The following is a 72,089-nucleotide window of genomic DNA, read 5'->3' as shown; positions in this document are numbered from 1 at the left end:
GATTGATTATAATGAGGTGTTTTCTCCGGTTGTGAAGCACTCCTCCATACGCATCCTTTTGGCCTTGGTAGTTCAGTATAATTTGGAGCTAGCCCAGCTCGATGTAAAAACTGCTTTTTTACATGGTGATTTAGAAAAGGAGATCTATATGACTCAGCCAAGTGGGTGTAAAGTTGCAAGAAAAGAGGATTTGGTGTGTAAACTGAAAAAATCGCTATATGGTTTGAAACAATCTCCCAGATAATGGTACAAGCGGTTTGATCGGTTTATGCTAGGGCTCAAGTACATAAGAAGTCACTACGATCATTGTGTCTATTTTCGCAAACTACATGATGGTTCTTTCATCTACTTGCTCTTGTATGTTGATGATATGCTTATAGCCTCAAGAAGTAAGACTGAAATTGATAAGCTTAAACAACTTTTGTCCTTAGAATTTGAGATAAAGGACTTGGGTGAAGCTAAGAAGATTCTTGGCATGGAGATTCAGAGAGATAGAGCAAAAGGCAGAGTTTGTTTGTCTCGAAAGACATATTTGAAGAAGGTACTACAGAAGTTTGGTATTTATGGGAACACTAAGTCTATGAGTACACCTATTGCCCCTCATTTTAAACTTAATGCTACCATGTCTCCGAGTTCCAATGAAGAGCGTGAGTACATGACTCATGTTCCATATGCAAGTGTTGTTGGTAGTTTGATGTATGCGATGATGTATACTAGGTCAGACATTTCACAAGCTGTTAGTGTTGTTAGTAGATATATGCATAACCCTGGGAAGAAACACTAGCAAGTCAGGAAATGGATTCTCCTACCAGCATTCTTGGTACTGTAGATGTTGGTTTGATGTTTGAGAGGGATACTAGTAAGCTTTGTGTGGGTTATGTGGACTCTGACTATGCAGGTGATTTGGATAAGCGCCAATCCACTACTGGGTATGTATTTACTTTAGCTGGTGCTCCGGTAAGTTGGAGGTCTATTTTGCAGTCTACAGTTGCATTGTCTACGACAGAGATAGAATATATGGCGGTGACTGAGGCTATGAAAGAGGCTATTTGGTTGCAGGGTTTGTTAGATGACTTAGGTATTATGCAGGATCAGCTCGAGATTCATTGTGATAGCATGAGTGCTATATATTTGGCCAAGAACCAAGTTCATCATGCCCGTATGAAGCACATTGATGTGCGTTTTCACTTTGTCAGAGAAATTTTAGAGGAGGGTGATATCTTACTTACTAAGATAGACACCAAGGAGAACTCAGCTGATATGTTAACCAAAGTGGTTTCTGGAATCAAGTTTCAACATTGTTTGAATTTGATTCATATCCTTCATTTGAGATGATTTGGCTCTTAGGGGCATTGATGAACTACAGTCGGCTTGATCCTCTAATAAGGGTACGTAGGTAGCCACTATGTGGTACAGTCGTGTTTGGTCCTTCGGACATTTGTTATTTGTTTGGTCCTTTGGACATTTGTGCATTGAAGAGGGGATTTGCTGTTCGGTTGATCGGCTCAGATTTAGATAAATCTTCACCGAGGTGGAGAATTGTTGGTATACGACTCAGATTTGGATAAACTACACGGTTAAGGTTTTAGTTTCCTATTCTAAATAGGATTCTAATTTGATACCCACGACCTCTATAAATACGAGACCAGTTTGTGGGATTTGTAATGCTCAAGTTTGTGAGAGAGAGTTTGTGAATTCTTCGGAATTCATTTGTGAGTGATTGTACTCTATTTGTTTATCTCTTGATTAATAAAGTTCTCCTCTTTTGCTTGGTGGATTAGGCTAACGCCAAACTACGTAAATCTCGTCTCCACTTCTATTGGTTATTCATTTTGCATTGGTAAGTATTTTAATTGATTTGTTTTTGTCGATTTCTATCACCACATTCAATATTCTTTGTCCAATTATTACGCTTCCGCATTCGTTTACGTAACAGTAACAATATGAATTTTTGAGGAGAGGATGTAATGTAATTCTCCTCAAAACCACTATACATTCTTCATGTTTTTCAATATATCTTTAACCGTACCTTACCAAGCAAAAAAAAAAAAAAAAAAAAAATCTAAATCTATCAAGGAATTCTCCACATAGTTTTCCTTCATTCTTTGCTAAGTTTTGAGATTCATCTATTACAAAGCAACAGTGCTTTTGTAACACTAAAGACAAGTGCGATTTTGTAAATCATCCTTTAAGTTCGAGTGTGAATCAATCTAGCAAAGAAAGTTGAAATCTTCTTAAAAGAAATATAGTGTATGTTAGGGAGGGACTGACATTTTCATATGGGTTAGGCAGGAGACATGCTTCCTTCAATCCTTTTCAGTTTTCAGTTCCCAGGTGACTAAAGTCTTATTCTTAATTAAGTTCGTTGTCATTGTCGTTGGACTTTATGCTTGCAGCAGGGGACCCTCTAAATCTTTATTTTCAAATGAAAATTGAAGTGTTTATTTCACTAAGGTTAAGGACTATTTTTTTTATAAAATTAACGTGAACAAAAGTTTATGTTATAACATGAATTATCAGGAATAACAAATCGGTTGCACTACATTTCAGCAGCAAATATCTTGAATTTGCGACTTCACAACCTACACTATCTTATGTTCTTAGAGGTAAAATAGAATACTTGGTTAGTACACATTTGTTTGGTAAAATAGATACTAGTATACTACTAAAAATCCGCACAGGCTAGAATTTTGTCAAATAAAATAAATTGAATGTTGTAGTCAACAAATTTGGTCGAATTTAATCTTACTTCATGCTCACTGGTTAAGTATGATCTCAAGCGAGTCTTTCAAGTTCAAACAAATCGTTTGTCATTCCTCTATTTTTTTTTCGAGAATAACCATTTCCAATTTGTCATTCCTCTCGCCTGATGGACCACGGCGTCCAAATAATAAAATAGAACAACCTCAAAATTTGAGAATTGTACAGTAATAAAATAAAATTCATACTTAACTTATACACATCAGAGCAGGAGTTGTTGACTGTCTTGAATCTTGATATAGTTGATTGACTCAAATGTTTCAGTCAAAGCACTAAAACCTAAAGATAACATAAGTTTCGCTTTATAGCATCACTCAGTGGATTGCAGTCTCACTCTCACAGAGGCTCCTTCAATCATCTACTTTATGTCTTTATGTATAAGCCTATTTTTCGGGTCATCAATCATCATCCTCCAGACCCACTGAAGATGGTGAGTTTTGACAAAGTACTCACTCTGTTTTAACTTAAAACTGATCGACTCTCTCAGTCTTTCGTTGGTAAAAAAAGATCCAAAAGGGAAAAAGAGAGCTAAAAAAAAGCCCCGAAAAGGAAAAAGAGAGAACTTTCAGCTTTTTAACTTTCATTCCTTTGCAGCACGTACATAACCCACACGGCATTTCCACTTAGTAACTGCAGCTTTTGTGCATCAAATTTTGTTACAACCTTATGCATTGAAATGTAATAATTCATGCCTGGACCAATTTCACAACAGGTTAATGCCGGCTCATACCGTGTGGGTCAACAAAATCGAACTTCTCCGCCCAACCACAACCAAATTTGCAAAAAATAACTGGATACGCTACATGCGATACTAAATTGTAATGTGCATTCATTTCGTGGATACCACAAACGGTAAACAAAGAAGGAGCTCAAGGTGCCTACTAAATTATATAAGTGTAGCAAAAATTTTAGTTTGCGTAATTTAAAATACAATTACATTACAATCAAAGTTACTTTTTCCTTGCAAGAATCTTCTTTGAATGTGAAGATTTGAACTCCTTGGGCAATTTTCCATGCTTAGCTTCCGCGCATTGTGTATTATTTAACAGAACTTGGAACCTTTTTCTTTAAGTCCTTAGCTGAAACTGATAATTAAGCAGGAATAAAGAGACGACTAATTTAACTTGCACCCACTTCCTTGTACTCGTTCTCATTGTATTCCCAGGTTTATATAGTTTGAATTTATTTTAGTTAATTTGTTAAACGAGGCAGTAACTTTTAATTATTGATTATGGTAAAAGGAACGAATACCATGCGAGCATAGCACGTACTATAGGTGTGTGAGTATGATTTGTTATCGAACTCCACGAACAAAAACGCTGACGTAGTATATATATCATAATACAACCACCTTAGGAGTAAGCGGTCTTTGCATAGCTAACTAAATTTCGTAAGTATTCATGTACGTACTCATGTAGATGCAGTCTATCACACATGTTTCTTTTTGTTCTTAAGTGCAATTGAATTTCAAAAGTTATTTAACTTGGAACTTAACATTTTGGAAAATAAAGCCGTGATCTATACAATTGCATCAATAATGCCTCGTGCATCCGGTGGAAGATGTGGAAATTATTTGGTTTCTATGATCGATAACTGCCAAGAAGCAGCTTGTATGGATGCAAGAAAACGTATTTTCATGGCGAAGGGTATTGCACGGCTGACCATTCATGTTTTTGTGTCTATGATTTTTGAACTCTTCTTTTCAGCCATAGCTATATGTTCAATCCAGTAACAATGACCAATAAGACATTATAACATCGTTTACTTTGAACCTCATCTTGGTTTGGAGCAAATTTATATTTCAAATATTGATTCTTCGGCTTTAAACATACAAATTCTGAATTCCTGGAGTTGTAAAAAACTAATTCAATTCGTACCTTTTGATGAGCTGAAAACCTAAAAAAAATTGAAGAAATTTTGATTATGGTGTAAACTAAATTGTGATTATTATGGCGTAAACAAAATAGAAACAACAAAACAGGCAAGAAACATATGGCAAGCGTACATGCATGCGAGTGACAATTTATTATTATTATTATTATTATTATTATTTTTTACAAACACATATTTAATATTTACAAAGGATAGAGAAGTTGCTAAGAAGTCTGCATCGCTGAGAATGGAATTAGATGTCCAATTGATGTTATTGTTCTTCCTCTCCAAAAAGTCGACAACAGACTTTGCAGCTAACTCTATTAATAGTCGGTTAATCGTTGTGGTGCTGGAACTGGAACTGCTGGCCTGCACCATGTGAGAGCCTTGATGAGTCCTGGACATTCAGTTGGTTCTCGGTCGATGTCCCATCCAACATCACACCCTACAACAATATATTCTTCTAAGTGATCATGCAATATATAACCATATCCTGATTTTTTTACTTGATGCAGAAAATAAACTAGCATCTATATTTAACTTTAAAGAAGATGGAGGTGGCGGGGATCAGATCAATTTAATATGTTACTGGGACTCTAATACTAATCAAATGATTTCCACCACTTGTCAGGTCTTCATGAAATGAAAATCTAGCTAATAGTTTAAACACTCTATGTACAGATGGTGTTTCATTTTGATTGTCGAATATGTTATTACATCTTTTAGACCATATACTTGAGTATAAGAGCAGACAAAAGTCTGTCCATTTTTGTTGCTGTATAGGCCAATGTTTTGCTGGTGAGTACCAAAAATCTATCCATTCTTGAACAGTGAGGTGCTGCATAGAATCACGTCTAAGTTGGCAAGGGATATTAAACCAAATGTGTTTAGTGGAAGCACATTAAAGTAAGAGATGGTGTAGAGATTCACAGTGTTGCCGTGTCGGTGACATAACAAACAAGTTTTATCAGTGATGCAAATGACAGTGGCCAAATGTTCTCTGGGTGGCACAATGTTATGATAACATTTACATGCAAAGATTGATTGTCTAGGAGAGAGAGAATGATGCCATAACCCTAGATTGGTTTTAGGTACTGAGATGTGTTGTGTGTCTGCTGATTTTTTGGTATGTGGACTTCAGGTGTGTACACCCTTCTTTTCCAATTGAGGGTATCAACAGTACATATTCTTGAGAGATATATGGATTGAATCTGAGTAGCTGTGATTGGGCCAGAGAGTGTATTGATATGTGTTGTGTGCCAAGACCTAGATGCATGTATGATCAATGAGTTGTGAGAAAGTACTATATGCCAAGTTAACTAAAGAAGAGGGTGGGACTTTACCAAGGGGGAGGTTTGGCATCCATGCATCAGACCATATATTTATATTTACACCATTACCAACAAACCATGTAGAGTTATCTTTTAACAAAGTTAGAGTTTAAATCATTCGTTGCCAGAACTATGATGTTCCTTGTCTTGCATTTACTTGGATAAGTTACAATTATTGAAATAATTATTTTTGAGTTGTGTTGCTAAGAAAGAGTCGAGAGTAGTCTAAATATTCCAAAGAATTCTAGACATATATATGCTAAATTATTTTGGTGCATATTTATGATTCATAGACCTCCAAAATTCTTCAAATAAAGTGGATGCCTCTTGTTATCATAAATACCTTTACAGGGCATCCATCTTATTTGTTATGCTGTTAGGGAGAAGTCTGATAAACATGAATAGCTGACGAGATGGATTTGATGAGCACATGGGATAGGATTTTAGTCTTTTAGGTACAAACATTTGGTTGTGTAGGACTGATAGACTGTAGGTCGTGTGACATGAAATCCAAATAGTACCACATGTCATTCAGTCATTGTCTTGCATTGGACCACAACACAAAATACAAAGTCCATGGGCTTTCCAGTAAAGACAAAAGCCCACAAACTACCTTGAATAAAACTTTCTGTTACCAAAAACAATTTAAAAAAAAGCACATTTTCCACATTACAATATATATATACTCCTAATTTTTAGATAGAAAGATATGTAGCTAGCCATTGAGCGACTGTGTAACAAGCACACTCAGTTTTTTCTCCACTAATTTTGGCGGCACTTAAACTGCCAAGTCTTCCTCCTTCAATCCTGTTTCCTCGGGATACGAGATTCTAATGTAGTTTTAGTAGTAGTACTAGACTAGAAATGGAAGAGTGTTCTTCTCTTTATGGCCTTCTTCTTTGTAAAGAAAATGAAGAAGAAGAAGCTTGTTTCAATGAAGGAAAAGATTCATTAACTAGATTAAGTAGTTTCTCTGTTATTACACAACAGAGTGAAGATGAATATATTAAAATGTTGATTGAAACAGAAAACAGTAGTTTTGGATTGAGATCTTTCAATGATACTTTGGTAACAAGTAAAGATTGGTTGCAACGGGGTCGGTTCGATGCAATGGAATGGATTTTAAGAGTAATGCTTTAATGCCCACTGGTTGTTTAATCAAGTTTTCATTTTTAATTGAATTTTGTTTATGTTTGCATTGTTTTCAGATGAGGGTGTTATTTGGATTTTGCTTCCAAACAGCTTACTTGTCTATATCTTACTTCGATCGATTCTTATCAAAGAGATCCATTGATGTAAGTAAATGTTCTATGTTCTTGATTCATCAATGGTTATATATACATTAGTACTACATTGAACATTCTCAAATGGTGTTTTTACTTGCTGGCGGTGTTGTGGGCAGAGTGAAAAGCCTTGGGCAATTCAATTACTATCGGTGGCGTGTTTAACATTGGCTGCAAAGATGGAAGAGTGCCGTGTTCCGGCATTATCAGAGTTTAGAACAGAAGAATTTTACTTTGAGAGTAAGGTTATTCAAAGAATGGAGCTTCTGGTTTTAAATACATTAGAATGGAGAATGGCTTTAGTTACTCCTTTTGCTTATCTACATTACTTCATTACTAAATTAAGTGGTGAATCTCGACTCAAGGATTTAGTATCTACTACTGTGGGACATGTATTGGCCATTGTAAAAGGTGAATAAGATTAGCTCATTATCTGGATTTTTTATTTAATCTCTATTGAGGTTCATTTTATTTATTGTTCTGTTTTCACTTATGTAGAAATGACCTTAATGGATCAACGCCCATCGACGATTGCAGCAGCCGCAGTCTTAGCGGCTTCTAGTAAAGGATCAACAAGTAAATTGGTGGAGTTAAAGATGAGTTTAATCCCACCGTGGCAATCTCAAGAAAATGTAAGTCACTAATATATCATGTTTGTACTTATAGTTGTTATTAGAAGAATGAATGGGAGTTATAGTTCTTTTTTCCCCTTTGTCAGGATAATGTGTTTACTTGCTACACTCTAATGCTGGAATTAGAGATGGAGAAAGTTAAAACGCCTAAGTATGTATGTTCTCCCGATCTATCATCTATTTATTCAAGTTCAAGTGATGTTGTTGAGGATTCTTCCTTCACGTCTGCTACAAGAATTAAGAGGAGAAGGCTTACATTCCATGATACTGATGAGAAATGTGACATTCCCAATGAGAATGGACTTCAGTAAAGAAAACCAATATACCCTTATTAGTGGATTTGAGCTCTTTACTATTGGGATGCATTTGTATCTTTGACTTGGAATGTTGGTTTAATGAGTGAATTATCTGCCAACTTTAATGGATGTGATATGGAATTGACTGAGTTTCCTTTTCCAGCAGTAAGAAAAGTCTGATGATGATACCAAAATAGAAAAGGAAGTGATGAAAAAAAGAAGGGTGGTACTTTAGTCTTTAGCCAACAGTATAAAGCTGCCTGAAGTCTAAAAGCTTAAAGGAGCAATGGAAAACTATTTGTTAATAGTGATCCTGAGTAGTATTTTCATTGAGTAATGCCACTGCATAGGTGCATAGGACTCACTTATTGAGCTGTTGTATTTCTTTTTCTTTTTCCCTTTTTTCCATTTTAGGGGAGTTTTATTGATCTCTTGCAACCCTACCTTTTAAAATGTGGGGTTAGGGGAGCTTCTATGTCTTTCAAAAAGGGTGATAGCAATGAAGAAGGGGGAGCTGTTGGTTTGATTTGATGCATCTGTGTTGCATGTTGGCCATCATACAGTATGTAAAGTTCAATGTCATTGATTTGATTTGAATGTTGAGGGTGTCTGCTGAAGGATCTGCCCATGCTTACTAAAGTTAGCAAGAGTGTAAGACTGCTTATGGGTCAAGAAACCCAAGCATTATCTATAGAATCAAATGGAGTTTATTTGCAAATTACATTATGAGGCAAGTCCTTTTCAGGTTTCAACTACTAGAATCAATTTGGTCAGTTGCTCTCAATTCTTAACTAGTGAAGTAGTGATCACATAAAAAAATGTGAGATATATTATTTTTACTGATCATATATTATAACTAATATTGTTTTTCACATGAATGCAAGGTTGTGAGAAACCTTCTGGAATAAATGGACTTTGTTCACCTCACTATTGACTTATTTTGTTTTCATTATTTTAAGAATGTACATTGAGAACTGATATACCTGCTCTTGTACAATCACTAGCTGAACTTAGGTTGTATATGCAGAAAATGGTACCTTTACTAGGCTGGAAGTAGTGAATCATACCTTTACTAGGGTGGAAGTAATTCATTGCTGGCAACTCTTCATTGATTCACCTAGTGTAGGGTCTGAAGAAGACACTATTAACATGAAAAAAGGTGACATAAATGGCTTTAAGTAAGTTTCAGAGCTTGTAGTTTTAGACATTCTTATCATACAATAGTTGGTTGAAGTTGAACTACAGGATTGGTGGACCACTTCTTCTATTGGCCACCACTCGAAAATACCATTAACAAATGGCTACATCAGCAGGGCAATGGTTTGTGCTTCCTTCTGGCAAAGGAGAAAGTTTTGAACTTGGAATGTAATCATGTAAATCAATAGTAAGAGCTGGTCTGCCACTCTGGAGAAGATTTAGTATTTTGAGTAATTTAGTTAGCTATTTGGCCAGTTTGAGTAGCAATTATATATTGCAGTATTGGACTCCCTATCAATTTTAAGGTTAACTTACCTTCTAAAACTTTGACAATAAACCGTAAGGAAGAAAAAAGATGATGGCAGTCTATCGAATTGGCAAGAACAGGAGCAAGAGGTAAAAATAAACGAATTTTGTAAGTCAAGGTCGCATTTTTCTTGACATTTGAGTTCAGTCACATCTTCCATTAATTAATCCCGTCTGTATCTAAGTCAAGAATATTGAAAACGAGACGATGATAAACTTTTGTTTTTTGGAGTTGTTAGATTCTTATTAATATTAGTAGGACTTTTCCCTAGAGAAACTGTCGCTTTTGTATAGGGGTGACTTCGGATCGGATCGGATTAATCTCTTTCGGAATTTTTCCAAAAAAAATTTTGGAACCTAATATGCTAGCCAAATCCGATCCAATTTTTTTTCGGATTCAAAATATATTTCCAATTTCGAAACTTTCGAAAATTTCGGAATAATTTGGAAATTTCAGAATACTTGGTAAATTTTCAAAGATCTCTTTACTTTCAATTATTTTTTGGAATATCATATGCAGCAATGTTCATTTGTAGGAAGAAAAAACCATGTCCACAACACCAATGTACCAAAATGACAATACGTCTTGTTCTTGAGAAAATCCATTTTCATTCAAACAAGTGATCCAAGAAAAAAGCGAGAAAAAGAACCCACTTGAACCACCAATAGCAAGCATTGCATTCTCATGAGGATGCGGGTATATGTAATGTTTCAATCTTTTTTTAGGTTATTGGAAATTGAAGCGTGAAGTGTCTGCATAAATAATGGATTATGGTCTTGGACTCTAAGTAGCTTTACATAATATTCTATCTATTGAAATTTGGCTTTTGGATTGGTCTGGAAGTCATTGTATGACTCAACATTTTTTTTCATATCATTGTTGTTATGGCAGACGGTGTAATAATAGTAGAGTGGTCCAATTCAAGTGGGGAAGTAGCGGCTAGATTATGTTTTTGTTTTGTTTTTGGAAGTAAAAAACTAGAAAATGAATGAACGGTTGAGATCTAATCAAGTAGATAGTGAGAGAAGTATATATTTTTTAAATAAATTGGCAATAATATCGGAAATTTCGGAATTTTCGGATCGGATCGGATTTTAGAATTATATTCAAATCCGATCCAATTTTTTTTTGGAATTTTTGGAAATCGAAAAATCGGAAAATCGGCCCATGAAAACTACACCCGAGCCAGACCAATTTGGGATATCGGAAAAATCGGAAATTCGGCAAAAAAAGACACCCCTACTTTTGTACCATTATTACGTCCATTTGTATCACTAGTTATTCTATTTTATCTCTATTATTATTATTATTATTTTTCTGGTAACTAGTCTATCTTTTTTTTTTTCTTCTGGTAACTAGTCTATCTCTACTTGAATATCCATCTTCTCAACTTCTGTCTTTTAATCCGAATTACTACCAATTACCAAATCAACTCAGATGCTTGGAAGGATCTTCTGATTATGCTTGGAAGGATTTTCTGATTGTAATTAAGAGGTTTTGCTTACATATAATCAAAGGAGGCTTATAGTAACTCCATCATATATTTCGAAACAAAAATCTTTTTAAATCATTTAAAACCACAGAAGGTAAAGTTTATTGCGAAGGATATTATGAAAATTTTACATTCTTTCAAACAAAGGCATTGATATTTGATGCTAGTGAACAGAACCTGTGTTTGAACTTTGAAGACAAGGTTTTTTCTCTCTCTCGGATTACACTTTTTCAAGTCTAATTACGACGTTGTAGGACAATTCCAGTTTTTGATCTAGGTATCTAGCTTTTTGTTACTTCAGTTTTTTTATTTTTTTATTTATCATTTTTTTTATTTTTATTGTTTGTTTATTTTTATTATTTAAAAAAAAAACTTATGTTTTTGAACTCGAGACCTTGCTATCATCACCCAAAGGTTTTAGTTTTACTAACTAAGCTAGTTGGCATATATAATATAACTAGCTTTCGAACCCGTCCTACAAACGAGTGCCATTATATTAAATTATTCTGAGAAATAATTGTAACTATATATGCATAGCTAAGAGATATGAATATTATGTTGATCACATATCTAAATTTCTTACAACGTGAAAACCCCACTCTCCATGAAAATAAATAGTACACATTTGATAAAACTCTTCAACTTTTTGCTACTGTTTAAGAATAGAAATTTGATTAAAGTTTTGTGAGAATGCCCAATTGAGACAAATATCATATTGAAACTATTTGAATAGAAAAACATTACCAATCATATATATGAAAAGAGATATGATAAATACAATTTTAAATGCAAAACTATATTTGTTGAGATATTCCCACTACATATACTACAAATATATTTTGAGGTTAGTTTAATACATTTGCATCTAATTTTTGATTTTCCGTTAATTATTTTTTGAATGTATATAAATTCGATTTTTCCGTTAATTATTCTTTGAGGTTAGTTCGATGCATTTATATCCAATTTTCGATTTCCCGTTAATTATTCTTGGAGTTTAGTTTCGATGCATTTGCATCCAGTTTTTGATTTTTCATTAATTATTCTTTGAGGTTAGCTCGATGCAGTTGCATCCAATTTCTGATTTCTCGTTAATAGGTTAATTCCATGTATTTGCATCTAGTTTCCAATTTTTAATTTTCCGTTAATTATTCTTTGATGTTAGTTCATTGTATTTGCATTATATTTCCGATTTCTAGTTAATTATTCTTTAAGGCTAGTTCAATTCAATTGCATCCAGTTTTTTATTTTTCGTTAACATCCAGTTTCCGATTTCTCATTACTTATTTTTTGAGGTTAGTTTCATGCATTTGCATCCACTTTCCATTAAATTTACCATTAATTATTCATTGAAGTTAGTTTTCATCTAGTTTTCCGTTAAATATTAATTGAGGTTAGTTTGATGCAGTTGCATCAAGTTTCCAATTTCCTGTTAATTATTTTTTGAGGTTAGTTCGTTGCATTTACATCTAGTTTCCAATTTTTCGTTAATTATTTTTTGAGGTTAGTTCAATTCAGTTGTATCCAGCTTTCAATTTCTTAGTTAATTATTTTTTGAGGTTAGCTCAATGCATTTGCATTCAGTTTCCGATTTTCGATTTCCCGCCACTTATTCTTTAAGGTTGGTTCAATGTAGTTGTATATAGTTTTCGATTTCTCGTTAGTTATTTTTTTAGGTTAGTTTAATGCAGTTGCACCCAATTTCCGATTACCCGTTAGTTATTCTTATCATTTTTTTCTCGATAATGGCAATTCGTTGAGGTTAGTTCAATACAATTCAATACAGTTTCCGATTTTCCATTAATTATTCTTTTAGGTTTGATCAATGAATTTATATTCAGTTTCTGATTTCCCGTTAATTATTTTTTGAGGTTAGTTCGATGCATTTGCATCCAGTTTTTTATTTTCAATTAATTATTCTTGGAGTTTAGTTCGATGTATTTGCATCAAGTTTTCGATTTCTCGTTAATTATTCTTTGAGGTTAGCTCGATGTAGTTGCATCAACTTTCCGATTTCCCGTTAATAGATTAATTCCATGCATTTTCATCCAGTTTCCGATTTCCTGTTAATTATTCTTTGATGTTAATTCATTGCATTTGCATCATGTTTTCAATTTTTCTCTAATTATTCTTTTAGATTAGTTCAATGCATTTGCAACCAATCTCAGGCCGATTTCATGTTTGTTATTTTTTGAGGTTAGTTCAATGCATTTGCATCCAGTTTCCGACCGATTTCTCATTAATAATTATTTGTGATTAGTTTAATGCAGTTGCATCTAGTTTGCGATTTCCCTTTAATTATTATTTGAGGTTAGTTCGATATATTTGCATCAAAATTGCTAATTATTATTTTAGGTTAGTTCGATGTATTTGCATCTAGTTTCTGATTCTCATTAATTATTTTTTGAGGTTAGTTCAATGTAGTTGCATCCAGTTTCTAATTTCCCAATTTCATAGTTAATTATTTTTTGAGATTAGTTCAATGCATTTGCATTAGGTTTTCAATTTTCCGTTAATTATTCTTTAAGGTTAGTTCAATGCATTTGCTTCGGTTTATGACCAATTTCCTGTTTATTATTCTTCTTTGAGGTTAGTTAAATGCATTTGCATCCAGTTTTTGATTTTCTATTAGTTTTTCTTAAGGTTGGTTCAAAGTAGTTGTATCAAGTTTCTAATTTACCATTCGTTATTCTTTAAGTTTAGTTAAGTACACTTGCACCCAATTTCTGATTTCTCATTAATTATTTTTTGGGGCTAGTTCAATGCAGTTGCATCTATTTTTTGATTTCCCGTTAATTATTCTTTGAGATTAGTTTAATACATTTGCATCTTAGTTCAATGTATTTGCATTCAGTTTTTGATTTTCCGTTAATTATTATTTGAGGTTAGTTCAATGCATTTGCATCCGGTTTCCTATTAATTATTCTTCAAGATTACTTATATGCATTTTTATTCTGTTTCTGATTTCCGGTTAATTATTATTTGAGATTAGTTCATTGCAGTTGTATCCCGTTTCCTATTTTCCGTTAATAATTATGTGAGGTTAGTTTAACGCAGTTGCATATAGTTTTTTTTTTTTTTTAAATTTTATTTCCCGTTAATTGTTATGTGAGTTTAGTTTGATGTATTTGTATCTAGTTTCCGATTTTTCAATAATTATTTTTTAGGTTAATTCGATGCAGTTGTATTAAGTTTTCAATTTCTGGTATAGAAATTCAAATGGGAAATAAAAGAACATATCAACCCAAAACTATGAGCATTCCTAATGCAAGCAACTTTGAGGGGAAATAACAACTTGTCACCCTTGTTGAGTAAAAATAAATGCCCTAATGCAAGGGTGACAATGAGAGTATTATCTCACTAAGTAATAATGAGAGTAGCACTTGCTACTGAGATTGTCACTGAGTTGTGAGTTTCAGACAAACCTTTTATTCCATCTCGTGTGTTTTTTTGAAATTTTGTGTGTTTGTTTTCGGAGGCCATTTTTTTGATTTTTTGATATTTTGATTTTTTTTTTTTTTTTTTACATTAAAATGGAATGAAATATTATGTCCGAAGTTATTTAAAGTCACCTCTGCATTGGGCAACCCCTGATAGCTTTTCACCAGTAAGATATCTATGAGGAGAAATAGTCCTATGTGGCGTCTATATAGAAGTAACAAATTGTTGCTTGCATTGGAAATGCTCTAACTTCCATAGGTTCTATGTGCAATGCGTTTGCATTGGAAATGCTCTAACTTCCATAGGTTCTATGTGCAATGCGTTATGGGAGAATCTAGCGACAAATTGCTAGGTTTTACATGAATCCACTACTAATCAGTGATCTGGACAAATCCGTAGAACGGATTCTGCAGTGTAGTTATATCAATCAGTTAAGATGTATAGGCGTATTTTGAGTGGAATTTGATCCAAGACAAAAGTTTGTATTATTAGTATTAATATTACTTGCTTGTTCCCATAAATATATTTTAATGCATGCGTTTAGAATTTGACTAATTTGACTGCTACAACTTTTCAACAGTTAGTTGTTCCGCGTTTAGAATTTGAGATTCATCATGACATTTACTGCCACTGCCATCATTGGGAAGCTATGAAATTGGGCATCAACCCTTAACCCAGCACACCCGCCTCACCAATTCATATACCCTACGCTCAAAGCTTGTGAATGGCAAGGGGAATGAGCAGCTCAACCCAGTCCGCCCAAGTCAGACCCAATTCATGTTGACATTTGACAACCATAGCGGTCGTAGTCTGTGAATGCCCGAAGTATTTGCAAACAGTATGCAGAATCTGTCGCTAGATAGTGCTGGACGCTCAACATTGTTTCAAATTCCAAAAAACAAGAAAGATTAAAGAGCCCTTATACTTCACAGTTTCTGATTCATATATTTAGAAACACGCTATGGCTGTTATCTCAAATTTTTTCGTAATTGTATCTTCCTGATTATTTTTGTATTGTAGTTAGCAAGGTGTTTTGGTTTTCTTAGAGACTCTATAGACCCTTTCCAATTTTTTTCCTAATTCTACCTCCTTGATTATTTGTATTGTAGCTAGCAAGGTGTTTTGGAGACTCTATAGACCCTCTCCAATTTTTTCCTAACTGAACTTTCTTGATTATTTGTACTGTAGTTAGCAAGGTGTTTTGGTTTTGTTTGGAGACTCTATAGACCTTTTTCCTTTAGTTTGTATCTTTCCCATTTTCTCTCATATTTTATAGTAATTAGCCATGACACGTGGACACTCTATAAACGCTTTCTCAATTAAGGAGGATAGAGCTATAATATATACAAGGTTTTAGACCCGGCCATATGGCCGGAATCATTTCCAAAATTCACATCCCCTAAATTTTTGTGAAGAATTCAATGACTGATAATTATTAGCATAAGTTTTTAGAGCTGATTTAGCAATGTTTTCTTATTGGCGGTCGTATAAAATTTCCTTGTCAGTTTTTGATTGACTTATTAGAGTTGTGCTGTATTGTATTAGGAAACTTCTTAAAATTAAGATCGAGTTCATGTTGTATTAAGAAATTTCTTATGATTAATTAAGAGTGTCCATATGGCGTACCTATGTCTCAAGAATGCGCCACCTAGAAAAGAGATTGTCCATATAAAATGTACTATGCTTTAATACATTGGACACGTGTCGACATCTCGTTCTATCTAATCTAACGGTCACAAATACTTAATACATTGGACACGTGTCAACACAAACAAAAGGTGTATTGGTAGCAAAAAAAGACAATTAGAAAATAAATCTTAAATTAGTTCTAATTAGACATGCACCTCTCTCTCCCCCATTGTTATATGTGCTATTAGACATACCGCCCCCCCCCCAAATCGCCATTACAATTGAATAATCTCCATTAATGTCTCAAAAGCTTAAAAAACATTAATACATATTCTTATTAGTCATTATACATGTTTATTACTTGTAACATTTCAAAATCTTGAACACCTACCATCATTTCACCCATATTAAATAGTCAATTTTAATGATTTTAATCAAAATTGATGCTTAATTAGTTGGGAAAGATGAACTTAAGGTTTAGGGCTTAATTATCAATGAGTGATGTGGGCCGTTGGATATTTGGATGTGAGTAAATAGATATTGGCACATGTCATGTACATTCTTTAGTTTAAATTGGGTATTGCAAAACCAATATGTCATTTTGGTAGTTTTTCGAAGAAAATGGTATTCAAGATATTTCAACTGTCTTAACCACGAGATAATGGTTAAAATGCGTTGACTGAGACGGTAGAAGGACAAGTCTAATTCTTTTTTCAAATGGAGTAGGTCTAAAAAACCCTAAAAGTTTTTGGTTGTGGTGAACTTTCTCTTTGCGTTAATGTGTGACAAAATCAGTTCGGCCAGATTTCTGCACTATATGAGAACTGCCCATATCATATATGCCTCCTGAGACCAAAGGCGTTCTTAGGAAAATATTGATGTTGGCTCGCTCACGAACTCCCTCCAACTATTTTTCTTTTCTTTTTATTATTATTATTATTAGTTTTTTTTTTTTTTGAGGGGAGGGGGAGAGATAAACTTTACAATCAATCTGAATTCCCATTTACCACAGCCACCCTACAGATTGTACGAGACTGCATATGTTTTGGAAGCAATCTCAAATCTAGGGATGAAATAAAGACCAATCTCTTTCTCAAGGACATTGACCGGCCAAGTCCAAGGAAGATGCCAACAAATAGGCTGGCTTTGGAAGCAAATTCCAAATGATAAATCATATATCATATAAGTTTCGTCGAAAGTTCAAAACACAAAGTACAAGAAGAGCAATAGCACTCTAACACGTGAATGCCTGAAGGGGTTGAACTCATCATCTATATTGTGTGGCTTTAAAGGTTAAAATAAGATTTGAAAGATGGCCAGAGTGGGACAAGAGGCTCCACTTCTTCTCAAGCCTTAATGAAACTCTAGCACTGGAATGGTGGATAGATGATGAAAGTCTCTTGGCTGGCACTGTACTATGAAATTCTCTTCTCATTTACTACAATGGGTTAGCAATATACTGGACTTTTACGGGCATAATGCGCACATGCCTCTCTGTCTCTCTAGTCTCTTCTTTCTTATTAGTGCATAAGTACTTGGAAACTAAGGGATCAAATTGAGATAGCTTCTTCACTTCAGTATTAGGAGGATATTAACAAATAATTTTCAAATAAATTATTTTAAACTCCGATCTAGAATTTGTATAATAGTTTTTCTTAGATTTATGGCATTTAGTTGTTCCGCGTTTAAATTTAGAATATATTTTTCGTGAAAATAAACCGCCATACGTTAATGAGTAGCGATTATAGTGGGCATAAGTCTTGGAAACTAAGAGATCAAATTGAGATAGCCTCTTCAAAGCTTGTGGTTGGCAGGATATTAATCCGTAATTTTAAATTGAAGTATCTTAAACTCGATCTAGACATTTGATAATATAGTTTTATTAGATTTATGGTGATTTAGCGGTAAATCATTATGCAGAATCTGTCGCTAGATAGTACAAATCACTAAAACAGATTGATTGTTTCCATATTCGGCCTCAAAGAGTAAACTATACTTCCCACTTGAAAAGATTTATCAACATGAACGTCTCTCAAATTTTTCGTAATGCCGTATATTAAATTATTCTAAAAAATATTAGCAACTATGCATAGATATGAGATATGAAAATTATATTAATTACTCATTTAAATTTTCTTTTCACTCTTATAAAAGGAAACATCAAACCTTGATAAAACTCCATTTTTTTTTTTATTGTTTTGGTTTAATAATAGAAGTTTGATTTTCCCTTTTATGAGAATTTCCCAATTTCTCTAAGATAATATTAAAGCTACTTAAATAGCAAGATATTCCCAATCACAATAAATGAATTATGATAAACACTACTTAAAATGCAAAACTATATTTGTCGAGACATGTATTCCCCTTACATATAGTACAAATATGTTTTAGGGTTATTAGTTCAATACATTTGCATCAAGTTTATGATTTTCCATTAATTATTCTTTGAGGTAGTTTAATGTAGTCGTTGCATACGGTTTCCAAATTCTCATTAATTATTCTTTGAGGTTAGTTCAATGTAGTTGCATCAAGTTTTCGATTTCCCATTAATTATTATTTGAGATTAGTTCAATAATGCAATTGCATCCACTTTATGATTTTCCGTTAGTTATTCATTAAGGTTAATTCAGTACAGTTGCATCCAGTTTTCGATGTTTTGTTAATTAGTATTTGAGATTAGTTCATTGCATTTGCATCCAGGTTCCAATATTATGTTAATTACTCTTTGAGGTTAGTTCAATACATCTGTATCCAGTTTCTGATTTCTCATTAATTGTTTTTCTAGGTTAGTTCGATAGTTTATAATTTCTATACAGTTTGCATACAAGTAAGAGTCTATTTTTATAAACTCACTTTTGTTTTGGGTTCCTAATTACTCGTAATTACTCATGTGAGAATGCTAAAAAAATGGACATTTATGCTTTGAGGCCAGTGCGATGCATTTACATCTGACTTCCGATTTCCAGTTAACTATTTTTTGAGGTTATTTCAATGCATTTGCATCCAATTTCTGATTTTCCGTTAGTTAATCTATGATTTTAGTTTAATGCTGTTGCATCCAGTTTGTGGTTTTCCGTTAATTATTCTTTGAGGTTAGTTCATGCAGTTGTATCCAATTTTCAATTTTATGTTAATTGTTATTTGAGGTTAGTTCATGCATTTTGCATCAAGTTTCATTTTCAGAATATTTTTTTGAGGTTAGTTCAATGCGTTTACATCAAATTTATAATTTTCCGTTAATTATTCATTTAGGTTAGATCGGTCTTTTCTTCACCTTAAAAACCATTAAAAAAATCATAATGCCTCCTTTTGATAAAATCCTTCAACTTTATTTTGTTGTTTAATAATAGAAGTTTGATTGAAGTTTTGTGACATTGCCTAATAATAAGGTGAAATTCATATATATTGATCAATACTTGAATAGTAAGGAGTTCCAAATCATATGGAAAGATTAAGATAAACACCATTTTAAATCTAAAATTATACTTATCTCAAGACATTCCCACAACATATAACCCAACTATGTTTTAAGGTTAGTTCATCATTTGCATCATATATTCTTGATTTTTCGTTATTTTTATATTTTGAAGTTAGTTCAATCCTGAATTAAAAAATTTCCAATTCCAGTTATTTATTTTTTTTGAGACATTTTCAATCAAATTGCATCATCAGTTTCGATTTCTCATTAATTATTCTTTTCGATTAGTTCAATACATTTGCATCCAATTTCCAATTTCCGGTTAATTGTTCTTTGAGGTCATTGTACTATGCATTTGCATCCATTTTCTATTTCCGATAATTATTGGACTTTTAGTTTAATGCATTTGCATCGGTTTCTCTATTTCTCGTTTATTATTTGATAAAGTTGCATTTACATCTAGTTTCCAATTTCCTTTAGGATAATTATTGTTTGAAATTAGTTCAATGAACTTGCATCCAAATCCGATTTCCGTTAATTATTTCTTGAGGTTAGTTCAATGCATTTGCATCCGGTTTATTTTTTTTTGAGATTAGTTGGTCACGGTTGCATCCGATTTCCGATTTTTAGTTAATTATTTTTTTTTTTAGTTCCAAACATTTGCATCATGTTTCCAATTTATAATTAAGTTTTCTTTGAGGTTAATTTAATGCGGTTGCATCCAAATCGATTTCCGTTAATTTAATCTTTGAGGGTTAGTTCAATACATTTGCATCCAGGTTTACGATTTTCCGACAATTATTTTTATGTTAGTTTGATGTATTTGCATCCAAGTTTTGATTTTCCGTTAATTATTCATTGATGTTAGTTTAATCTAAAAATTGTATCTATATTCCAATTTTCTATTAATTATTTTTAAGATTAATTTAATGCTTATATTTGCATCCAAACCTTGATTTCCGTTAAATATTATTTGAGGTTAGTTCGATGCATTTGCATCCATTTTTCGTTCCTCATTAATTATTTTTTGAATAATAGTTTCATTTCATTATATATATTTTTAAAAACATTTGTCATTATTGCTTTGCTATATTTTTTTTTTTTTATTTTATATAATATATTTTGTTTATGTTATTTTTTTAATAATTGTTTTTAACTATGTTTTGATTTTCGTGTTAAAGATATATTCCGAAATAAGTTTAATGTAGTGCTTTATCATATTATGATAAAAATTGTATGATTTGTAATAGGAAATTAGTTTGTACAAATCACCTATTTTTAGTAATTTTTTATTTGATTAAATATATAAGAATTGGAACACTAAAAGTTTTGTAATTTGTAATAAAACCTTTTAAATTCACCTATTTTTTTAGCAATTTTTTTATTTGATCAAATATATAATATTAAAAATTACACTCAAACTTAGTTCATATAAAATTATAAATACTCATTAACTTTTTTCTAAGGTTCATTATATCGTTTATATTGTAGGTCATTAAAAAAGACTATATTTTATATTAGAGTCACTTTTGAGAAAAAAATACTAATTCTCATATTAGAGTAATTGCAGAATGAGAGAAAATCTATTATATGTCTCTGCTTTAGTATATAGATAGTAGATGTAGTAGTAGAGAAGGACTTCACTCAATGATTCAGATGCATAGTAACTAGATTGAGTAGCTACTCTAATCACCATCTTACTTGCCTTGAGCAAGGAAAAGAATTGTTCAGAAAAGTATGTATTTTCATTGTAGAAAAATGGAAACACTATTGATACTTGCCTACTTGGTCCATTTTCGAACCTATGCTTTTGGACGAGTTATATATTGGTGACTTGGTGAGACAAGTTGAAATGTTGAATTTTCATATCATGGGACCAAAAACAATATATACTGCTCCAAATCATTGATAGCTATCGTCCTTTATTATATCAAATTGCCATAGTTTCTCTCGATGATAGCTGGAAGCCTGTAAGTATGCCTGGCTTAATGCTTATTAGTAGGCCGGGCTCCAAGTCTCCAACTTCGGAAAGTTGAGTATAGTTGTTGGATCTAAACTCTAAACCAAGTTCCAGAAATATGAACAGATTCTACAGCAACTTCAAAGTTCAACCCAAGAGTCCAAGACAATGTTGGGCCTGACCGGTTGAGATCAAGTACCCTGCTACAAATAAAAACCTGATCGAGTCCATTGAGTAGCACTGGTGTGTCTGTTTTATTTTCTTTTGTAGGTTGCTTCATTCATCAGTCCCTAAAATTTTTTGTTTGTATATATATAAAATGATAGAATTGTAATTTTGTACCATGAACTTTTACGTTTTTATCACTTTACGCTATGAACTACTTTTTTTCGAATGATTTAAGCCATAAACTTTACTGAATGTTTCACTTTGGGGCACCGGTGTAGTTTCGTTACAGGATACGCCTACGTGTACAAATGGGTGCCTATACATACTAACGGAAGTTGACGTGGCTCCTATCCAATTAGCCACATATGTACATTATGTAACAAAATGATAACAATGGGCGAAAGTGAAACCTTCAATAAAGTTCGTAGCCTAAATTATTGAAAAAAAGTTCATAACCTGAAGTGATAAAAAAGTGAAAGTTCATGGTACAAAATGACAATTTTATTACAAAATGGCAATTTTATTTTTATAAGAAGATAACATTTCGTTAGGGGTGTGCACGGGTCAATTCGGGTCGAATTTGGGGCTAAATCGGCGACCGAACCAACCTTATCGATTTATATTTTTTTGGAACCGAACCGAACCGAACCGGCTGTATTATACTAACCGAACCGAACCAAACTAATTTCCAACTGAACTGTTATCCAAACCGAACCGATTGGATTATGGTTTAACCGATAATAACCGACCCAAACCGACCGGTTTTCACATATTTTTAAATTAAATTAATTAAATATATATATTTTAATATATATTATATATAGTTTGTTGGTTCGGGTCGGATTTGAAACTAAACCGATGACCTAACCAATCCTATTAGTTTTCACATACATTGAACCGAACCGAACTGAACCGACTAATAAACATAACCGATCCAAAACCAACTAGTTCGGTTGGGTTTCTCGGTTGGCCGGTTTTATTCACATCCCTACATTTGGTAGTTGAATGTTTTCATTTTCTTCCCTTCCTTTTTCCTTTTTGGCGCATGGACCTCCCCATATTTGCGGTTTAGACTTTAGAGTGCACCAAGCAATAGAAAATTAGAAACAAGTTTGGTAATAGTTGGGCTTTTTCCAGGCCCAACCAGCTAAATTAGGCCACAAATTCTCACTTCCTGGAGACTAGAGTCTAGAGGGCTCAAATTGGCAAACTCTAAATATGTTACATCTTTTACATATGGCTCAAGGTTAGGCAAGCAACTAGCAATCCAAAGTGCTGACAGACTAATCGCTAAGACATTTAGCTTAGACAAAACACCAGCTAATATAAGACTTTGGTGCGCAAATTCTCTATCATGGGGGCCATTCTTAACCATGTCTTGTCTCTTTTTGGTTTAGTTGATGACATACTAGAAGCGCTTGTCCAGCAACCAACATTGATGTGATAAAGTTCATTTTAAATATAGCCCAAATTATTACTAGCACTAGTTAAGTTTCAGTCAAAAAATGTTGGCCGGCCGCCTCCAAAACCTTGTAAGAAATCACAAGTATAATGGAAGTGATTGTATTTAGGGCGTGTTTGACCGTCTTGATCTGTTAGGGCTGTTGATTGTATAATACACACCAGTCAAAACCTATCCATAAACCCTATCAATCCTATCCGTAACTCTCCCCACCCCAGGTATAAGCTTGAATTAAAAAGTCTTATTCTTACTATAAAAAAAAAAGTCTTATTCTTAGAAGGTAGAACAGTTGGTGTAACTCATTTGATAGTTAAGATACTTGCAAAGTACAATTTGCTCTTATAATACTGAATTTATCAATTGAAACGTTTTAATCATGCAATTGTCTGTGGTTAATTATTTCCTTGCAATAGATTTGCTTTGCATATATAATTTTATGGTTGGACTAAAAAATACCGATACGTACGTGTATTCAATATTCTTAAAGAAATTCTCAATAGGGAAAGCAGAGCAGGTGAAGTGAAAGTCTACGACAAACTTAACAACTATGCGACCGTTTACCAACTCCCATCCAAAAACATCACCCTCTAAAAATTCTTTAGACGGTCACAAAACCATCCTAAAAATTGTCCGCGTCAGCAACTGAGTCACGTTTTGATATATGACTACAGTCTACTGATATTCTTAGCTGGTTATTGATGTACAGAGTACAGGCCGGTAAGTTTTTGGCAATGTTGAATTAATCATTGCGTGAAGACGGCTCTTGTATCATGCGGAAGCGATAAGATCGTAATTACATACATGGCTACGACATTGTCATGTTTCATTCGTTAAACACCTAGTTACTTGGGTTGTAAGTAACATCCTCTATTTTTATTTTAAAATATGGGGATTATTGCTATTAATACAGCTTATGATGTATCTCGATGAATTTGCCAATGCTTTAAAATGCCAATTATATGACAAGATGAATGTTGGAACATCTGCAACATTGCGAGTCAAGAAAATTATAGTATAATTGAAAATTATATTTCGAAGCATGAGTTTTGCATGTATGTAACAATTCCACAATAGTTACGGGAAAAAAAACAAGACATTTAATTTCCACCAGGCGCAGCACTAGGTTTTCACAATGACAACATTTCTGACGTGGAGTCCACCAAACCAGTGCAAGCACACCTAATACATTTTAAAACAGCTATAGGCTAAAAGTCCAAATCGAGCTAATTAAGCATGCTTGTGTATAGATCTTAATCAAGTATAGATTGCCAGTTGCCTCCTTTCATATTCATTTCAGGTTTTTCAACACTGCACACGGTTTTCATTTTGACTTCGAACATTTCTTTGCCTCCTTCCCTATGACTTTATTTTTCACCTACATCCATATCTTCATTCATTTTCGCTATAAATACATCTCAGCTGATCCTCTAAAACTCAATCAATTTACAAGTCATTAGAAGAAAAACAAACAGCAGAGCTACTGATCATGGACGGATTAATTCCATTTCTTTTTCATGCCATCAAGAAGCATAATGGTCACAGGAGTTATAGAAGCCTATCTGAGGGCTCAACCACAGCGCGTAGTTACCACCAACTAATTGCATATTCTGGCTCACTGGATGGTTCTTCACATCGACGAACCAGGTCAGAATTTCAGCCACCTACCTTTGATTTCACTGAACAGCGTTCGGGTATTGAATTACACTCGCGAAGTTTGAAGGGTGCAAACTCAGTTAGTACGCCTGCAAAGAAACCAATTGGTTCTTCTTATCCCAAAAAAGCCTCTCATGAGAACAACGTTTCACGTTTTCGATGAAAAAAAGAAAACTATTCCGGGCAGAAATATGCTCAATGATTGAAGTAGTCATGAACAAGTTGTAAAAATATATATCTAAAGTTTTATTTGATGTTTGTTCTGTTAATGGGATGTTAATTATACCGTACTATTGTAATGATTCTTTTATTATTGATTTATTGGTTTGGTTATTTATAGTGTTTGCAAATCCTTTTAGTACAAGTTGCTATTAACTCTCTTGTAGTTTGCTTGATATAGAAGAAAATACTGAAAACTGAAGTAATTAAAGCAGCAGAACAAAATATGTTCCTGGTAGGCTGTGATGCAGTTGTTACTTGTTAATTTTGGAGTGATCTAATGACAACGAGGAATTGATAATTTTGGAATGATCATAATAAATGGTAGTTTAAGTGTCAATGAGTAATTGAATTTAGTAGAATCAAGATCCTGAACTCCTAGATTTTCTTAATAGCAAGAGAGCTGCTAAATTGGGCTGCTAAAATGTACTACATAGGCCTTTTAGCTTGCCCAGCCAAATTTGGCACCCCAAAATAAAAAAAACCAATCCAATCGCGTTTTCTATTTTGGAGTGCTAAATGATACGGATGTCATAGATTCTACCGTCCGTCCATTATTTTGTAATTTAAGTTGAATATTTTTTTGGACGGACGACACAGTTTCTGCCGTCCGTCGAAATTGAACACACAGACGGCATAAACTATGTCGTCCATCTCCCAAACTTATTATAGCAGCTGCTAGCGAAAGTCTTAACTTTGGCTGGGTTTTTGACTCCTTCCAAATTTAAGACCCTTGTAACAGCCCTATTGGAATGACATTTTTGTGGTTGGAGTGTTATATTTGTCTTTAGCAGCCCATATAACCCCCGATAGTAGATAACAATGCCACGGAGCAACTAGGGATTGGGCATTTTCGGTGAGACAACATTCCCAACGTGTACTCCACCAAACCAGCGAAACCCCACTTAAGTACCTAACACGTTTTTTCAATAACAAAATTAACAAATTCACCGAGGCTAAAAAGTCCTATTGAGATATGGAGCATGGAACTTCAACTAATTGTTGAGTTAGGATAGCGAAAAAAAAAAACTAATTGTTGAGTTACAGTTCGGAAACAATTTTTTTTTTTTTGGAAACCAAGAATGAATCCCATCTCCTAGACTCTACACTTACGGTTTGATTGTCGGACTTGGTTTTGCCTTCGACGTGATCATTTCAAAGGAGTATAGAAGTTATAGAAGTACGATATTATATTACTCATGGAAGGCTTAATTCCACTTCTTGTTCATGCTATCAAGAAACGTAAGGGCTCAACCTTGGCACGTAGTTACCATCCATTAAGTGCAAATTTTAGCTCTTTATATGGACGAACCCGGTCAGAATATCAGCCATCTCCATTTGATTATAGAGAGCAACGTTCGGAGATTAAATCCTAGTCACGAAGTTTGAAGGGTGTAAAAAATGTCTAAGATACAAAACCTTCTTCATACACGTTTCATGCATGTCAATCGTGTTTCTCTCAAACATCGGTAATTATCTACTATAATCATGAACAATAGGAAATGGAGTGTCTGGGTGCTGAACTGTGAAAGCTACGTACTACCTTATGCAGCATATTGGATTCTGGAGGAACATATTATTAGCATCGCAGGGGAGATTCAACTTCAATGGTAAATTTGTGCACTGAAGGTGATGGAATGGCGGGTCCAAAATCTGGAAAAAAAAAAAAAAAAAAAGGTTTGTTAGTTCCTAGTTGGATATGCGTTATTTTTTTCCCAATGAAAATTACTAACATCAAATCAAAGGATTACAAACAACTAACAAGCCAGGAAGAAGATTACAAGGTAAAGAAACCAAGTCCTAAAAGCTTCATCCCCAATCTGCGTGCAACATCTGTGGAAAGCTGTACCTGCAACCACCACGCTACAACTGCAACCAAACGTCCAACGAACAAATCTTTGGCCAAAGACTTCCGATACGACCTTAAAGTCCGAATCAAATACCAAAAGGTCTCAAACACCAAATTAGTGTTTTCTGTTTTTTTAGTTTATTTGTAATTATTTGAATAATTGCATGTTGCATAATTAAATGAGATTCTTCGGGAATTGATTAGTCATATTAGAATCGGGTCACGGCCAGGGGTATCACAACCGCCACCTTAAGAAGGGGCATGAGGGAAAGGTGCTAGTTCGTTAATGGGTGACGGCTGCACCATGGAGCGGTCTCACTTTGCTTAGGAGGATGTTGAAGACTATGGCTGTGAGTAATCATTAGGGGTATTTAGCTTTTGGGCCACATTATAAATGGGTAATATGAAGTTGGTCACCAATTGTTCGTTTATTAGCTATTGGGCCAAAATTGACAGTTGACTGCGTTGACCGTGACTGAACCGTTGGTCTGAAAAACTGATTTTTTGTAATGCCTAAAACACCCCTCGCACGTGTCTATGATGTGAAATTTGAAATCAAACAAAAAAACGGTAAAATTAAGATTTGATCCAACGGCCCCAATCAATATAGCCGTTAGAAGCTGTTTTCTTTCACTCCCTATATATTTCGACCATGGGAGCCTACCTTCAAACATACACTTAAAAAAATACACTTAAAATCCTTTCAAACATACACTTAAAAAAATGGGTGGAAGTGAAATGGTGGTTCTCTCTCCTCCGAAGGTAAGTTTCTCACCTTGTGACTGCTTGGGACCTTTCTCTTTAATGGCGATTCGGTTGGACCAAACGCCAAAATAAACAATTTTAATTAGGACTAATCCCTAATGTGGTAGATTATTGTTGGCACTAATCCCTAATATGTGTTTTTTCAGTCCGCCAATTTTGCAAGGAAGAAGGGCATTATGCCTCAACATGTACTTACATAGGTGTTCACCCCCTAAAGCTTGGTGTTGGGGTTTATCGTGTGATTTTACAAGATAACGAGGTCGGTACCCTAAAACCAAGTTGCTTAAGTGCTTATTCGAGGCTTGCAGTATTGTGCAAGAGATCTACTCCAACAAAGAGGTGCTTCTGAGTTGCCAATTATGCAAAGAAGAATTTCCTCTCTGCAAGAGCTGTCACTTGTGCCCACAATGTCATTTACCTACTAGTACTTGTGAGTGAGTGAGTGAGGGTGGAGTGAGTGTGTACTCAGTGCAACATGAATAAACATGCTTTTCTAACAAAAATAAAGCTAGTTAAACTTGTATTGATAATTGATCATTTGAACTTCCATAATTTAGTCTGCATAGGTGAACTTCCATAATTTAGTCTGCAAAAGTGAAATTCCATAACTTCCATAACTTCCATAATCGATCATTCTGCAAAAGTGAAATTCCATAAAGCTTACAAAATAACAAAAAATATGTGATGCCCATCAACAGCCACGAAAGCAGCATTGCCAACTTCAACATAGTATCTCAAATAAATAGAGTGTTTCAACTAAGCAACATGTTGACATGCACTATTGAGGTTGGGATTGAGTAAGAGACTCACTTAACACAATGCAAGGTGTAGATTGTCCTGGTGTCGAGGGTGGTTATGAATCTTCACCCAACCACCAGCCCAAGCCTCTACCACCTCCTATGCCTGTACCACTTCTTGTTCCATATCTCCTAACATTTGCAAACTTCCGGTTCTACCAGCTTCTTCCACCTCTCCTTTGCTTCGGGGGACTTGCATTTCACTCGACCAGTTCAAACCCGGTGACATCAATCACTGGCTGCAAATTCACATGTTGGCCTGCACCTCTCCTACCACCAGCTCTACCAGCTCTACCATCTCTTCCACCTCTCCTTGCTCTAGGGACATCATTTTGCAGATTCTGAACTTTAGTTTTAGGGACATCAATCACTAGCTGCACATTCACATTATTATCCCCACCTCTTCTTCTACCACCTCTAGTTCTTGTAGGGCTATCATGCCCACCTTCTGCCACCACCTCTTACGCTGGTTTCACCTTCATTGTTCTCCGTGATTCCCAACTTCGGGTTCAATGTCTTCAGCTTCATTGGCTTCATCTGCTTTTCTTGATTTCTTTGATGGTTGATCTTTCCCTAGTGGACATGTCCTCTTATTGTGCCCTGGTTCAAGACATTTCTTACACTTTCTCTTACTTGTTGCCTTCTCTTCATCATCACCTCTTATCCTCTGTTTTTAGGTCTACCCGGATGTCTCTCGAGTGGTGGAGGTTGTACAACATCTTCCTCGGTTTAACCTGTCATATAACAATACATAAGAATCCCAATGGAGAATTGGAAATATGATTGATGAGACAAATCCAAAAGTACCTTGCCCCAATCCTCTTCATTGTCAAATGGAAATATATAACCACCATAAGTTGCTCTGAATGCATTCACATGACAAAATGGTCTGCAATACCTGTTAACATTTGAATATCTTACTAAATAGCATTTGAATGGTCTTACTAAATAGCAACTAAAAATATACCTTGCCCAACTTTCTTTTTTTTGGCCTGAATGCACACATGGAATCCCAGTTATTTGCCAAACTATACAAGCACACTCTTGTTTAACCAAATCCACAATAATTTTTTTTTTTTCACTTTTTATGTTGAAGGCACCGTATGCAGTTTGTGAGACTCTTGAAACCTTATACCTGGTGTGCTTCTTCTCAAGTCTTTCAATCACATCTCTAACAGCTGCTATCAACTCATTATCTGCCATCTCACATGCAAGCTCTTTTCTCTGATGCAACAAGCCCATAACAGCCAAGCTGTATTTGTCCACAAATTGAAGTAAGGGTTTGTCCCTAATTTTTAGGATCCTACTGTTAAATGACTCACTGAAATTGTTTGTTATAGCATCACATTTTGATGTCAAATCAAAGTGTGATCTAGCCCAACAGTTTAAGGATTGTCTTTCTAACCACTTCTTTGCATCTGACTCCTCCTCCTCCAACTGATCCATAAATGTTACATGCTTAGGTACTTTGTATGCCTTTGCTGCAGCCCAACTTAGACTTTGCAAGTAATCACCCTTGAATTCTGACTTGAAATTCTTATACATATGTCCAAAATAAAATCTGTGAACAATAAAGGAAACAACCCATTCTTATACATGCAATCTGTAATAGGATAACAACTATAATATGAATGTAAGTTTGGTTGTACCTGTGATTTGCAAAAAGAAAGTTGAAATCAACAACATCTATAAGCCCTTTCTGCCTATCTGATATGAATGTTCAAATGAGGTTTCAGATTCTTCAAGAAATCATTCCATGTACACTTATCTTCACCGCCTCTGCATATATATATACCAAGAGGCCGGAAACATCCCATTCATAGCATCTAATCCAATGACACCCAATACATAACCCCCATACTTACCTTTCAGAAAGCATCCATCTAGACCAATTACTGGTCTACATCCTTGAACAAATCCAGCAAGTGATGCCTTATAGGCCAGGAAAAAACCAATAAACTCACCATCTTGATCCCTATACCACTTTTCCAATGATCCTTCATTCCTCTTAAGTATTTGTGTTTTCAGTTCTACTATCTTGTAGTAACTAGCTTCATAGTTACCATTGATCCTCTCAAGTACTCTAACTTTAGCCTTCCAAGCAGTATAATAAGAAATGCCAACCCCAAACTTATCCAACACTTCCAAAATTAGGTCTTTGGGTTTCATCTGTAGATGAGATCTTAGAAACCCTTCCAACTTATCAGCTACCCATCCACATGTTGCTTGTGCATTCTTATTTTTTCCATCAGCCTCACAACTGTGAGTCTCCACATAGTTCCTCAACTTGAAAGTGTGTTTGTCACTCATCACAGTGCAATATACCCTCCATCCACATTCTGGGTTCTTACACTTCAAGTGGATTCTGGTCTTGTTATTTCTAACTTGAACATAACTAAACTTCTGATATATTGCTAGGTTCTTCATAAACTCCCTACACTCTTTAAATGTTCTCCATTCCATTTTAGGCAGCAGTTGCAATCTCACTTCTGTGGTTCCATTTCCTTCTATTCTCTCATGTTCTTCATCTACATACAAATTCTTTGGTAACTTCATAAAAGCACTGATGTCATCATCCTCATCATTATTATCCCCATCCAAATCAGGTTGCTCATCCACCAAATTAGGTTATTCACCTTCACTGTCCCTGTCTATAGGGTTAGGCAGTATCCAAATCAACATCTTCCTCATCAGAAGAAGCTTCACTAACATAAGTAGTATATAGCTTAATACTAGGTGATAGGGTTATATACTAAAAGCATTACTTTTGTATTAACTCTAATTATTTATATTTTGAATGAGAATCATATGGGCAAATGTTATGCATATTTTATATGTTATTAGTTATATTCATGTGTCTAATACTTTATGTTGTAGATGATATGGTGTGAACACACAGAAGATCATATCATCAGTACCTTATAAAGTATAGATGGATTTGGACAACCTAGATGGATTTGGATTTGGACAAACCATTAGTACGGTTGTAGTATAATCTGGTATTAGTCTATCTTGACTATAGGATTACACTAGTACACTTTGTATGTATTGAACAGGACCAAGTGAGGTTGTTTCTCTTTATACTGACTGTATAAGAGAACAAACGCCTTTGTTATTATGGAGGCTTGTCCTCTTAATCCGGATATAATAATGGGCACTTACGTGCATTGTACATTGCTTTAAATCATCAACGAGTGAGATTCATTTGTGAGTCAACAAACTCGATGGATTGGGTAATGTCATTGTATGTAAGGTGTGCTGTTGATTATAGAAGGAATCTGTGACCCGCAGGAAGTTGGGTTGATGATGTCCCCTTGAGAAGCTCCAAAAGATTGTCATGTAAACCCTGCAGGTGGATTTATTCCGACATGACAATGAGGTTGAGTGGTACTACTCAAGGACATAAGAAGTTGATTAATGTAGTTGTCAGTAACTTGACTTAATCAACGGACATTCGATATCTTAAACACGGGGAGATCAACGAACATATAATATGGAGCCCATAAACGCTGACACGTAATTTGGGATTAGGGCGGTAGTGGAATAAGCCATTTGTTGACGGACTTGGGCCGTGTGTTTTGGGCAAACATGGGAAGCCCAAGCCCGTCAGGAGGCCCAACCCTAATTTCTCCTCATGGTCCCTGTTGTAGCCTATAAATAGAATACTCTTTCTCTTGGCCAAATTCACTATTCATCTAGATTAGAAAAAGAGGCAAGGAAAGATAGATCCAAAATTGGATCTAGCTTTGTGAGAAAGAAGGGGGTTGGTAGATCGTTGCCCACACAACGTCCAATCTATTCTAAAGGAATACAACAGAAGATCAAGGGGTTGAATTCGGATTTCATAAAGCTTTGATTCTCAGAGATATAAAAGAAGTTGATTCTCAAAAGGTATGTTTTCTATCCAAAACTGTGAACCCCATTAATTCCGTTGTGCATGGGTTTTCGCGGTTTGTAGAAATTTGCATTATGAAATAACGGTTCCTACACTAGGACCATACTCATCTCCCACTTGTATAAACATATCAACCTCATCATCCTCACTGACTCCACCCTCACAATCTTCCACTTCATTGTCAACCAAGTCCTCAAATGCCACACCACTATCAATCACAGCTGTCTAGTCCTTTAGAACATCTTCTGTAGTGAGTTGAGGTTCCACCCTACTTTCAGCTTCAAAATAGAGTTTTTTGGCTTTCATTGGTGCTGTAGGTGTAGGATGAAGTCTTGGTGACTTTCTTAGCTGAGCAATGGTCTGATTTGGAGCTTTTGGTGTTGTTGGGGTTGTGGAAGGAACATGGTTAAGCCTAGGTGATTTTCTTACTTCAGACACAACCACCCTTTGTTTTTTTGTTTTTGGTGTTGTTGGGACTGTTGGGTTAAGGTTAAGCCTAGGTGATTTTTCACTTCATAGTTGATTTGGTTTGTTGCTTTTGGTGTTGATATGATTTTGGGCTATTTGTTGGATGTTGGGGGCTTCAAGGGCTTATTGACACTGGGCTAGACTTGACTTGGTTGTAGGCTATCTTCAAAACTTGATGGGGTTTCAAACAAATGATACCTCTTATCCCTTTCAGGTTTAATCAAATCCCACATTTTCAACATATCCTTATCATTATTGAAGTAAGTCAGATGTCCCCTAGCAATGAATTTGACACATGACATTGGTTTGTCATCCCCAAACTGCTTATGTATCTCCTTGAGCAAATCAAGATAACACATCTATTCACCATTTACCTCATAGTCACACCTCTCCACACCCCTATACATAGAGTAATTAACCTTCCCAGGTGCAAAAGGCATCCAAAAACCATCATAGTGCAACACAAACACCCTATCACCTCTAAGAGTTCCCATAACAGATACAACCACACTATTGGAACCTAAAATGAAAATAAACTATACAAATCAACAATGGAATAAACTTCATAACATTTATAAACTTCATAACATTCATAAACTTCAAAGCATTTATAATCCATAATAAACTACATTACAATCCATAATAAAACATAGGGCTAAAACATAGGGCTAAAACATAAACATAAAGACCCTAAACATAACAAGCAAAATCATGACACCTTATAACCATTGTACCAAACATAACACCATCACATTGAAACAAGAATAACAGCACTTCCTCTTATTCTTCAGTGCAGTCTGCATAACTTTATACTCCTGGGGACACATCAAACCCTGCACAACCACTCTAGGTTGTGCTTGACTTCCCCCTCCAGCAGTTTGTGCTTGACTTGAACTTCCCTCACTCTTAACCTTAGCCTAAGCCTCATCCTCACCCTCCCCAGCAGCATTTGGATTACTTATTACATCAATCCAATCCAGATACTCCAAGTCATGCTTAGATAGATCCTGATAATCATTAGAATCAAATGGAGGTAGTCTTACAGCAACCCTGTCTGCTTCTTTCTTGTCCCTATATTCAAATATGTGATCATGGACTTCTTCACGAGTTACATCATCATCATGCTCATCAACATAAGCTCTAGCAGCCCTAACCTCATCCTCTGCCCAATTGTTATACCTAAATATACAAACAGACATTAAATGGCCTAGATACTCCTCACCTTTCCTTTGTTTTGGACCCTTGCCCTTGCCCTTTATACCCTTGCCCTTACTTTTTCCCATTTGATAGGTCTGTGAGACAACAACCAACAAGTGAACATTGTGTTACATTTTTTAAACATTGCCCAAAAGGTGCTACATTTTTTAAACAGTAAAATAATGTGGCAACAAACTACTATATACCTCTAATTGATCAATATAAAATATATTAAAAAAATGTACCTATAGTATTCCAGATTACTTAAAAAGCCCTAATTTTTTGTATTAAAAATTAGGGTTTGGGACCATTACTGTATTTAAGAATTAGGGCTTGGGACCACAACATAATAAACAATTAGGGTTTAGGTCAATTTTTTAATTGATAATTAGGGTTTGGTCCAAAAAGACACCCACGTACTTCTTTAAACAAACAAACATTCAAACCATGCAAAACAGTATAAACAATTGAACAAACGTAACTAAACTGAAAAAGGTTTAGTTTTTAGTTACAAACTAACTTCCTTAAGCTTGAATGCACAGATCAGATCTACAAGTCCAGTCTATCTTCTCTAAAGCTACCACATTTATTCCTAGCGTTTGAAAATGTGTTAAGTTGGTTCTTAGCGTTTAAAACAGGTTGTCTGAAATAGGTTTGCTACCCTCGCACACAAACAGGTTGTCTGAAAGAATGATGTAAGCGAGAGTGTTGTCTAAAAGAAGTGAGTGTTTTTGGGCGGTTAATTAGTGTTTTTCCCGGTAATAGGATATGTAGTGAGAGATTAATTTAAGACGCGTGTCACAAATAAACGGTCAGGATAAAACGTTATGGTGGCTGTTGATTTGAAAATAACTTTGATCTTAGCCGTTTATTTCAATCACGTGCAATACACGTGCAAGGATAAATGTGCCATTTTAGAAAATATGGACGGATCACCGTCAATTTTGGCCCAATAGCTAATAAGCGAACAATTGGTGACCAACTGCATATTACCCATTTATAATGTGGCCCAAAAGCTAAATACCCCTAATAATTATTTGTCATATCCTAATGTTGATGCCTTCGGGCGCCTTCAGGCTAGGGTCCTTTAATGTAACTGGTGCAATGATTCTACACTAACACATAAAAAATGACACAGTTAACCAACACTGTAACGAAGCACTGCAGCCCATCCCCTCCCCCCTAAAACTACAACGAACATCAATGTTGCACTATGAAAAACCACCACTGCAACATTGTTGCACTGAGAAATACCACTGCAATATCAATATTGCACTATGAAAACCACTGCAACAGTAATGTTGCACCAAGAAATATCACTGCACCAACAATGATGCACTATAAAAAATCAATTGAATGGATAGTTTGCTATGAATAAAATATGAGAATGGAAAGAGAATAAGTGTTTTTAGAGAGAAAAAAAGTTATTTTCACATAGGTGGACACAAGTCAACATGCCAGATCACTATGTCGTTTGACTGTGTCATTTATTTTGTGTTAGTGTAGTATTAGTTAGGGGTGGCAGTTTTGTACACGACCCGCTAACTCGACACGAATCCGATACGAAATTAGCGGGTTCGGGTTAGGAAAAAAGGTTTTTTGGTCATTTAATGGTTGACCCAACAAACCCGTCAAATAAATGGGTTGGGTTAGGGTCACATATGTTAACTCGTTAGTAGACCCAATTTGTTTTTGGGTCTAATAGGTCGGGTTATCAACCCGTGACTAATATAACCTGTTTTAAGATAAGTTTTATTTTTTAAGATCTAATCATCTCAACTACCTAAAATAAACGACTAAAAAGAGAAAGATTAAACGTCATATCGATTCATTCGATAAGGATATGTTTTGTTATTCTTTTTTATTTTTTAAGATCTCATCATCCCAACTACCTAAAATAAACGACTAAATGAGAAAGATTAGCTGTTATATTGATTCATTCGATAAATATATGTTTTGTTATTCAATTTTCATTGATATGTAATTGAATTATGGATGGTTTTTGAGAATTAATACATATTTTTTATATATATATTTTTGATAAATAAAATCGTGAAATACTAAATATTTTGCATACAGGTTATCTGTGAATTTGATCCGAAACTGATATGAAATTGACTCACTGGCTTAGCGGTCACCTGTTATATAGGTGGATTGGGTTTGGGTTTGACAAACTCGATACAATTAGTAATTGGGTCGGATTTGGGTTTGCTCTCCTAACACGTGACCCGAATATGACACGACACGAACCCGACCTATTGCCACCCCTAGTATTACTATTACTGGTAACCGGTGTGGGTTTGCATTGGCAGAAGCATACTTTGGTAAGATTATTAGAGATTTTGAGAGAGAATTTGAGTTGTCAGCTTGTCAGAAAGCTATTGTTGATTGTTTGAAGTCTGAGCATGTGAATGACTTCCTCTTGGTTATTCCTATGGAAGGGTTTGGACAGTATATGTCACCGGTTGAATATCGTGCCATCCTCTGTTATCGACTCATGATTCCTTTGTATATAGATGATGGACGTTGTTCTGTATGCAAAAGGAGCTGCCTTGATGCATTTGGACACCATGCAGCTCAGTACAAGTATTTCCTTGGGTTTAAATATATACAGACATGACCACGTCAGAGTTGTTCAGTATGATGTGGTTTGGCAGGCTAGTATACAGATGAAGAAGGAGACTCCAGTGAACTTCCTTACCCTAAAGAGAGTACATTGACGCTCCAACCGGTAGATGTGTTGATTTATAATTGGTTTAAGGGTAAGCATGCATGTGCTGACATTACTAGAATGTCTATAATGGTGGGGGTTTGGGAATGGAGATTTATGTGTAGGGGAAGCAGCTAATAACGCAGTTTTAACGAAGGTGAAGAAACACAAAGGAGCATGCATTGCTATCCAACATTGCTTTATCCCATTTGCTTTTGATACATTTGGTTTTTTAGTACCACAAACAGTTGAGCTGCTTAAAAGGGTGTAGAAAGTAATTTACAACAATGTGATGACGCCACGTTCTAATGAATACGTTTTTAGAAGGATTGAGTTTGTTATTCAAAAAGGTCTTGCAGCTCGATCAATTCACTACAAGAAAAAAAGCTTTATGTCACTGTTAAAAACAGTGACAAAAAGTCTTTTGTCACTGTTTTTTTTTTTTCCAAAACCGTGATGGAGTGAGAGTCATTTATTTTTTTTCCAAAACCGTCACAAATGGTTCCTCTAGAGAAAGCCTATCCACCAACAAAAAACGGTGACAAATATTGGAAAACCGTCACCATAAAACATAGATTTTGTGACTGTTTTGGCAAAATAGTAGTTAATTGAATTCAAAAGTGTCACAAAAGAAGACACTTTTCATGACAATTGTCTTAAAAGCGTGATAAATGATTTAATTTTCTTTTAAAAAAAAAATTAGAACCATAAGATTCCACAATGAACTCAAATTGCACAAGTGCATTTCAACTCTGAACAAACACAAACTACTGAATAACCCACTTTATTTCAAAATAGCATTCATAAACACTAATTCCAAATCATTCTAATCCAATAAAAGAATACATCTAAATTCAAAAGAAAAACAGTCCCAATCTCGCCAAAGTCACATGTATATCAGCCAGCTAGTGGTTCATCTTGAGGATAATGGCTTGAATCTAAGTAAGTGGCATGGCCTAATGCGCGAGCAACTACTGATCTTCACAATCAGCTAGGAAAAAGAAACAAAAGAAAATTATTAGAAATCAAATCAACGTATTATTTGTTTTTAGAATTTTACTTTTATGTGGTATGTAGTCAAGCAACTAAGACCTGTTACTAGTTGAATTCCCCAAAAAAACCACTAGGTAAATGTCATAAATCAATAGAATCCTTTCAGCAAAAATCCAATCCAGACTCAACTACCAAGTGTCATTGGATTGATACGTTTGCCAAACAGAAATCAAGTGGTTGCTACATACCACATAAAAACTAACCACTGCACATAAAAACTTTAAGGCATGACTAAATGGCGCTCAACATCTTTATAAGTCGACCAATATCTATTTCGACACTTCTTCCCACCCAACTTTCACTCTGCAAATTTAAAATAAAACCTTGACTCCCATTGAATAGACTGTGTATTTTTCCCTTTTTTACACCGCAAAGTCACCGAGCAGCAGACAGTTCTAGCGGACATATCAAAGATTAACTAAATGATCGGGGCCACATAGTGCGAAACGCACTTTGGTGAACTTGATTATGGACAGAACACTTATTAGCGGTGTCTTACTCCTTAAAAAGTTAGTTCGTGCAGGCTGAGACAAATATAGGCAACAGTTTGAGAATTAAGTCGACCACTCAACCCACCATGACCCCCTATTTAGTGTTTGGGCCACTCATCCGAAATATAATCAAGGAACACAGTTGACAGAGAAAAGGTACTATCTAAAAACTACATCAGTTAATTCGACCCCCACCAAGTAAAGCGAACTTTTGAAACATTAGTATGCAAATTGTAGCAAGCGTTGGATACAGGCATTTGTTCCATACTAAGACAATTAATCTCTTGCTCTATCTATCCCACAATGAGACTCACTGCTGCATTTGTTGACAAAAATGCACCATGAAAGCTGAGTGGGCAATGGGTTAAGGCAAAAGTATTAGAATATGGCAAGATGAGTGGGCAGGAGTAGCTCTAGCCGACAGAATTCAAGACATCAACTGGAAGGTTTGTAATGCGAAGCTATCTGACCTTATTCTTGAGAATAACTAGAATACTCCAGTTCCCGTTCTTCAAGAGCAGGAATTGATCTCAGTACTTTGCTACCACCTTCTGGCGAGGTTGAGGGCACTCGAATATGGAAACCAGCTAAAGATGGCATGTTTACAGTCAAGGAAGATTCCAATACAATCAGACAAAAAGAACGGGTAGGCATGGCTACTTGGCACAAATGGCTATGGATCAAAAACTTGCACCCCAAAACAGCAGGCACTGTCTGGAAACTTATCCAAAAACTTTCATAGTATCACTATTCACTATCAACTAAAAAAACCGGATTTCTTTTGGGGGGTACGTACAATTCAAAAGGGGTTTTAATGTTAGCTTAAAATTACTATATCAACTGAACACACTACTACAGAATGACACATATACCACGGTCAATAAGAACGTTTATACCACGGTTCTTCCAAAAACTGTGGGAAATACTTATATACCACGGCGGAAATTTCTTTGGTCATTGGTTTACTAGTATATGCCACAGTTACATGAAAACCGTGGGATAAGTTGGGCTATATACCATGGTTAGTTTTTTTTTTTCAGCATGAGAGTACTCCACATCCCCACTACCTTAAACATAAACAGTGGTATTAAAATTTTCTACTTTCTACCGTGGTTTATGACTTTATGCCAAATAGTCAAATACGCGAAAAAAAAAATACACAGTACGAAACTCATTCAAATTGGATTCCCGCTATTCTCTCGGTCTCTCCCCACAACTTCTACATTTCTACGACTCTTAGGATTCCCGCAATAGTGAGAAAACCCACCGTCACTACAGACGTCCGTGGTCTTCCTCTCTCTTGTTCAAATTGTGTTACCTCAAATTGAAAAGAAGAGAGAGAGAGAGAGATTGGGAGTGTGGAAGCTGCACAAATAGAAACTACGCGTTCAGATTCTTTTGCAACCGTTCATTAGTACAAAAAAGAGCTTTTGTGACTGTTTTAAAATGTTATTTGTGACTGTTATGTTTAACGGTTACAAATAGCAGAAAAAGATTTTTGTGACTGTTTTAAAATGTTTTTGATGACGTGCGTTTTCGAAAGAGTCACAAATGTTATTTTTCTAAAGAACGTGCATAGTGACCCAGGCCACAATTTGTCACTGTTTGTATAGACCAGAAATTACTAGGGGTGGTATTTCTCATTTTCTCATCATTGTTACAAGGCTAGTGAAGTTATTTTGCCAAAAAAAAAAAAAAAAAATAAGGCCGTGAAAATCAGTTTCTTTATCTAAAGTCTAAACCGACCACTCTCTCACAGTTCTCATCTTCTTCATTCAAAACTCAAAAGACAAAGCTTTCTCTTCTCTATCTTCACTTCCACTTCGTTAAAAAAAGCTCTCCCTCTTTCCTGCTATTACGGGTTCGAATTATCAGTATCTATCAAAGTCAATTGTGATTTAAGTTTCGAATATCGGGGTGGGGCTTCAAATTTTGGTGGTAATTGAACTCATGCTCTTCATCAGGGCTAGATGTTGAAGAATAATCAACCCGATGTCCCGATACGTCTTACAGTTTAATTTCATCTCCTTCATTTGTTCTGTTCCTGGATCTCCCATCCATCTTCACATATCTTCTCATCAATCCTCTCCTCTTCGTTTTCTCATTTTCTGTAACTTCTTCTTTCAAAACACTCAAACTCGAATTGAAGACGACTATTCAGAAGAAAGACACGAGAAATACTGCGAGGAAAACATATTCAGAAGGTAATTTCCTATTTCTTGTTGATTTGCTGCACAAAGTTTGCTCCTTTAGCAACATGCACGATTACAAATTGTTATACTATTTGGGCCATTCAAACAATAGTTCCTGAGTTGAGTATAATCAAATGTAATATACAATTATAATTGGGTGTGTATGTGTTTTAAGTGGAAGGGTATTTTGATACATTGTTCTCTGATTTTTATCTATACTCCTTTGTAGCTAATGGGTTTGTGTGTATTAAATATTTGATCAAATGCTCACATGTGGTTTTTGGTATTCTGTTTTTAGTTCAAGTAGACCCACCGTTCTATATATGTTGCTATTCAGATTTACTGATCACTATTGTCAATAGATGTACTGGCTATAGTGTGTACCCCTATAAGGAATCAAAATTAAGTCAGATTTACACAAGTCTTCACTTAATTAATATCCATTAATATGTTAGTGTGAACTATGAAACCCCCAATCCAAATTTGTCATCCTTCAAGTCTTCACTCTTCCAAAATATTATTCACTTCAATATTTGTCACACAGTTTGGCATCAGGTCAGCCTTTTTCCTGCCTTGAGTGTATTGATTCTCTTATTTTTTTCATTGATTTCGTAATGTAGCATTCTTTGCATGTTGGAGGCCAAACATTATGTCAAGCTGAAACTCCATCATTTCGAAACTTGAGTCTCACTACCCAAAACTCCATCACCATTTCGGTCTTGTTACTTACTCGTAATTTGGCTTATGCATTCTCTAATGTCCGGACCTTATTACTTTGCATACATCTCAGATATAATGAGGCACACCTTATGTGTAAGAGTGTTTTAAAATTTGAGGTATGTTTTTCTTTCTCTAGGTTAATTTGAAATGTTTTTTTTTTTTACTTATTTATTTTTTGCATTTGCTTCTAAAGCTCAACCGCATTATTACTTGTTGATGAGACCTCGTGTTGAGAAAGAAGATAAAGAAGTCGTAAAAATGTGGAACTGAAATTATCTCAGGATCGGATAGAGAAGGTTAGTCATTATTAACACTGATCTCATCTTTTCACTCCAAACAATTGTGGTCATGATACTTGTTCAATATGTCCACTTATTAACACTTGTATGTATTATTAACCTTACTTGTTGAGGGTCAACATTTAGCATGTTAGTTTTAAAAAGAGAGATAACCTAACACTACATTATGACATGCAATGTTTGATTAGAGTCTTCCAATTAATCCCGGCCCCCTCCCCCTCCTCTTCCTAACTCTCTCTCGCCTGTGGGGTGTTGCATACATGCTGTCTATGGGTGTGCACATGGGGGCGCATACACTGATCTTCTAAACAATGTTATCTTGAAGGTGAATTTATGCTACCACAGTACATCTATTTTGTAAAGGAGTCGCTAGCTCACTGCTCTAAACTCCGCCAATGAAACTTTTTGGCTTTACATTAACTTGGATTACCAATTATCAGCACCACAGTTCCACAAACAACACCATAATTAAGGAGAAGAAAATCAATCAAATGTGAAGGAATAAGTACACGCGAGTCCTGAGAAGTTAGCTGTAGAGGATCTAAATGTTGTCAATAATTAATAGTCTTACCACATTACTGATAGCTAAATCTCTTGCTTGATTATTACATGTGTGGCAGAACTGGCTCAAAAATAATCGTTCAATCATTTGAATTACCTAGGCTCCAATGTTGCAGTGCATGAAACAATTTCCATTATGCAGCCTTCCCAATTTGTTAAAGTTTTACACAATTGTATTGTTTGTAGACTCATATAGAAGAAGTGTGATAGGTATTTTACGTTTAATTTCTAAATCTATGTCTGGGCATGTATATTTCAAAATTTTGATTTTGTGATGCATCTTTTCTCTGTGTTAGAGCAAAGCAATGGCGTGATGGAGATTGGATGTGCACAAACTGCAGCAACCATAACTCTGCATCACGGTCGCAGTGCAATAGGTATGTGTCCGTTCTTTTCTATTTGTCCTCCGGTCTCTACAACTAAGTTACTCTGTCATCTCTCCATGACTCCATGATTATCCGAGGTTTTGTCAAGGGAAAATGTCCCTCTAGCAAAGTTGAATGTTACGTGTTGTTCTCTCAAACCGATAGACGAATCTCTACTAACTTATATATGATATGTAAGGCTGCGCTTTGGTAAGTTTGAGGACAAAACTTATGGTCCTTTGCGCTCGTGTTTCTGAAAAAGGAAAACCTCGTGGCTTCTAAGTTTTCTTAAAATGCTCCAATAAAGCATACACAAATTTCATGCCACGTGGTGAAAATATATACTTCTCCATCCTCGATAAACTCGCCATGAATATGGCGGATGAAGTTATGGCGGCGGCGAAAAATACTGCCGACTGAAAAAATACATTGAGATTTTCCAAAGAAATCTTTACTTTTCCAATCAAAGTCAAGCTAAACTTCGTTCAAGATCAACCTCTGGATTTACCATCAATATCACATCATGTTCGTGATTGTGCCTGACTGAGCCATAGTTTTGCATGTTTTGCGCTTTCTAAGTATGTGTTCTTTTTGAAATATTTATTCCTAAATCTTTTTGGTTCCTTCCCAGTTCCCTCTAGATTACAATTACAATTTAGAATTAGGTAGTAGCTGATTGTTTAATGCATTCCACTCTGCAGGTGTAAGACTGAGAAAGATTCGGTCAATCAATCTGTTAGTGGTGTGCTTTGACTCATCCAGATAACAAATTTAGAACTGAAGGAGACATACACGCAAGATGAACTTGACGGTGTTCGACTCGATATTATTTAGTTCATCCAGGAAAATGGGGTGTTTCAGTCGGAAGCGAATGAGAATGAGTTTTAACTATGTTCGGACCCCTCAAATTTAATTTATGAGTCTTACCTTTTTAATTTATGAAAAGGAATTTGAAGTTTGTTTTCTTAGTGCACTCAAAAAATTAATGGAAGTTTTTTTTTTTATTATTATTATCTTTTTTTTGCAATGTTTGATAGTTTATTGTACATTTTGGAATTTGTTGGGAAGATGAAAATGTTGTATATAGACAGGCTGTGTAAATTTTGTTATGCAGGTTCGGTTTTTAAGTGGAAGACTGTTGCTAGCATTATATATATATATATACACCATGGTTTGGCATAAACCGTAGTGTTTACTATAACTATATACCATGGTATTATAACACATACACTAAGATAAACCACGGTTTCAATAGCTTATATGCCACGGTTCTGTTGACAATCGTGGTATATAATGTGCATACAAACCACGGTTCTTTGAAAAACCGTGGTATCCGTTAAACATGTATACCACAGTTTTGCTATTATTATATACCACACCACCTATTGTCATGGTTGTATAACATTGGTAAATATATGGGACAAAGTATGTGAGAAGGTGGAGGCGAAGTTGGCGGGGTGGAAAGCTAAATTCTTGTCTAAAGGGGGGAGAGTCACCTTACTCAATGCCGTTCTTAATTAACCAAATTTCTAATTATTTTCTTTCACTTTTTCCTATCCCTAAAGGAGTGATTGACCAATTAGAGATGGTGTTTAGAAGATTTGTGTGGGGAAGTAGTGAGGAGAAAAGGAAGATTCATTGGGTTAGATGGGATAGGCTTTGTCTTAGTAAGGAAGAAGGGGGTCTTGGGTGTAAGTATATATATGCCATGGGGGAAGCATTACTAGCAAAATGGTTGTGGAGATATGGAGAAGAAAAGGAACATCTTTGGAGGAGGATAATAGTAGATAAATACGGGGAAGGGGAAAATGAATGGAAACCAAAGCAACCTCGGGGGCCTTATGGTATCACACTATGGAAGAGCATAATGAAAGGGTGGGAGAATTTTTCTAAAGGGGTAACTCTTTTACCGGGTGAGAATAGTTCCATATCTTTTTGGCATGACATATGGATTGGAGAGAGACCACTATGTGAACAATATGCCGCTATCTACGGTATTGTGGTGAACAAAAATGCCAAGGTAGGAGATTATGCTAAAAGGAGCACGAATGGGATGGAATGGGAAATTACCTTGAGAAGGAGGTTAAATGATTGGGAGGCACCTTATTTCGTTAGCTTGTTGGGCATTATGTATCAAGAGGGGGATAAGTTTGGGGAGGAAGATGGGCGCCTTTGGAAGTGGAATAAAAGCAAAGTTTTCACGGTGAAATCCATGTATGGGGTTTTCGCCAAGAATCATGTGAGAAAAGTGTTGAAACCTCAAGAAATTCTAGTGGATTTTCCATATAGGAGGATTTGGATGCCTTCTATTCCTTTTAAGGTGGCATTCTTCACTTGGATGGCGTTTCTAAGGAGGGTTCAAACCGTAGACAAACTAATTTCTAAAGGAATGATTATTGATAATAAATGCTCTTTGTGTGGAGGGATTGGAGAGGATGTGGATCATATCTTCATCCGGTGTTCCTTTGCTATGAGGATGTGGGAGGTATTTTTTGTGCCCTTCAACAAACCTTGGACACCACCGACTAGAATTGAGGATGCACTTGGTGGGGATATTATAAAACATGCTCTATCACCGAAGTCAAGGTGGATTGCGGAACACCTTCCTAGAGCAATTATTTGGGTTCTATGGAATGAAAGAAATCGGAGAATATTTGAGCAAAAGACCAAGGAGGCATTTAAAGTCTTGTTGGAGATCAAAGAAGTACTCTACAATTGGTCTAGGGAAGTGGCCGATTTGAAGACCTTAAGATTTCAAGACTTTGTGTGTGATTGGGATAATATTGTATTTAATACTTGAAGGTATCTCATGTTTAGGGTGTGGGTAATCTTGTAACTTAGCATCTTGCTAAATGGGGATTAACATTTTATAACTTTGATTATGATTTGGAATGTATTAATACTTTTTACCGCTAAAAAAAAAAAAAAATAGTGGTAAATATATTTATACCACACTTAAAAACAGTAGTATAAGTGTCATTCTGTAGTAGTGACAATTCCTATTTGTGTGTGCTCAATGTCTCATGAGACCAAGAAGAACACTCCGGAATTAATGCAAGCTGGTAGGGGTAATCTATGTGCTAAGTTATATATACTAAAAAAGGATGGTGCCACACCAAATATATTAGCTAAGGAGGAATTTTTCAACACAGTGAATGGGCGTGAACATATAGATGCTTATCATACATCGTCATTATCCTACAGGGCTGTAATACTAGTAGTGTAACCAGAAGGGTAGAAGCAGGATGGTATCGAATTTAGATAGATTGTTTATTAATAATACATGGCTCAACATATGTTGGATGGAGATATACGATGCTATGTAGGGCAGTTCAGGCAAGTAGGGAATTAACAAATAGCATTCCCAAGCAGATCCCAACTTTTGGTCAAACCTTGGGGAAAGTTAAGTTTGGTAAAATACTCGGTATCAAGTCTTGGAACTAGGGGTGTCTCTTTTTGCCGAATTTCCGATTTTTCCGAAATCCGACCCGAAATTGGTCTGGCTCTGGGTGTAGTTTTCATGGGCCAATTTTCCGATTTTCCGATTTCGAAAATTCCGAAAAAAAATTGGATCGGATTTGGATATAATTCTAAAATCCGATCCGATCCGAAATTTCCGATATTATTGCCAATTTATTCCGAAAATATATACTTCTCTCACTATCACTTGATTAGATCTCGACCGTTCATTCATTTTCTAGTTTTTTACTTCCAAAAACAAAACAAAAACATAACATAGCCGCTACTTCCCCACTTGAATTGGACCACTCTACTGTCATTACACCGTCTGCCATAACAACAATGATATGAAAAAAAAAATGTCATTGAGTCATACAATGACTTCCGGACCAATCCAAAAGCCACTTAGAGTCCAAGACCATAATCCATTATTTATGCAGACACTTCACGCTTCAATTTCCATACACGAAAAAATATTGAAACATTACAAATACCCAGACCTCAACAGAATGCAATGCTTGCTATTGGTGGTTCGCGTTTTTTCTCGCTTTTCTTGGATTACTTATTTGAATGAAAATGGTTTTCTCGGTAAAACAAGTTTTTGTTGGTACATTGGTGTTGTGGACATGGTTTTCTCTCCCTGAACATTGGTGTATGATATTCCAAAAATAATTTGAATGAAAATTTACCAAGTATTCGGGTTTTCTTTTCAGTTCAAATTGGAAATATATTTTGAATCTGAAAAAAAATTGGATCGGTTTTGGCTAGCATTTAGGTTGTTTGGAAAATTGGTGTTCCGATCCGGACATGGAACCAAAAATTCTACTTGACACCAAGTTAGGAATCAAAAAGTAGAATCAGAATATCATATAATATATAACCCTTTGACTAACTCAACATCTAATACAACCCCCCAACAATAACTTCACAAGTAGAATAACGAATATTACCAACAATACTTCACAAGTACTAGATAAAAAATATGAATTTGGTTTGTGTAAATAACTACACAATGTCAATTTACGTATACATGTAACTTATGAACTAGCTACATGAAGATGCAACAACACAAAACATTAAATAATGCTAAAAGGCAACTTACAAAGATTATAATATAGTCTAAATATTTTATACATACTAGACTTCACATTATTGTGTTCAAAAGGAAAATAAGGTGAACAAACAAGGCAATGATTTGTGTTCCACTAGCTCAAAATTCAGTTTCAAACACTTATGTTCTACACATTTAAATAATTGCAAGCAACAACAAAAAAATTTAAAGTCTCAGTAGCCATAATGAATCAACACAACAACATCAAATCCAAAGTGGACAAAAAATATACTTTCTACTTTCCAGGACAAACAATAAACTGAGTTTGAGAAAGAAATTTGGTTTAGGAATTGTATCTAACAAACTGAAAGCGCTCAACTGCAAGCTTGAAAACACAAATACTCTTACCAAATAGCAGCTGAACTATTGCTACACGTCAGTCCATGATAGAGATCTATGAGTTTGCTAACAAAAGAAAAAATAAAGAGAGATTTAGTGGCAGTCCTATAATAAGTGTAGCCCGTGTCCTAAATTCTGTGTTTTGACATAGTGACTTTTAACTTTGAAATTGCTAAACACAAATTCCAAGTCGTTTAAAAAATCAAAAAGAGATTACCTGCCTCTGTTTAAGATGGAGATGTTGGGATAAACAAAACTGCCGCCTTTAATTCACCTTCGTCGAATTAGGGGATGATGAACACAAATTGGTACGACCAGCCACTAGCAAAAAATACACGCCAACTGAATTGAATAGATTCAAAATTTTAGCACGATTTCAATTTGATGAAAAGAAGCAATTAAACTAAATTAACAATGCAAAATTGAAACTAAAAATTTGACTTCATGCCTCGTTAGGTTCTCTAAATATTGTAGGATATCTAAACCTGTAAAACTCTATATACTGATAAAAAAAAACATAAGGGAAAATACCAGGTACCATAAGTGTTAATTATTGAAAAATGAAACCCATGAATGACATAACTGAACTTGAGACCCCTTTCTAAGACTTAGGTGGTGTTTCTGAGTATGGGAGTGGAGGAGCATGGGCTGAAAAACCAAAAATTGCACACATGAAAAAAAAAATGCAAACTTTTTAAACCATATGAACCATCATGCATCTATATGCATGTGTTCAGCAACTAACGGTATAAGTACTTGCTTATATGTACTATCTGGCTTCAAAATTTTGCATCCAGGTAGATTCTTAATGATATCAATCTTTCTTTGCATGTCAAAGTAGCATAAGTCAATTTCACTAATACTTGCGAAGTACTTTACACTAAGCAGTCAAGCACATACAACAGTCTTTGCCACGTGCACATTATACTCAAGTTACAAGTTTCCTCATAAACAAATTTTGTTGTAAACAAAATGGAAACAGATAAGAGTAAACTCACCTGCTTCAATTATAGGGAGCTGATCAAGTGCAGTCACCAAATCCATAATCAAGGAATGTATGGTCTGCTTTCGGATAGGAAATATGGGGGTAGCAACTAAGAACTCCCCACAGTAAAGCCAACTTCGATTCATTAAAGTGCATAGTTGACGGTTGCTCCATATGTCTAATATCTTCTATTGCCTTAGCAATAGATTCCCACAGGAAATTGCACACTCTTGGAACCTTCTCTTCAGACACCTCACTAAAGCAGAAGGAGGTTGCTTGAAGCTTCTCAAAGAATATCAGTATCAAATTTATAACTTCCTCCGATGGTGAAGCCTCAACTAGATGATTCATTGCATTGGAATTATGAGACACATAAAAAATTGAGCATGAAAAAAACCAGATCAGAGAAGAGAAGTTCACAAACAATAAAGACGTCAACACAAACCTCAGGATCTGGCTTCTAAATGCTTCCGATACACATGGATCCTTTTGAATGAGATCTCTAATAAAAGTTAGCAAACTAAAAGCACCAGCCACAAATTAGAGTTATCAAAAAGAAAAGGTCTAGCACGTTCAGAATATGGGGTAGAAATAGTTCTTTAGATGCCCTACCTTTCATTTCTTAGCTCAAATACAGGAGCCCATTTAGATGGAAGAGAAGTGATTGCTGATGGACCACTAGAAAGCCCATCAAGAAGGCAAAACATTAACTGCAGCACCTCGTTAATAACTTCAGAAATATGATCTGCAGTAGCTTCGTTGCCAGGCACAATATATTTCTATGAGTGACTTCACAAGATCAAGCATTGGCTGATAGTCTGTATAAATGACCAGATGCTAGAATGCATCTGGCAGAACAACCAAATGAACCATACGGTTCATCTCTTAATAAATCTTCCAAACCAATTCATTCCTACCACTTTTTTTTAACTAAATGAATCAAAGTATTACAACTAATAATATATAGGGTGAACTAGTATTTACTAGATAGGAAATTAGGGTCTCTCCCCTAAATACACACAAAAAAATTCGGTCAACCCACTTTGACTTTTTTTTTTTGTGTGCATTTAGGGGGGAGACCTAATTTCCCATCTATCTGGGAACCCTAATTGGCTCATCTAGTGTGGGGTAATACTAGTTAACCCTAATATATACTACAAGAAAGCCCATGTTCTTCTATAAACCTACAAGCCTCAAAAGTAGTATCAAACATTCTAAATTTCGAATAACTCTGTATCAACAAATCAAATACTCCATGGAACTGAACTCATTATCTTGTAACTACTAAACATCATTTCCACAACAATAAATCCAGTAGAATCATACTTACAACTCTTCCTCACAACAGTTTCAAGTAAAACTTTCGCGTCGACTCGTAGCCTAGCTCGAACTAATGTGTGAACAACCATGCAATAAGATTCAACCCCATGTTCAATGTTTTTAAACTGGTGTGATGACCGGTGGAAGAAACTTAATGCTTTTTTCGCGTCGAGGGGGTCTTTTAATTCAACCAAAACTTTGTCTATGATTGTGTTGGTTATGTTCATGGAATGGAATTTCTCGCTCATGGTATTCCAAGTTAAACAATCAGAAATCCATCTCTTAAAAACAATAAGAAATCCCAACCTTAACTAATACAAAATTAATAAAGATTAATGAAAACTAATAGAGGGGAAATCGACTGAGGAGCTTACCAGATTTTGAAGTTCCACGATTTGTATCCAATTGGCTAACCTGGTTATGGAATCTGGAGATAACAACCATAAAGTCCAGAGCTTTGAAGCTTTACCTCTAACCAAATTCTCACCTGTCGGCATGCCCCAAAGCAAAGAAGAGAGTCACGAGTGAAGATGAGACTATGAGAGCAATGACTGAACGGTTATGAACGATAAGATGAGTTTGTTTTCAGATAAGTGGGTTTTAATGTAGTTTCAGAAGAAACTAATTATCTTCGGGGGCTATGGGCTTAAAAGTTAGAACAGTGACCCGAAAAAGAATACCACCAGTGACTATTTCGGCCTAATAGTAACAACAAATAGCCCGGGTTAGTTTCTGTGTGCTTGGCCAAAAAATGAAAATGCCATTTGTCATGGTTGTCAGGGTGCGCGTGACAAAATGGCTTCTACAACAGTCATAAAAACTCTTTTCTGTCATTTGTGACCGTTTCGAACAGAATAGTCACAAATAACATTTTAAAACAGTCACAAAAACCCTTTTTGTATTAGTGTTGTTGTGTGTTTGACCTCCAAACCCTTTGTATGATTTAAAATTTTTAATAAAATATATTCTACAAAAAATAAATGATGATGCCTTTTAAAGCATAATTGGGGTGTGGACAACTCCACAGTCAAGATGAGCAAATGATAAGTGATGACGAGAGTACAAGCGACCTCTTGGGAACTCCCATAGGAATAAATCTAATGTCAAAATGGGAGTTTAGTAGTCCATTTTAAGTAGTTTGACATGTACAAACTCAACCGCAAAGCTTGCTATGCTTAGCGGGTGTTTGACAACTAATAAAAGTCATAAGCTATACCAAGCTAAATAGTCCTTATTCGATTTTTCACTTAATGTAAAGTATAAGCACGATTGTCAAAAACACAATTTCTAAAGCCAAAAATATGAAATTGAAAAACTAAGAAGTTAAAAGTTTGTTTGGTGTAAACAAAATTTCAAAATGCTTCCTAATCAACATTTTTTTAAATGATTTCCGTTTGTCTTTATCCAGTTTATAGATATTATTGTATCTCATTACTAATAGATATTATAGGAGTATAGTGGAGAATATCCAGTAGTTTAGACGCTAGGCTTGGTGGTCCTGGGTTCGAAACTACCTACGTACAATTTTAAGTGGGAATGGTTGATCCACCGGTAGACAATAACACTTGGGAATTTAGGAAAAAAGAAATAAAAGAAACTTGTTAGAGGGAGTGGTTGATCCACCGGTAGGCAATAACACTTGGGAATTTAGGAAAAAAGAAATAAAAGAAACTTGTTAGAGGGAGGAATCGAACATGTGACAATTTAACTGTTGCTATGCATTGCAAAAGCTTTATGAAATTTTCTTTTACGTGGAAATTCATTTTTACTGAAAAAATTGAGCACTAGCTACGCCACAATGGTTGCAAAAAGGTATTTTGGATTTAGCAATTCCCTGGGCAGCTTTAATAAGTTTTATATTTTTTCGTCCAATTTATTTATTTTCCATACCATAGTAATTGCAGCTCCCACTGGTGTCACACGTAAGGCCAGTAAGGGCATCTCCAATATGGGGGTAAAATTACACTTCCACATAAGCTACCTAGGTGCCATTAGGATTTTACAACTCCAATTATAAATTATTGTAGAGTTCATAAATATCCACTCTCTATTGTTTATAATGGAGAAGTGTAAAAAAGTTCAATTTTAAACTCGGATGTTACTTCAAGTGACGTCTCTCTTTAAATTAAAGTGGGACGTCACTTCAAGTGACGTCCGAGTTTAAAATTTTCAAATTGTGACTTTAGAAATAAATAGGGACGACACTCCAAGTGACGTCCGAATGTTTTTTTAACTCAGACGTCTGTTCAAGTGTCGCCCAGACTTTTTATTAGTTGATAACGAGAGGGGGAATTCCCTTCCCTCTCTATCAACTAATACTCTATTACCTACGGTATAACACCCCCATTAGAAAAAGTTTTTTTGATATTTGGGGTGTAAAATTTCCATTCTATACGGTTTACACCTCTATACAGTTTACACCCCCCATTGGAGATGCCCTAAGTGTTTAATATTGGGCGAGATCATTTTCGTTAGAAATAGTTTTTGGCGGTGCACTAAAATTCTAAAAGACCTTGCCCAAAAAATTTGGGAAACCAAAAGAACCCTAAAAAACAAACTACCTATTATTGGGAAAAAAAAAAAAAAAAAAAATTCTTCATCGACTGACACAGAGAGTACCACAAAATATGTTAGGCTATTTTAATTTAATCTCTTCTTCTTCTTTTTCAAACTAGGTTTTCATTGTAATGTTTTTTCTTTTCTTTTTTCTTATTGATTTCGTCCATTCTTAGACCATTGGTCTTGTTTTAGCTTAAATCTGGTGAATCGGCAACGTTAAAGCTTCCTTGATTAGTGATTTTTGACTGGTACATCCTTTAAATTGAGATAGTCTCCTCGCTTATATGCTTCAAGTTCCATTTTTTGGTTTTGAATTCTGGAATTAAAGTTACAATCTTTAAACGAATAGAAGTTTGAAGCTTTCATTGTCAAAGCTCGAATATTTTGTAGTGGTTTATTATATTTCGTACTCCATTATCTCTTACCCCCTTATCGTAATTTATTTACCTTTTGATTGTATATCTATAGGAATTAAGGTTCTCGCCATTGTTTCTGTACACATGCAATCCCCGCAGTGTTTCAGGTTCTAATAAACTTCTTAGTGATGTTATCGTTAATTTATGAGTATGAATGATTTATGGTAATTGTTTTTGTGTATTATTGGTTCATTGGTTGACCTTTGGATGTTTGGTAGTTCATTACTGAATTTTCTATATGATTCTCCTTGTTTCATATTTGTTCAATTTATTTTGTTTAAATGTGCTATATATGTGTCAGGTTATTGGTATAGAAAAGCTTTCATTGGTATTTGTTATTACGTACCATGTAACTAAAGTGGTTTGAATTGGTACTGGTTTTCATTTAAGGGTGATTAAATTAAAAAAAAATGAAGTAGGTGCTTGTTGGTTTCCATCATGTGCGTGCTTTGTGAGATAACTTATGTATGAGAGCAAGTTGCCTTTCTATCATGTGTATAGATTTGGCATTGGTAGGGGTGACTTCGGATCGGATTAACCTCCTTCGGAATTTTTCCAAATTTTTTTCGGAACCTAATATGCTAGCCAAATCCGATCCAATTTTTTTTCGGATTCAAAATATATTTCCAATTTGAACTTTCGAAATTTGAATAACTTCGAAATTTCGGAATACTTGGTAAATTTTCAAAGATCTCTTTACTTTCAATTATTTTTGGAATATCATACGCCAATGTTCATTGTAGGGAGAGAAAACCATGTCCACAACACCAATGTACCAACAACAATACGCACTTGTTTACTGAGAAAACCCATTTTCATTCAAACAAGTGATCCAAGAAAAAAACGAAAAAGAACCTGCAGCCACCAATAGCAAGCATTGCATTCTTTTGAGGTCTGGGTATTTGTAATGTTTCAATATTTTTTAGGTGTGGTGGAAATTGAAGCGTGAAGTGTCCGTGATAAATAATGGATTATGGTCTTGGACTCTAAGTAGCTTTACATAATATTCTATCTATTGGAATTTGGCTTTTGGATTGGTCTGGAAGTCATTGTATGACTCAATGACATTTTTTTTCATACCATTGTTGTTATGGTAGACGGTGTAATGACAGTAGAGTGGTCCAATTCAAGTGGGGAAGTAGCGGCTAGGTTATGTTTTTGTTTTGTTTTTGAAAGTAAAAAACTAGAAAATGAATGAACGGTCGAGATCTAATCAAGTGGATAGTGAAAGAAATATATATTTTCGGAATAAATTGGCAATAATATCGAAATTTCGGAATTTTCGGATCGGATCGGATTTTAGAATTATATCCAAATCTGATCCAATTTTTTTTCGAATTTTCAGAAATTGGAAAATCGAAAAATCGGCCCATGAAAACTACACCCAGAGCCAGACCAATTTCGGGTCGGATTTCGGAAAAATCGGAAATTCGGCAAAAAGAGACACCCCTAGGCATTGGGTCTTGATCCATTTGATACCTACTGATGTCTCATTCTTTACCTTCTGTGCTCCCGCCATGGCTGCTGCTTTGGTCGTGCTCATTTTCTTCGTGTTGCTACTGTTATTTTTTTCATCTTTCTTCTCCTTATTGTCTTTACCTTCTTCGTAATATAAGCACCAATACCTCATAACATCTCTGCAGTAATAGATATCTCACTACTATATTACATATGCAAGGGTCTGAATTAAATGATTATATATGTATATATCAAGTAACAATACTCATGGTTACTACATGTGTTAAAAGTTTCTAGCTTAAACTAAGAAGCAGATGAAAGAAGTTATAAGAGTACCTTGTGTTCTGAAATTCAGAGTTGCAAGATAATCAAGACTGTAGTTTCACTTAAATCTTTGAGGGGATTTATAGCAATGGATTTGGTGCTTAAATGTACGTTATATATGTGTCAGGTTATTGGTAGAGAAAAATTTTCATTGGTTTTTGTCGTTACATACCATGTAACTGAAATGATTTGATTTGGAACTGGTTTTCGTGGTTACATACCATGTAATTGAAATGAGTTGCCGTTACTGACTTTGGTTGGCTGTAAAACTTTTTATCATGTATAGATTTACGGGCCATACAAGTAGGTTGAATGTAATTTTGTAGTTGTTAGTTGAATGCCACCTTATAATGCTTTGTTTAATGGCATCTTTTAATCATGATCGTATATTGTTAAGAAATCCTATGTAAGAAAGTGTATGCAAGTTTGACATCTATACTTTATTTTACTATTTATTTATTTGTTTCAATTGTATTCATCTTCACAAGCACTATAGGAGTTTCAGAAATGATGGAGTCGCACGATCACACCCTTACATCACACCCTTACAGTGGCTTGGCACAAGAAAAATGGAATGCATGTTGTGATTGGTTTAGAAGAGAAGATTTCAAGGTAATATACCTTATTGTGCTAATTTGGCAACTGCTATGGGGAGTGTGTATGTCTTCCAAGTATTATGTTTATAATAAAGGTTGTGTTGAAATGATGCTAGCATTGCTCAATACTGATGGCAATCTTGTGTTTGGTTTATATTTTTTCTAGCTTTGGTTTTGATATTATATTTATTTTATTGCAGAAAATTGGCAAGCAAAATTCAAGTAATCGGCAAAAGCTCCCAACAAACCATTGTGGTGGTTCAAAGCCATTCCTAGGATACTTGGAGGAATGTATAATATTTTTTATTTACATTCATTGGGTTGTTTTTCCGCAATTTGATATTATTTGAAGTAAATTATAAAGGAATACATTTTCAAATCTTTATAGTGTGACTCCGAGACTCGAGAACCTATTGGAAAATCAAATTCTATTGTCGAGCCCACTTTAGTAGTAGTAAGGTATGGACTAGTCGTGTTGCTAAAGAAAACTATGCAAGTAAATTTACTTGTATCTAGCTTTTACCATGGTACTTATATTTTTTTTATATTTATACCCAATTTAAACTTACATGACCGAATGCGACGTCTTAAAGCTGAATAAGTAGAAGGTGCTGAGGCAAAAAACGATGAGAAACTTTTTATTATAGTATTGGGTGTAAGGTCTGGATACTCCAAAGGGCTTATTTTTTTGAAGAACTAATCTTATTTAGTTGATGGCTTCAAAGATTATGTAATTCAGTATATTGGCAAAGACTAATTGTGTGGATGCTCAAATAATTTTTTGGATGATCTTAGTTAATGAAATATATTTTTCTATGATTTATTGTGAATACATCTGATTGGGGTTTTTAGTTTAATCATAAATTGTATTGGGCAGGTTTATAAAAATTCAAATGATTCAAAATAATGCATAATACATATTATATATATGAAGAAAGCCATTTGGTGCGGCTAAAACCACCAGCAATGGGGTTGCTAAAAGCACACTTTTGGCAACGCCCTTGGTGCAGCTAATGGTTTAAACCTTTTGCGTCATAAATGTTGCAGCTAATGTTTTGCTTCTTTTGTGACGCCAGAGGGTGCAACTAAAAGTAATCCTTTTGCAACGCTAGTAGGTGTTGGGGGTGTTGCTAAAATGAACTTTTTGCAACGCCAATCGCTACAAATAGTTTAAATATTTTAAAAATCAATTTATTAGTTTAGGAAAATGCTTTAACAACGCTAATACAGTAATAGCAACGGCACAAGGTGTTGCAATAACTTTCAAGTTTTTGCGACGCCAATTGTTGTGTCTTATTTTAGTTTTTGTGACCCAATTTTTTGCAGCGCCTTTGCAACGCTTACATTGGCGTTGCCACTGATCATTTGCAACACTTTTTCGTACTTATAGCGACACCAGATGGCGTTGCAATTGAGCCTTTCTATTGTAGTGTGTGGCGGAACGGCTGGTTGATCCACGGGTAGACAATAACACTTGTGCACAAACCCAATTTCACAATAAAAATTCACAAAGCCCAAAGGGAAAAGCCTGAAAAATAGGCTACATAGAAAGCAATTATTGGTCTTCTCAAAAAGCTATATTTTTGTCATTTTAACTTTATGGTTTTTTTACTTTGGAACATTACCAAACGAACTTTTGCCTTTTATCCTCAAAGAAAGCCACAAAATGGCTTTTAAACGTGTTGCCAAACGCCCTCTTAATGTAGGTAAACAATCATAAGTAACTAATCTCAAATTTGTTTGAACTTATGACCTGAAGGAACCAATCTACATATTGTGATACTAATCAACAAGCTAGAAAACAATTTTCATGTAATTGTTTATTTTTTGGTAAAGTCATGTGATTGTTATTTACATTTGTATGTATGTCATGTGATTGAGGTTCACATTATTGACATACAAATGTGAACCTCAACCGAATAAAGTTGTAACGAAAAAGAAAAATCCACTTGGGTATTGTGTGATAACTGATAATCAGTGTTTCTTTTACTCTTTTACCATCACAAGTTGTAGTTAGTAAGCATTATAACTTCACTTCTCTATTTGTTTCTCAACCATTGATGGTATGAAGTCGATGAAATTGCGAAACATGCTAATATGATGTTGGAGGAAAATGACTATAATAACAATAAAGATGGTGAATCAATTTTATTAACTAAACTATATAGGATGTTCTTAAGTGATCAACCGAGACAACAACGTGTGTGTGGAAAATGCATTTTCCTTGGTTACAAGTTGTGCAAGTTCTTTTAACACATGGGATGGGGCAAAAATCAATGATAATTACCAATTGGTTCTATTACTTATATATGTATGAAGAAAGTGTGTTATGGAGTTTCTCGTTTACTTGAAGAAAAAAGTTAATTGTTGGAAGATTAATGTTCAAACTTTGTAAATGGAAAATTCAACTTTCTCCTTCAAAGCTCATCATGGTCACAAATCGCAACGATTTCAACATGTTTAGATGTGAAAATATGACTGATTGATAACAAATTTAATGAACTAACCGTGAGTTATTATATGAGACTAGATTTTTGGACCCGTTCAACGAACGGGGACCGTTTTTATATAATTTTTTTTTCATTTTATTATTATGTATCAAAAATCTTATTTCCAAACTATATTGAAACTTAGACAATAAATTAATTGATCAAAGTTCCCAAGGCCAATAATTTTTTTAGACTAAAATGTTGTTTTTTTGTATTAACGGGCCTTTAGATTTCATACCCGTTCACTGAACATATGCCCTTAAATAAAATGTTTTTTTGTTGTAAGAAAATTTGCAATAATTTGTAATTAAACATAGCGTGTATTGAAAAGAAGTCAAAGAACAAAATTTTAAACAATTTCACTTTGTAAATTAGATTACCCTTCTTTAGACTAGAATTCATTGTATTTTCGAAAGACAATAATCTCTCTTTGACAATCAACATTAATCGGCTTCAAATAAATAATCATCAGCCCCGCCGCTATGGACTTTGGACTTGCACTTGACTTTATCATCTTCAGACCAATGAACCTCAACTTTGTGAATAAAAAGATCGATTCAAAAAGAATGTACTAATTAATGTTTCTCAGCTTAGTGAACTTGACGTGTAATTGTGATTAAATGTAGATGTAGTTTCGAATTGAAATCTGCAAAAAATCTAAATTTAGTTGGTGACTTGGTGTAGAAGATAGTAACCATTATTTCAACAACTTTGCTACATATAGCATCCGCTTTCATATATGATTGGCTAGCTTTTATGTATTTGGATAATGTAATCATTAAGCAGATTGGGCAAGTAAGGACAATAAAACTTTTATTAAATAATTTTTTTTGACGTCTAGTGTACATCCTCCTTTGTATTGTAAGTGGTGCGTTGGACTAACTTGCACCTCTTATACTTCATGTCCTCGTGTTGATTGCTAACTTCGGTGGACACTCTTGCATTGACTTATTCCACATCTGCGCTAACCCCTTAACCAATGTTGTATTTTGTTGAGGATGATACTCGAGAGTTGGGGCTCTAACTTGTTCCTTGTGTAGCTTGTATTCGAAATGATTTTCCAACTTCTGAGTTCTATATGCAAAGAAAATAGTCTCAATCAGGTTTCTCAACTGACAGAAGGTTGGATTGATGAGAAGATCCAAACAGTAAGACTCTTTTGATAACCGGGCCTCTGCCTCAAGCCTGGCACATTCCCATTGCGCCATATGACGTGTTGAAGGAAATGCAGATGAGATAGCATTTGGACCCACGGGTGATGAAGGAGTGTGTGTGTCAAGCCCATGCCAAGGAGACGCTTCTTTAAGTGGGTTCTCCGATCCAGAAATTCTTAATTTCATTATCGGTTCTCCCAAGCAATTGAGATGCTATTGAATCCACCTGAAATTTGATGTATTTAGTAACACTTTAGTTTACACGCACATATCACTTTATAGCTCTCAGATGAGAGAACCATATACACCCAAAAACTTCTATATGCAAAGTGGTGAGAAGTAACAACATAAGCACAAACATAAAGCAAAATGTAGATAGAGTAAAACTTGAACAACAAAGTTAATTTATGGTTTGAAAATTGACATGTAGCAAAATAATAAAAGCACGTTTTCTCCCATTATTTTGAAACAACTCTCCGTTTGCAGCTAGATATTAATGAGCCAACCAGGGAAAAATAGCAAGAATCCGTATCTTCCATGTATAAGTGAGAAACCAATGTCCATCATAGTAAGACTTAAAAAAATGCTTACTGAAGCGGACATTTTGCTGAGAGAAAGCACTGTCAGTACATTTTGTTTTCATAAGACACGTTGTGGCAGCTTCAAAGAATAAATCTAAATAACTTGAAGAAAAAAGAAAAGGAGATTTAGTTCTTGAACATTACGTTGCCGATCATTTTTAACACATTCATATATTGAATTATTCATCCAAGTAGTAATGCAACTAAGGATCCCCTTGTACCCACATAGTAGCCATAGGTGAGGGAAGTGCAGAATGCATGTCTAAACAACAAAAACCATATGTAAAAAAGAGAATATATGATGAAAAGTGACCACCCCACATACAATAACAAAATAAAAGTGTACTATGTAATTCTCGATTCATCAAAAAGAAGTAAAGAACACTTTAAATATTTAAGCAGAAATTAGATGAGCTGCATAGAAGTACAACAGGGTTACTCGACTTGGAAAGGTTAAAGCTAAAATAGCATCCCTGTCTTTGTCTTGACAAAAAAAGGACAATTACAAATTTTCTATCAGATAAATGATTATGCACTCTATTTTAGGCATACAGTGGTTGTTGCTAGAATAGGTTTAACAAATCAAATTGAATGTGATAGACGTGTAGAAAGTTCACTCACAAATTTTGGTGCTTATTTGAAGTTCAGTTAAGTACAATCACAATGTAATCCGGGTAATGAGTCGCAAAGCATCGAAGTCCATGCTATCGAAACTTGGTGCATATATACCCTCCCAGCTCATCCACAATCCTCTTTAGAATCCCCTTAAGCTGTAAAGAAAGGATACACATAGGTTATCTGAGTAGCCATACATCTCCATACAACCCTATTTTCCTTTAATAAAAAAAAACTCTAGCACATCTCTCTCGAAACAACGTACCATGCATCACCAACCAAATAAACCAAGCAAGAACTAAAATCAATTAAGTCACATATATGCATTTGGCTTAGTACAGCTACTTAACAAAACAAATGCCCAATATTTTATGTGTTGCATAATTTATAAGACTTGCCAGAGTTAAAAACCTCTCAAGAGAGTGCAATTAACTAAAAAAATACATAGTCTTGATATGTCTTTTCCATGTAATTAAGTATTTGTTCCTATTAAAGCCACAACTGTCAAATGTCAAGTTGAATCTAAATCAAAGTGCAAAATATCTTCTAAAGTGTTTACCAGTAAAATCATACCTAACCCAATAGGTCAAATCCTATGGAAAACAAAAAAATTGAATTGAGAAATCAATAAATTAATATAACCATACTTTATAGATTAATAAGGGTTGTATATGGTTACTTTTTATTGAACATAAATCATCTTTTCGTCCTAAGGAACAAAGGCTCCGTTCCAGGTTCCTCTTTTTCCTTGTTAACATGATAAACAACAAAATGACTACTCTGAAAAGTTTAAAAAGAAAACAACTACACCAAAAGGTTACCTAAACAATGCTTTTAGACTTAGAATCTTATCAAGAATGTAGCACCTAATTGTTTCACAAAATCATTTTCTTTTCTCTTCATGATTAACATATAACATCGAAGGTAAGCCTGAAGGCATTATAACCTGTAAGTTCGCACGTTAAATATATCCATTGTTTTCTTAAATCATGATAAACAAAAGTTCGGATTTTCTACTAATATCTTAGAATTACCTGTACGTGACAATTTTTTATCGAGTATTGCACCATTTGATATCTTGTCCACAATTTTCGAGGATATTAAGATCAGTCCAATAATAATATATATACCTTTGAGATCCTTATCCGCTGAATAGAAGAAATATTCTTCTTCACTGATATCTGCATCACAGATCGATCTATTTATCATTAATCTTTGGAATAATAGTAGTAAAAAGGGATCGGAAGACAAAAAATACATTGTTAAAAAATAGTAGTATCTAAATCAATCAAGATTGTCCCAAATACCCATTTCCCCAAAACACACAGGAACTCCTCTCATGGATTAATATTATCAAACCATCAAAGACAAATATGTGGAGTGTACGTGGTCTATGAAAGAATGCCAATAGATACTTAATGTATTATTAAGCCTACTGAAATCAATGTCTTAACTCCTTTAGAAAGATAGAACTATCAAATAACCTTAATGGTCAATTGAAGCAAACTTAACAGTTATTTTTTGTACCGAGATAAATTGCAAAAATAACAAATTAGTTGCCTAAAGGAGTAAAGAAAGATGTACCTGATGAACTGTGATGATATGCATTCCCAATTATCATATTATCCCAATATCAGCGTGAGGTGGTGATCTCAATTGAATGAACAATCACTTCCTGCATAACAAAATCATGTACTTTGAGGTTACGGATCACAATAATTGCATATCACGTTAAAAGATAAAGAGAAACAGAATGCTTTAACTAAACTAAAACCTTGATACCAAATTTAGCGAAATTAAAATATCGTCTTCAAAAGGAATTGGATTTACAAATATGATAAGAGAGAATAATGTTACTATATACTCTAGCCACCTTACAATAAGTAGAAACCCTTTGGCTGCTGTTGCATCCTCAACAATGCAATTATATGCAACATAACTAACATGGGAACTAAGCTCAAAAGGAAAACTCAAATTACGCTATCCTGAACATTTTTTAGCATTTAGGCCTGTCATTTAGTTAAATTTGGCCTTGCCATTTAGTTAAATTTGGCCTTGCCATTTAGTTATGCTTTGGTTATAAGACATCACTCTCTTGCTCACTATTACAGAAACATAGCAATACTACTCTATATCTAATCACTTGGTCAACCAATCTTACATGTGATCACATTTTGTTCAATTTTATTTGTTTTTTTAACATTGCAATCTACGCCATCTCATCCTACATGCTTCTATTAATTAGAAATTGATACAGTGAATCTTCATCGATGGGAAAAGAAACAATGAATCGCCTGATGTATGTAAATAATGTAAATTCGTGAACCATTCTATGTCACAAAATGTTTATCGGGGCCATCATGGAATCGATAACCAAGGGTATCCCAAATGAAACATAGAATGAATATTTAAGTTTGATTAAGTAGTAACTCACCTGGGCCAAAGATCGTAGTATCCAATCCTGCTAAAGCGGCCAGTTGAACTTCATCACCAAGTTCTCTTTGAAGATCCATCGATTTCATAAAAGACCAACAATTATATCTTAAATAGTAGTTCCTAAAGAACTTTGATTTGACCTTTTCTTTCCTTCTCACCCAATTCAATCAATCTCAACTCCCAACTTAAATTCATACGATTCATTTACATAGGACTATCTAGCTACCACACTTGACAATAAATGAAACAAATAATACGTGGACTTAAACCCATTAATGTTTGCATGACCTCCATAAATGTGATGGTAACAAAAAATTTAAAAAAAAATGCGATAATCATTTAGTTGCTTTAGTAAAATCTTCAAATTGACCGGGAATTTGTCTAACATTTTTTCTAGCTTGTGAGTGCTTCTGAACAGCTTGTGGAGTGAGTGCAGCCCTTTATGCCTTAATTCTATGTTTGACGGGGTGTTCGTGTTTGTATTCATGCTTTTATCGATCCAAATTGAGAGGACAATATTTCTTGGAGGAGAGTCCATGCACAAATTGATGCATAACAAAGTCACCATCTAAAATGTGTAGAAGGTTGGGAAAGAAGGATGTAAGATCCCCCCTTTTCTGATCAAAGGAATTGAAAAAGAAAAAATTACAACCAGGGAGTAACATACCTAGTATGTACCATCATTGAAGCTGCTTCTAGCAAAAGCCTTGACTGGTGATACGTGTTATAGGCTCTAGCATAAGCCACGTACATTGTCCAAAACATCATGACCGTTCATTCCAAACCTACAGGTTGCAACTATTAGTACCCTAAAATCAAAGTTCTAAAAAACTACACTCTTTGTTTCTCAAATTTTTAACTTTCCTCAAATTTAAAAATCGGAGTACTGATCAAAATTCGGAGAATACCTGCTAGAAAGTGATATGAACGATGTTATTGTGTTTTCTTCCATCGATCTTCAATTTTTATCCTTCAACCATTTGAAACAAAAAATTGGTGAATTCCTAATCAATGAGATTGATAAAATAGATAGGAATTTGAAAGAAGGATGAGAAACTACACCGAAACTCAGTACATAATGGGTGCTTTTCCATTTTGAGATGACAACAACTGATTAATTGTGGCAATGGGTGCTCTTAAAAGTACTATAGAGAGTATAATCTTGTTTTACTATAAATTGAAAAATGTTTTGACAGTATAGAACATACATAGTATAAAGCCACTCATTGCAAATACTGTCAAATACCCTTGCAAATAACTGCTGAAGAAATAATTGAAAACATTTCACATGAAACTTTAACCTAGATCCCAAAATTGGTTTATGTTCGTTCATACCAATATTTGCAACAATAAACTCAGGCCCGAAGTTGTGTTAGAAACTTCCATTTGCACGACAATCAATAACTAACAACTAAGTATCATATCTAAATTTTGAAGAGGGAAAAAAATTACAAATTAACTTTTATATATTCTAAGGGGAAAAAAATTACTTGCGCTGAAGTAACTATCAAATAAAGAAAACTAATTACATTGAACTAACTACCAAACTGTATTCCTGAATGCACTGTACGTTTTTGAACATTGACATGCATTTTCTCTTGGTGACAGCATGAGTGAATGATGGTGGGTGAATAAACACGTGAATGCAACTTTGCAAAAATGCTCAAGCTCAAGTATGTATTTAGTTATTGAAGGCAACCATAATGCATCTGTTAGACAAATGTGTGAATGGTATGTAGGCATACCTGCAAGTGGCTTTGGCTTTTAACATATGCAATTATACATACCCCTACTTGATCTCTCATCTAGTGCAACATATGACTGGTTAAATAAATACAAATAAGTAGTGGTTTATGCAAGCTTATGGTGTCAATATCATTATCTAAGGAGTTAATGACTATTTAGTACCACGAACTTTCACATTTTTTCCTAAATGATACCCGAACTTTGTTTTTCGCCTATTCGTACCACGAAGTTTCAATTTGTTTCAATTTAGTACCTCAGTTAATTTTCCATCCAATTCCGTCCAATTTTACTAACGGTGTTAGCACTATTCACACAACACTATTCACATGAATAGTGTTTTTTCAAAAATTCAAATTTTGAAAAACAAAAAAATGTTATTCAACGTAAACAGTGTTTTCAATATTCACGTGAACAAATTTTTTTTAATCTTTAATCAATCTTAAAAATTAATTCTTTAATGAAAAATAATAATAAACACTATTCATGTGAACAGTGTTTTTACTATTAACGTGAACAATATTTATTTTTTTTTTTTTGTGATAATCTAATTATCAATCTTAAAAATTAGATTATCACAAAAAAAAAAAAAACACACACACACACACACACACTGTTCACATGAATAATGTTTTTTTTTATTATTTTTCATTAAAGAATTAATTTTTAAGATTGATTAAAGATTCTTAAAAAAAAAAAAAAAAACTGTTCACGTGAATAGTAAAAACATTGTTAACGTGAATAGTGTTTTTTATTATTTTTCATTAAAGAATTAATTTTTAAGATTGATTAAAGATTCTAAAAAAAAATTGTTCACGTGAATAATATTTTTCTCAAAATTTGAATTTTTGAAAAAACACTGTTCACGTGAATAGTGTTAACGCAGTTAGTGAAATTAGACGAAATTGGATGGAAAATTAACTGATGTACTAAATTGAAACTTCGTAGTAAGAATAGGCGAGAAACAAAATTCAAGTACCATTTAGGAAAAAAAAAACAAAAGTTCATGGTACTAAATAGTCATAAACTCTTATCTAAGACTGAACATTGCAACAATATATTATTTCAGAATAGTCAAGCAAAACTATCAATCACTCTGCTAGAAGTAAAATGTCTGCTTTCTAAGGAAACAACTCACTTTCTATTATTGTCATAGTAACCAAGTTCTAAGGAAATTTCATAACCAAGTTCTAAATAAAATGCCATAACCCTCACTTTCTAAGGAAATTTCTTAAAAAGCTATTAGATTGTCTTAAAAGGTTTCAAAATCAAGAAAAAAAAAATCAGAAATCCCAAAACTCCTGCTTAATTAATCTCATTAGAAACATAGTAACCAAGTTCAATTTTTAGTACCAATTAACCAAGCTTCATTTGAAAATCATGTGTTTTTTGCCATTCCATTGGATGGATCGTTAAAACAAATGATTATCATTTTTTTTACAATGATAATCATTGTCTCTTATCAAGCAAATGCTTCATCAACCTCATAATGGCAAACTCATTGCATACTTCAACGCATAGTTAAAGCAATTATAAAGTTGTCCCAACAAATAAAACAATTTCTTACCTGGAAAAATATAAAGAAAGCCAATTTGTATATGAGTACTGGACCAATTATGGCTTCTTCGGCTATAATTGCATAGTACTTTGTCAATATTCACCTGAAAAATATGGTATTACAATAAATTAGCAGTAGTCACTGTAAAATTCTGATCAAAATTGATTCGAGACAACCATACAGTATAGAAGTACTTCTTCTTACTCAAAAGGCATGACCATCCTTGGTTTGCAGTCGACGTTCTTACAAAGTTTTTCCGTTGACAGCTGAATGTTTCAAGTTGTTTCAATTCATGGTTGCAAGGCAACTCTTGTAGCTAGCTCCTCTGGTCTTGTAGCTCTAGTTGGGCCAAGGGATGGTAGCGCTTCAAAACAATACAAAGATGATTAAAAGCTCATTCAACAAAGAATTCTTTAAAGCATATACATATATTCTATCAAAGCACAATCCTACAGGTTAGCATATTCAACATTTAATACACATTCTCTTATTTAAGTGATATACATGAATAAATTAAACATTTTTAATTTATTCAATTACAATCCTAAAGTCTGATATATTGAGTGTTCTAATATATATTTCGTTGCAAAATCTTCTTATTATTGTGAGTTAGTACTTTCAAAAACTATGTCTCTCACATTCATCCAACAAAAAAATCTCGGATGATGATTCATTGACTCCTTATCCTACACCACCCTCGGTCATATTTTAACTACACTATGTTAAGTATATTTTTTAATTCATTTCTAAGTGTCCAACAACGTAAAGGTTCATAACACCGAATTTGACTCCAACAACCAATAATAACTCCCACAGTGTATATGTACCTATCAAAAAGAAAACGCCTTGCTTCATAGGAACTTAAGTTAAACTAATTTTCTGTATAATATCCAAAAATTTAAGGACAATGCATGGTACTGATATAGAAAAATCAGAATTGTATGCATTCACTGAATGATGCATGCATCCCTTCACACGTGGAATAAGTGATGAGATTATATATATATTGAAACAAATTTGAATGCACCATTATACACCTGACATGAGCTTCCAAATAATAGTAAAAAGTAATAGAATACATGCTATTGCAAAAGAGAAAGTTAAACAAACGATTAATAAGAAACTATCTATTGCTTTGTTATCCATTATGCAACATATTTTTTTTTTATCAGAAAGATGTATTTAAGGCATATCTAAGATATTTTAGGAGGTGTGATCCATGAAAATTAGAGGCAGGGCACTGTCTTCGTCTTGTGTACTGTTTATTATTGTCATATATATATATATTTTAAAATGGTTGTTTTCTAATATAAAATAGTAGCTAGTACCTTGTTCTTCCTTGTTTTTCGCCATTGCAATGGATATTTGAACAAAAGAATTATATGACAAACTCATTTACAGAATCCGACTTGTATCAGTCAAGATTCAACTAAATAACATATAAGAAATCAGTCATTAATAGAATCAAATCAAGAACAAAATAACTAATAAACCCAATCAAAATCTTTTAGGAAAAAAAAGTGCTAACCTTTTTCTCAAAAAATTCTATCAAGAGAAGAATAAATACAAAGAGAGGTTTTGATATTTGCAGGATCATGATAACAAAGTGGCTAAGCGAGGTTCTCATCGTCTTCTTCTTGGTCCGAGTTAGATTGTTGTTTATAATGATTTTCTTAGTGTGTGAGAGAATGAGAGAAAGGGAGTTTCCACTAGTTTGTTGAAGGTTTTAGAGTGGGATTTTTATTTTGGGTTTTGAGTTAAGAGAGACCGAAAGCCTCACACATAGTTGCTTTCGCATGAAAAAACAAATAAAAATAAACTTTGGATTTTTCAATATTGGTATTTGGTAGGGGAAGTAGAGAAGTGATAGCAATTTAAGAATAGATTAGGTAGATTTAAACAAACTGGGGGAGGTGTCACTAATTATTATTCTATCCAATTTTTTTAGGAGCCAATCATATTGTTCGAGGTGCAAAATGGAGTGATATGGTGAGAAGAGAGAATGTGCGCTTGGAGGGAACTAAAGTTACATAAATTTTTTTTGAGACATTTTTTTGATAATGTAGTAACTTATCTAACTACTTTAAAGAGTTTGATTCGGTGAACAGTAACCTTTTCCAGTTATACCCCTATCCGGTTTCATTTATTGCGATCATGGTCAAAAAGACATTATGTAATAACATATATTTGAAGGAGGGGTAAAACTGTCAATTTGTACAATGAAAGTTAGACGGCTCTCTCTTGATTTAGGACATTGCCCTCAATTTTACAAACAATTGAGAGATTACCATTGGGCTTTAGAAAAACAAGAAATTGGTCCCAAGGCCCATTTTCGAGTGAAAATCACTCTAAAAACCAACGATTTTTTTAAGTCACTCTCAAGGACAAATTTTTAGGTGAAAATAACCCGGAAGACCAATTTTCGAGTGAAAATTAAATAACCCTTATTGAAAAATAGCCCGGATTTGAAATAAATATTTTCTAATTTTATCCTTTCTGTCATTTTGCTATGAACAATGAGTGTTCATACCTTATGTTGATGTATGAATAATGATTTTTCATATCCAAATAGGTGAATGTACCTCATACAATATATTGATGTATGAACAATGATTGTTCATAGTTTATGTTGAGGTATAAATTTTACTTTTTCTGTCGTTTTGCTATGAACAATGAGTGTTCATACCTTATGCTGATGTATGCACAATGATTATTCATGTCTAAATATGTGAATGTACCTCATACAATATATTGATGTATGAACATTGATTGTTCATACTCCAAATAGGTATAAACAATGATTGTTTATAGCTCATGTTGAAGTATAAACAATGATTGTTCATACTCCAATATGTGTTTTTACTGATCATATATTATGTTAAGGTATGAACAAACAATGATTGTTCATGCCCCAAAAATCGTATGGATTTATAGGTTGGTGACCGGGCTACAACCCCCCAAATTTCCCCAATATATATAAAGTCATATGATTAATCCAGACGTACGGCTAGTAGAGAAAAAAAATGAGACTGACTCGTTTCATAAGTGATAAGTCACCATCCCAATTCCCAGCCCAGTGGCCCACGTTTCTCACCATCACAAAAAACAAAAAGTAAAACAGAAAAAAGAAAAAAAAAATTGAAAGGTCAAAACAAAAAACAAAATAGCACTTTATTCTTATATTCTTCCGCAGTTCCAGTTTCGCTCCACTGCTCAATTCCGCACGCCAAAGCCGAATCCATTTATTATTTTATTCCATATTCATTATCTAAGGTAAATTGTCTTGCATTATGCCTATATTTTTTATTTCGTTTTTGTTTTCCAATTTTCAAATATTAATGTGTTCTCTACTTGACTACTTGACTTATTGCCTTGTTAACTTGTAAGAAAATGAAAACCATGTTTTCCTTCTTTAAACCCAAAGATGCCACCCCGGGAAATGATGTAACTTCTACATCTAGTCTTGATATTTCAAGACTTGATAGAGATGGCCAACCTCCTTCACAAGTTCAAGTTGTTGAAATTGAGCAAGTTGAACATTCTCCTCTAGCCCAAAGAGTTAGTGTTGAAGAAGTTGACTCCACATCTTTATTTGAACGTGATCTGGGTAAACGTACTCCAATATATAATTACCCGGTTAATCAACAAGATGATGTTCGATGAGCTTTTTTTGGGAAGGGGCGTTGGCTACTTGAACTCAGTGAGAAAGAGTATCCATCCACCATATTCGGAAAACAAACTCACCGGTTCAACTCTTCTTGGTTCACACTCTTTCCTTGGCTAGAGTACTCACTCTATACGGATAGAGCTTATTGTTTTCCATGTTTTATATTTGAAACAAATCCGCTGAAGCGTCCTGCATTCACCATTGAAGGTTTTAAATGTTGGAAGAAGATTAATAATGGAAAGAAGTGTTCCTTTGAATTGAGTTCGTATAGGCATTTTGGACGCAGCTATAGAAATAGCTTCTCTAGCTACACTTTCTGATATTCCACCCATTTCATAAAGTATTCGACCCGCTTTAACGACGGATACCCAATATTCGGGAGATCCCTTCCCAGAACCCATACGTGTTTGGTGGGTCTTACCGTAATAGGCTTGTCCGAAATATACGCATACCCATATTTTTCCACGGGCGTAGGCCTCCCAAAAGGTAACGGAGGCGCAAAAGGTTTCCTCGGGCGGACGGAGATTGGCCCTCGAGTGCAAAGGCAGAAGGGAGCTTGACTGCAAGACCCACCCGTCGAGCAGGGACGAAAGTCGGCCTTAGTGATCCGACGCGAAGAGCCGACATCGAGGTGCCAAACCTTCCCGTCGATGTGAACTCTTGGGGAAGATCAGCCTGTTAGATTCAATTCAACCAAATCGCCCTAAACGACCCATGGATGCTAGACTTAAATACGTTGCCTTGCAACATGAAGGAGGTCCATGCTCACTTCATAGGTCAGCGATGATAGCTTGTGAAAATTTCATGAATCCTTTTCGACATATAGATAATGTGTTAAATACATTCTCTAAAGAAGAGGTTGTTAAGAACCGTTTGCTAGTCAAAGTTATTCTTCAGTGTATTTAATTTCTTGCACTACAAGGGATTTCTTTTAGAGGCCATGACGAGTCCAAAAAATCAAAAATGGTGGAAATTTCAAGGGAGTGTTGGGATTTGCAGCGATGTTGAATGACAAGGTTGCAAAATTATTAAAAGATGCTCCGAGAAATGCCACATATACCTCACATTCAATTCAAAAGACACTTTTGCATATCTATGCTGATAAAGTGAGAGAAAGAATTCGTGAGAAAATTGGTGATGCAAAATTTTGTATCCTTGTTGATGAAGCACAAGATAATTCAAACAAGGAGAAAATGGCGATTGTCCTAAGATTTGTTGATAGAGGTGGTCTTGTTAGAGAGCATTTTCTTAGTATTGTTGGTGTTAAAACACTTGTGCTTTAACTTTGAAAGAAGCTATATGCAATATCCTTGCTCGCCATAATTTGCATATTATAAATATGAGAGGTCAAGGTTATGATGGTAATAGCAATATGCGTGGTCAATGGAATGGATTATAGACATTGTTTCTAAAGGAGTGTCAATATGCATATTATGTGCATTGCTTTGCACATCGTCTACAACTTGCTCTAGTTGCGGCTTCTAAAGATGTTTCTGATGTTTGGTTGTGTTTTTCCAAGTTGGTTTCCATTGTTAATCTTCATGTTGCGCCTAAACGTAAACAGGAGTTGGAAGATACTTGGAAAAATGAAATTGATAAGCTGGTAGCTAGTGGTGAACTTGTTACTGGAAAATGAGCTAATCAAGTTTCTACTTTGCAACGAGCAGGAGATACTAGATGGAGTTCTCATTTTGCTTCGGTTTGTAGCCTGAAAGAGATGTTTGATTCAATTTGTATAGTTCTTGAAAGCGTCATGAAGAACGGGTCAAGCAACTCTATGCGTGGGGAAGCTAAAGGTGCTATTCTTGTAATGAAAAGTTTTGAGTTTGTTTGTTTTTTTTTTTTTTTTTTTTTTTCATTTATTGCATAAAACTATGGAAATTACTAATGTCTTATGTAAAGCCCTGCAAGAAGAGTCCCAAGACATTTTAAATGCTATCAGCTTAGTCTCCAATACGAAAGCACTTCTTCAAGAATTAAGAGGATCTTCTTGGGACGCTTTCCTTAGCGATGTGATTTTGTTTTGCAAAAAGCATGACATTGATATGCTTGATATGGGTGCTTGACACATGGCGGGTACAGGTCGTTCTTGCCAGCAAAAAGATTACATTACAGTTGAGCATCACTACCGCGTCGAGTTATTTAATGCTGTAATAGATTACTAGTTGGTGGATTTAAATAACAGATTTCCAGAAGAAACAATCGAGCTTTTTTATCTTAGTTCCGCTTTAGATCCGAAAGATGTTTTAAGTCCTTCTGCATTGATGACATTTGCAAACTCGCAGAAAAGTTTTATTGTGGAGACTTCACGAAGCAAGAGATACATCATTTGAGAAGTCAACTGCAACATTACAAACTTGATGTGCTCAAGCATCCTCTCTTTCAGAAATTGTCTACCATCTCCAAATTATCTCAAAGACTAGTTGAAACAAGAAAGATAAATATCTATTATTTGATTGATAGATTGATTCGTCTTGTCTTGACACTTCCTGTTTCCATGGCAACTACAGAACGAGCATTCTCAGCTATGAAATTGCTCAAAACATGACTTCGTAACAAGATGGGGGATAAATTTCTTGCAGATTGCATGGCTATTTACATTGAACGGGAAGTTGCTAAAGAAGTTGATTTGGATGCAATAATAGATGTATTTGATAAGAATCCTCACAGGTCAAAACTTCACTAGTGTGATGCTAATGTATTATGTTATTCTTGCACATTTTTTTGTTATATTTGTCTAGGTCTATAGAGAAAACACTCTTTTGTCCGTTTTGGGTAATGTAATAAAAGTGATAACTCT

At 34.6% G+C, this 72,089-nt stretch overlaps 2 protein-coding genes and 2 long non-coding RNA genes across 5 annotated transcripts; 2 read left to right on the top strand and 2 right to left on the bottom strand.

Annotated features, from left to right (window-relative positions):
- The first annotated feature begins 6,668 nt into the window (after positions 1–6,668).
- On the top strand, positions 6,669–9,101 carry CYCD5;1 (cyclin d5;1). The gene is made up of 5 exons (XM_086565625.1): positions 6,669–7,091; positions 7,172–7,258; positions 7,366–7,657; positions 7,745–7,878; positions 7,965–9,101. Exons 1-5 carry the CDS (start codon positions 6,828–6,830, stop codon positions 8,187–8,189), a joined length of 1,002 nt encoding a protein of 333 aa, XP_086421751.1. The 5' UTR covers positions 6,669–6,827; the 3' UTR covers positions 8,190–9,101.
- Positions 9,102–24,609: 15,508 nt separating this feature from the next.
- On the top strand, positions 24,610–25,233 carry LOC147491297 (beta-1,4-xylosidase). The gene has a single exon (XM_086565594.1). It carries the CDS (start codon positions 24,732–24,734, stop codon positions 25,059–25,061), a length of 330 nt encoding a protein of 109 aa, XP_086421720.1. The 5' UTR covers positions 24,610–24,731; the 3' UTR covers positions 25,062–25,233.
- Positions 25,234–37,566: 12,333 nt separating this feature from the next.
- On the bottom strand, positions 37,567–49,305 carry LOC147491296 (uncharacterized). Of its 2 annotated transcripts, XR_015199843.1 has the most exons (6): positions 48,986–49,115; positions 48,819–48,893; positions 48,387–48,711; positions 47,606–47,730; positions 47,398–47,454; positions 37,567–37,789 (listed from the first exon to the last, which is right to left on the bottom strand). It is a non-coding gene; the product is annotated as an uncharacterized LOC147491296 (long non-coding RNA). The 2 variants fall into 2 exon arrangements; XR_015199842.1 differs by lacking the exon at positions 37,567–37,789 and having other exon boundaries at positions 47,092–47,454; positions 48,986–49,305.
- Positions 49,306–58,268: 8,963 nt separating this feature from the next.
- Positions 58,269–67,431, bottom strand: LOC147491295 (uncharacterized). Its single transcript, XR_015200171.1, has 8 exons — positions 67,151–67,431; positions 65,827–65,986; positions 65,632–65,725; positions 63,230–63,291; positions 62,320–63,106; positions 61,470–61,560; positions 61,016–61,066; positions 58,269–60,040 (listed from the first exon to the last, which is right to left on the bottom strand). It is a non-coding gene; the product is annotated as an uncharacterized LOC147491295 (long non-coding RNA).
- Positions 67,432–72,089: the final 4,658 nt, after the last annotated feature.

The sequence above is a fragment of the Coptis chinensis genome, chromosome 6 (genome assembly GCF_015680905.1).
Source record: "Coptis chinensis isolate HL-2020 chromosome 6, ASM1568090v1, whole genome shotgun sequence".
NCBI lineage: Eukaryota > Viridiplantae > Streptophyta > Magnoliopsida > Ranunculales > Ranunculaceae > Coptis > Coptis chinensis.
Note: the sequence above shows the minus strand (reverse complement) of the source record. Positions and strands in the feature narration are given on the sequence as shown.

Coding starts and splice junctions, on each gene's coding strand:
- LOC147491297 (XM_086565594.1), top strand. CDS start 24,732: ATGGACGGATTAATTCCATTTCTTTTTCATGCCATCAAGAAGCATAAT.